Source organism: Triticum aestivum, chromosome 5D (genome assembly GCF_018294505.1).
Source record: "Triticum aestivum cultivar Chinese Spring chromosome 5D, IWGSC CS RefSeq v2.1, whole genome shotgun sequence".
Taxonomy (NCBI): Eukaryota; Viridiplantae; Streptophyta; class Magnoliopsida; order Poales; family Poaceae; genus Triticum; species Triticum aestivum.
Genome location: NC_057808.1, coordinates 193,369,289 through 193,441,377, shown reverse-complemented (window position 1 = coordinate 193,441,377; position 72,089 = coordinate 193,369,289). Strand labels below are relative to the sequence as shown.

The window sequence follows — 72,089 nt, the reverse complement described above, 5'->3', positions numbered from 1 at the left end:
GGGTACTTGGCAAGGTCACGGGGTGGCCTTTTATATAGCATTGGGGTCGGGTTATTTACCGCGATGCAGGGTAACTAGTTTGCCGGTTCTGTTCTATGGGGTCGGGGTCAATGCCACAGATACACATATCTCATAAATGTGACACATTACTGTGGGTGTCGTCGGGGTGGTTTGTGGTAGCTGCGCCCGGAATTTAAAATGTAACTGTACGCTAACGTACTTATGCATGGCTACTATTCAAAAATAGGGGCGCACAAGCAGACAACATTTAACAATGGTGATACAGGATCACACAATTACAAAGCATAGAAATACTAAGGCTCGGTACTACTCGAGTGACTTAGTCTACTTCGTTAATGTCTAAGCGGGCTGGCCTTGTGGACGTCGAGGCTTCTCCACGGGTTTCACCGTCGGGATTAGCCGGATGAGGTTGAGGGGCTGCAGGGTCGGGGTAGCGATGATGACCATCGCGGGGGTTGTTGGCCACAATCCCGTTGGAGCGTGTTCCCAAAAGGCGACGAAGCACTTCTGGGGACACCAAAGCATTTTGGTCGATGGCTGGGGCAGACCTAAAGGACTCGATCGGGTGTCCGAACAGCACGACTGGGTTGTCGGCGTCGGGCTCCTCTTCTCCTCTCGCCGGGGCTCGGCGAACCAGTTCTCCACGAGCTGCGATCAGATCAAGGGTGATTTGATCGAACAGTTCCTCTAGTGCACTTACATAGCGCACCAGATGCAATAGTGCAGGATCCGTCTCGTGATCTCCGTTGGCAACCTGGGGCGGCCTACCATACCCGTCACGGCTGGGGTAGTAGTAGAACGAGCGACAGTTAACTCTGGGCGACAAGTGCCGGAGTTGAACTATAGCTTCTCGAGCTGCCAGTTGGATGGCTTGTGGCTCAAAGGAAGTTGTCCCTCCAGTGAACCTGTAGGGGCGTTCTGGTGATAGACCCCTACCATAGATGTGTAAAGTGGCCCAGAATTGACGGCTCTCACCGCTCATGGGTCCTTGGTACACAACATATTCTGGGGGCTCTTCTAATGCATAGGCACGGCGGGTGAGGTTTGCGAGCACGGTCACAAAACCTCCAATGTTGGTTGCTGTGGTCTCATTGTGAACAATGGGGCCAGGCATTATGGCTTGGTTTGGGGGTAGAGGCTGTGCTGTGCTGGGTTGAGGCTAGCGTGCCCTTTTTATAGAAAAGGGGACGGAGTCTTCCTTCGCACGCTTGTGAAAGAGACATTTTAGGTGTCGGTCACTGGCGCGTGATCGACGGGCTAGGCTGATAGGTTGGGCACCGACTGCCAAAAGCGTCGGGGTCACTGTGTGGCTATCTTACACGAGAAGCTTGGCCGGGGGTTGGGTTAGGGTCTGGTGGGTTGGTTAACCTAGGTTTATTGACCTGGCTAAGATAGGATTAGCCAATGGTCAGCCTGGCTCTGATACCAAGTTTGTTAGCACCGGTTTTTCGGGATATTAATTTTTCAGAAAATGGCCCTTGTGCTCACCAGCCCCAGGATTACTGTTAGCTGATGAGGCACCAACTTGATACAGAAATTCCAAGCAAAGAACAAAATATGTAGTACAAGACCATTGTGGCCAATGAGTACAACAATTGGTTTCTAGTGGTTGAAGGCGGAAGCGGTTTGTGGTTCATCTGCGTCTATGAGACTCCATTTCCCACAGTAACAGCTGACCAGGATAACTCCTATCTTCGCGTGGCTGCTATCATCATTGCGTAGGTTCCGAGGCTGTCATCGCAATGCTTCTCTCCATGCGAGAAATCTGGCCAAGACAATAGCCAGGGACAAGCCAGTGAGTACTTTTGAATGTACTCGCAAACATTATGAACACGGGTATAATATAACAAGGGATAACCATGCTCCAAAATATTCTATGATCATAACGTCTGTCACGAAATAAACGAAATCCATGATGCACGCATGTGGGTAAAATATGAATATGCAATACGGGAGTAGAAATGGAATGCACCGATCGAGTGTCTGAAGCGACGCCTCGAAAGGATAATAAGATAAATCATGCCGCAGTCGGGCGTCTGAGCGACACCACATAAAGGGCTTATAAGGAATAAATAAATGACAAGCATGCCGCAGTCGGGCGTCTGAGCGACACCACATAAAGGGCTTATAAAGAATAAAGAAATAACAAGCATGCCGCAGTCGGGCGTCTGAGCGACACCACATAAAGGGCTTATAAGGAATAAATAAATGACAAGCATGCCGCAGTCGGGCGTCTGAGCGACACCACATAAAGGGCTTATAAATAATAATCGTAGTGAGTATCCAGGAGGTAGAACCGTCCCAGGGATACTCAATAATTCAAATAATGTAAATGGTTAGTCCATAATAACAGTGATCATAATCATCATGAGTCCAGTCATAATCAATGTTCTGTTTTAGCAGTTTTTCCTCCGAAGACCGACACTTGACCCATCTCAGACTGTAGTCCTTACCCACGGTTTAAACGAATAGGTTTAACCTCTGCAGAGGGTGTACTCTTTACCCACGAGTAACGGATTTATTTAGTCCATCGGGACTAATTCCGCCTACGGTCTTTTAATTGAAAACACACCTGACCCGCACACACCAGCTTAACTTACCGGTGTCTGGAATCACCCACGACACCTGTCAAGCAAAACTCTAAGTGGGGAGGCTACAACCTCGACTTAGCATGGGATCAAATTTATATCGCGCGCTCTAAGGAGTGCCCCCCTCTCGGTCCCAACCGGAAACACCCATGCCCCCGGACCAGGTGGCATGCCTACCGGATGCAGCCAGTATCTTCCACCATGGCCTCTCTGTACGGTGTGTGCTTTGTAAGGGGTTGACAACTTACTGAACCGTACCCTACCTGCGGCAGGGACAAGTGGTAGTACGAAACAAGTATGGGGGTTACTGGAACGAGACTCGATCTACGGCCGACTCAGGAGGTTCAAGTATTCCCTGTATGATTAGCATAACACATATATTTCAACTAACAGACAGAATCACCACTCATCATACCTCATCATGCCATACCGGACACACTCGTCTCGACGAGGAACTAGGGACAAGCTCGTGTCTACTCAAGACAGCGACTTTCCCGGCTTCCTTCCGGTATGCATGAAAAGCTCACGAGGATGATCACTATCACCAGCATATCTATTTCTAACAGCAAAGAATCTCATTACGCACTCACGCGTATGATCGTATCGTCACATAAAATAACGAATGCTCCATGTCAAGGTGGTGTTGTAACCGTACCAAACAACACACAAAAATATTATGCCAGGGTTCAGAATGCTTGCCTTCAAGAGTATGCAAGGGGGTGCACTTTTTGAAAGTTGCTTTCTTTCTTCAAAAATCCTATTTTGAGGAAATTTAATTTAACACATAATTTTAAAACAGTACAAAAAGGTTGTTTGGAAAATTTTCAAATAAATACTAAAATAAACTAGACAGAAATTGAGAAAGGTAGGAAGAAGAATCAACTCATTTGGAGTTTTATTTAAAAAGATATAGCCAGTCAAAGTTCTGTTTTTAATAAAATCAGAAAAAGAAAACATTTCGGGGGAAAATATGTTTCGAAGCAGAGGAGGCGTACTTCAGGGGTTTACGCGTCCACTTAAACACGTGGTGGCGGGGTTGGGTCACTGACAGTGGGTCCAGCGGGCCCACTGGTCAGGTTTGACTAGTCCCCCGCCTTCTTCCTCCTCTGTCCAAGCCGAGGCGGGGGCTCCGGCGATCCTCGCCGGCGAACGGTGCTCCTCGATGGCATCCGAGGGCGGGGATGGATCCGCCAGTCCAGGGCGGTCCTCCCGGTGGTTGCTAGGCAGGTGGGGACGGAGGGAGCCGCCGGCGGTGAGCTTCGCGGCGGACGGCGTTTCGGGAGTGATTGGGGGTTTGGGCTCCGGTGGTTTCCGATCGAGGCTGAGGTGCTGGGCAGCTCCGCAAGATCATGGGGAGTCGAACGGTGGCGCTGGAAGGGTGGGGGAAGCTCTGTTTGCGACGTGCGGGACCGGGGGGCGGCGGCGGCCGAACTGGCCGGAGACGGGGAAGAAAGCTCCCCACCGTCGCTTGCTGGCCGTGGGGGCACTGCTGGGGTGCAAGGAGGTTGCCTCAGTGCAGGGACAGGCTTGGGGGCTCCTATTTATAGGGGTCGAGGTTGGTTCCCGCGGCGGCCGTGGATAAGAACGCCGGCGACCGCCGTTCTGTAGCTGCAGGACGACGTGGAGGCGACAAGCGCGTGCCGACGAGCTTGTGGATGAGCTCGGGCTGTTCCAGGGGGCAGCTGGCGCGCGCGGGTGGCTTGGGCGGTGCCGTCCAGGGCAGGAGCCCACTGTGGCCGGCCGCTAGCCGCCGTGGCCGACCTGACGGCGGCACTGTGGGGCTCCAGGGGCGGCTCTGCGGCGAGGGAAGGGGCGGGCGTGCTGGCTGCGGGAAGGGATGGGCCAGAACGAGCGCGAGGCGACGGCAGAGGGATGCGGCGACTCGGTGCGCGCGCGTGCAAAACGTGCGCTCTGGGCGCGTCCAGAGCGCGCACGCTACGTGCTTGACAGAATGCCAATGCATGCCACAGGGCTTGGGTGAGGCTGGCAAGTAGCAGGTTTAGGTTAGCGTCTTCTAGGAGCTTAGTGGACATGCTATTTTGTCCAGAGGTGCAAGGTCACAGTGCAAAGGCAAAAATCATGTCAAAACTGACCATGCACACAAGGTGCTCGACAGATTGCTAAGTGCATCTAGGCAACTCTTGGAGTGGCCAAAAACTCCAGATCAGGGTCTCCCTAGATGTAGGTGATGATGGCAAGATCATTTGGACAAAACCAGAAACTTGTTAGTGCAAGTTTTTGGGAAAGCCAATTTTGGGCAGAAACTAAAGGCTATTATTGCATGGACTAAAAATACTCCAATGGGTCCAATCTCCTGGACTTAAGGGTTTGGCAGAGAGGTCAATAAGAAGGATAAATCCCAAGGCGGCCAGAGCAAGATAAAATAGGGTTGCAGTACAAATCACTAAGCTGGACCAGAATGAAAATGAGGTTGATTCACTCAAATTTTTCAAAGAACACCACTGGTTTTTTTGCATAAAGTTGAATTATGTGCATCTACTGACATCTCCAAACACTTGGAAGAATTTTTAAAGGAATATTTAAATAGGTTGTAGTGCAAAAATACCTACTGGACCAGATTTGAAAAGTTGATGTAGAGCTCAAAATCTCCAATGACCAAAAGATATTCTTGCAAAAAAAGTGATGTGGGAACATCACATGACATCCCCAAATTATTGTGAAAATTTTAAATGCTTTAATCAAATGGTTGCAGTGCACAAGAGGCTCTAAGCTTATGAAAAATCATTTCAAAAGGATAAAACTCATGAAAAACAATTATGCAAATAAATCCACTAATAAAGAATTGTTTTATTGGGAGAGTATACAAATCCAATAATACTTTTGGAAAGTTCCTACTTGAGGTAAAAACTCCAGAATATTAAAGAAAAGAGAGGTTCTGAAATCAAGAGATAAATCCAGAAGATAAGAATTTATTTTCCTGGCAAAAATTTTAATTAATAAAACAAGGTCAAAATTTTGGGGTGTTACAATAAGCAACTATAATCTCTAATTGCGTTGCAAACATGTTTCATTCATAATAGGCTGAATCAGGAACGATGAACTAATCATATTTACAAAAACAAGAGAGGTCGAGTTCATACCATCTTTTCTCATCTCAATCAGTCCATCATATATCGTCATTATTGCCTTTCACTTGCACAACCGAACGATGTGGATAATAATAATAGTGCACGTGCATTGGAGTAAGCTGGAATCTGCAAGCATTCAATACAAGGGAGAAGACAAGGTAATATGGGCTCTTGGTTAAATTAACAATAATGCATATAAGAGCCACTTCAACATTTTCATTGTGGTCTTCTCCTCTCGACCCCCAAAGGAAAGAAAAAGAAATGAAACTATTTACATGGGAAAGCTCCCAACAAGTAAAAGAAGAACAAGAAATCTTTTTGGGTTTTCTTTTAATTATTACTACTACAAGCATGGAAAGTAAACTAACTAAAAGCTACAACTAATTTTTTTTGTTTTTTCTTAAGGTTTTTCAAACACACAAGAAGAAAGCGAGAAAAAGGAAATAAACTAGCATGGATATTACAATGAAAAAGTATGATCACCGACAACTAGAATGAGTGTGTGAACATGAATGTAATGTCGGTGAGAAATACGTACTCCCCCAAGCTTAGGCTTTTGGCCTAAGTTGGTCTATGCCCATGGATCAAAGTGGTCCTCTCCAGTGTACTGAGGAGGATCCTCATGGTGCCACTGGTTAGCGATCTCCTCCGGATCCCACTGATAAACAGACTGACGATGAGGGTCAAGTGGTGGCTCCGGCTCGGGCTCTGGAGCTGATGTTAGGCTCCAGTAGGCATGAATGGCCTCCAGCAGAACAAGGTACATGCCTGAAAATATATTGAACAAATAAGGAGCAGGCAAGGTAATAATCTCAAAGTAATTTTATCAAATATCAGTCTATAGTTAAGCATCTTTTTCTTATTCTTAACAATAAAATCATGTGCTACCATACTCTTATATTCTAGAAAAATAGGAGGCAGTAACTTTTCCTCTTTCTCATAGTGTCTAATAGGTATCTCAAAATATTTAGCAAGACGCGAAGCAAAGATACCTCCAAAGATGGGACCCTTCGTACGGTTCAAATTTAACTGCTTAGCAACAATATCGCCTAAACTAAAAGTGGTATCACGAAACAGAGCATGGCGCAGAATAACAATATCAGTGGCACTAAGATTTCCATAGTTCCCGCGACCAATTAAGCATCTACTAGCAAATATTGCAAAGTAACGTAGAACAGGAAAGTGTATGCTAGTAATTCTTGCATCGGAAACCTTTCTCGTCTCCCCTACAGCGATCATATCAATAAACCCTTCCACATCATTACGATGTGGTTCCTCTATGCTGCCCTCAAAGGGAAACTTGCAAACCCCACAAAAGTCATAAAGTGACATCTCCTTATACTCATCATATAAAGAAAAATCCATCGAAGGTGGTGATCTCCTAGCATGGAAATGAAAATTTTGCACAAAAATATTAGTGAGTAGGAGATACTGATCGAGCTGGTCATGGAGGAAGCCGGTGAGGCCTGCATTCTCAGCCAAATAATAAAAATCATCATGAATCTCGGCTACTCTCAAGAACTCATCATAAGGCCATTCACACGGCCGAACCTCAGCGGTGCGAGGGAGATTATATTTGGGCTTCTTATCCTCTTCACTTTGCTTATCCTTCGAGCTTCGGCTCGAAGAGCCCCTCAATAATCTCTTCGTCATTTTCTGAAAATTTCTGAAATTTTTAGTAACTCAAAATAAAAGTAAACCAAACTCAACAAAATTGATAGCAACTACTCCCGCAAGTGCCTAGAGACTATATCATGCATTAGAACCACTTGGGACCATATAAATTTGACATGCAAGCTCAAGAATAGGGTCACCTAAGCAACAAAAATTTGCAATGAATAAAGCACTAGAACAAAAACTAATTGGACCATTGGAGGAGTCACATACCGAAGAACAATCCCCCAAAGCAGTTTTGTGAGTGGAGCTTTGAGCAAGGAGATCGAAAATCACAGCAAAATGAGCAAGAACACGGGTTTGAGCTGGTGGGTGATTTTTTCTGGAGGAAGACGAAGTGTGTGGGTGCAGGAATAAGTGAAGGGGGCCACATGGGGCCCACGAGGCAGGGAGCGCGCCCTGGATCGTCGTGGCCAGGTGCTGGATCACCTGATGTGTTCTCAGTGCCAGATATTCTCAAATATTCTAGAAAAAATCATATTTCATTTTCAGGGCATTTGGAGAACTTTTATTTTCGTGGTATCTTTTTATTGCAAGGATAATTTAGAAAATAGACAGAAAATACTATTTTTGCTTTATTTAATCTAAATAACAGAAGGTAAAAGGTGGGTATAGAGAGTTGTGCTTTCTAAATTCATCCATCTCATGTTCATCAAAAGGAATCTACTAACAAGGTTAAGCAAGTCTTGTTAACAAACTCATTCTGAATCGCGTGAAACCGGAGAATTTTCGAATAGCACTAGGTTACCTCAACGGGGATATGCACATCCCCAACAATAAGAATATCATATTTCTTCTTGACAGTAGGAAGAGGAAATTCAAAACCTCCAATAGTAATCGTTGGAATTTTTCCAATAGAATTGATACTGTGGACTTGAGGTTGTTTCCTCGGAAAGTGTACTGTATTCTCATTACCATTAACATGAAAAGTGACATTGCCTTTGTTGCAATCAATATCAGCCCTACAGTATTCAAAAAGGGTCTACTAAGGATAACCGACATACTATCGTCCTCGGGGATATCAAGAATAACAAAGTCCGTTAAAATAGTAACGTTTGCAACCACAACAGGCACATCCTCACAAATACCGACAGGTACAGCAGTTGATTTATCAGCCATTTGCAAAGATATTTTAGTAGGTGTCAACTTATTCAAATCAAGTCTACGATATAAAGAGAAAGGCATGACACTAACACCGGCCCCAAGATCACATAAAGCAGTTTTAACATAGTTTCTTTTAATGGAGCATGGTATAGTTGGTACTCCGGGATCTCCAAGTTTCTTAGGTATTCCACCTTTAAAAGTGTAAAGCAAGCATGGTGGAAATTTCAGCTTTCGGTATCTTTCTTTTATTTGTAACAATATCTTCCATGTACTTAGCATAAGGACTCATTTTAAGCATATCAGTCAAACGCATACGCAAAAAGATAGGTCTAATCATTTCAGCAAAGCGCTCAAAATCCTCATCATCCTTTTTCTTGGATGGTTTAGGAGGAAAGGGCATGGGTTTCTAAACCCATGGTTCTCTTTCTTTACCGTGCTTCCTAGCAACGAAGTCTCTCTTATCATAACATTGATTCTTTGATTGTGGGTTATCAAGATCAACAGCAGGTTCAATCTCTACATCATTATTATTGCTAGGTTGAGCATCAACATGAACATCATCATTAACATTATCACTAGGTTCATGTTCATCGCCAGATTGTGTTTCAGCATCAGAAATAGAAATATCATTGGGATTCTCATGTGTGTCAACAACAGGTTCACTAGAATCATGCATAGTCCTATCATTTTTCTTTTTCTTCTTTTTAGAAGGATTGGGTGCATCAACATTAATTCTCTAAGAATCTTGCTCAATTCTCTTAGGGTGGCCTTCAGGATACAAAGGTTCCTGAGTCATTTTACCCCCTCTAGTCATAACTCTAACGGCATTGTCATTTTTCTTATTATTTAATTCATTGAGCAACTCATTCTGAGCTTTAAGCACTTGCTCTACTTGAGTGGTAACCATAGAAGCATGTTTACTAATGAGTTTAAGTTCACCTTTAACTCTAGACATATAATCACTCAAGTGTTCAATCATATAAGCATTTTGTTTCAATTGTCTACCAACATAAACATTGAAGTTTTCTTGTTTAACAATAAAATTATCAAACTCGTCTAAGCATTGGCTGGCAGACTTATAACAAGGAATATCACCTTCATCAAATCTATAGAGAGAATTTACCTTTACTACCTGTGTCGGGTTATCAAGACCATATATTTCCTCAATAGGTGGTAAATTTTAACATCTTCAGCTTTAATACCTTTTTCTTTCATAGATTTCTTTGCCTCTTGCATATCTTCAGGACTAAGAAATAGAATACCCCTTTTCTTCGGAGTTGGCTTAGGAGTTGGTTCAGGAAGTGTCCAATTATTTTCATTATTCAACATATTATTCAATAGCAATTCAGCTTGATCAACTATTCTCTCCCTAAAAACACAACCAGCACGACTATCCAGGTGGTCTCTGGAAGCATCGGTTAGTCCATTATAAAAGATATCAAGTATTTCATTTTTCTTAAGAGGATGATCAGGCAAAGCATTAAGTAATTGGAGAAGCCTCCCCCAAGCTTGTGGGAGACTCTCTTCTTCAATTTGCACAAAATTATATATTTCCCTTAAGGCAGCTTGTTTCTTATGAGCGGGGAAATATTTAGTAGAAGTAATGAATCATATCCTGGGGACTACGCATACAACCAGGATCAAGAGAATTAAACCATACTTTAGCATCACCCTTTAATGAGAATGGAAATAATTTAAGGATATAATAGTAGCGAGTTTTCTCACCATTAGTGAACAGGGTGGCTATATCATTTAATTTAGTAAGATGTGCCACAACAGTTTCAGATTCATAGCCATAAAAAGGATCAGATTCAACCAAAGTAATTATCTCAGGGTCGACAGAGAAATCATAATCCTTATCGAAAATACAGATAGGTGAAGTAGCAAAAGCAGGGTCATATTTCATTCTAGCATTCAAAGATTTTTCTTTCAACTTAGCTAATAATTTCTTAAGATCATATCTATCATTGCAAGCAAGAAAATCTCTAGTAGTTTCTTCATCCATAACATAACCCTCAGGCACAACAGGCAATTCATATCTAGGGGGAGAATCTTCATCATCAATATTATCAGTTTCAATAATTTCATTCTCTCTAGCCCTAGCAAGTTGTTCATCAAGAAATTCACCTAGTGGCACAGTAGTATCAAGCATAGAAGTAGTTTCATCATAAGTATCATGCATAGCAGAAGTGGCATCATCAATAACATGCGACATATTAGAATTAATAGTAGAAGCAGGTTTAGGTGACGCAAGCTTACTCAAAATAGAAGGAGAATTTAGTGTAGAGCTAGATGGCAGTTCCTTACCTCCCCTCATAGTTGAGGGAAAAATCTTAGTTCTTTCATCTTTCAAGTTCCTCACAGTGATCAGCAGATATAAATCCCAAGTGACTCAAAGAATAGAGCTATGCTCCCCGGCAACGGCGCCAGAAAATAGTCTTGATAACCCACAAGTATAGGGGATCGCAACAGTTTTCGAGGGTAGAGTATTCAACCCAAATTTATTGATTCGACACAAGGGGAGCCAAAGAATATTCTCAAGTATTAGCAGTTGAGTTGTCAATTCAACCACACCTGGAAACTTAATATCTGCAGAAAAATATTTAGTAGCAAAATAGTATGGAAGTAACGGTTACGGTGGCAAAAGTAACAGTAGCAGTTTTGTAGTAATTGGAACAGTGGCAACGGAAAAGTAACTAAGCAAAGATCAATATGTGAAAAGCTCGTAGGCATGAGATCAGTGATGGATAATTATGTCGGATGCGATTTCTCATGCAACAGTTATAACATAGGGTGACACAGAACTAGCTCCAATTCATCAATGTAATGTAGGCATGTATTCCGAATATAGTCATACGTGCTTATGGAAAAGAACTTGCATGACATCTTTTGTCCTACCCTCCCGTGGCAGCGGGGTCCTATTGGAAACTAAGATATATTAAGGCCTCCTTTTAATAGAGTACCGGACCAAAGCATTAACACTTAGTGAATACATGAACTCCTCAAACTACGGTCATCACCGGTAAGTATCCCGATTATTGTCACTTCGGGGTTAACGGATCATAACACATAATAGGTGACTATAGACTTGCAAGATAGGATCAAGAACTCACATATATTCATGAAAACATAATAGGTTCAGATCTGAAATCATGGCACTCGGGCCCTAGTGACAAGCATTAAGCATAGCAAAGTCATAGCAACACCAATCTCAGAACATAGTGGATAATAGGGGTCAAACCCTAACAAAACTAACTCGATTACATGGTAAATCTCATCCAACCCATCACCGTCCAGCAAGCCTACGATGGAATTACTCACGCACGGCGGTGAGCATTATGAAATTAGTGATGGAGGAAGGTTGATGATGACAACGGCGGCGGATTCCCCTCTCCGGAGCCCCGAACGGACTCCAGATCAGCCCTCCCGAGAGAGATTAGGCTTGGCGGCGGCTCCGTATCGTAAAACGCGATGAATCCTTCTCTTTGATTTTTTCTCCCCGAACGTGAATATATGGAGTTGGAGTTGAGGTCGGTGGAGCACCAGGGGGCCCACGAGGTAGGGGGCGCGCCCAAGGGGGTAGGCGCGGCCCCACCCTCGTGGACAGGGTGTGGGCCCCCTGGCCTTGATTCTTTCACCAGTATTTTTTATTAATTCCAAAAATATTCTCCATGAAGTTTCAGGTCATTCTGAGAACTTTTATTTCTGCACAAAAATAACACCATGGCAATTCTGCTGAAAACTGCGTCAGTCCGGGTTAGTTCCATTCAAATCATACAAGTTAGAGTCCAAAACAAGGGCAAAAGTGTTTGGAAAAGTAGATTCGATGGAGACGTATCAACCCCTCCACCCATCATCCATTCGTGAGGAGAGAGCCATCAGAACGTGCCTACACTTCCAGCATTCATTTTCTGAGAGAGAACTACCTACTCATGTGTTGAGACCAAGATATTCCAATCCAACCACAAGAATCTTGATCTGTAGCCTTCCCCAAATTGCTTGCCACTCAAATCATATTTCCACCATATCCAAATCTGTGAGAGAGAGTTGAGTGTTGGGGAGATGATAGACGTGGGGTGTCCCGATCTTTCAGTGAGATGATAACTATCGATTTGGTGGAGACGACTTTGACGATCCGACTACAAACATGCAACGACGTGGCGCCTTAGCAATCGCTAAACCAATCTCCCGAGGTTACTGACGATGCTGGAAGCACGATCAGCCTGACCACGAAGGTCTATTCCTGCAAGCAATCGAAGAACGAGCAAGAATATGATAAAGCAATCTGAATATTGCAAATATATATGAAGTATTGATAATGGCGGGGATCCGTAAGCAGTCTTGGTCTGGTCGTTGGACACAAACGAAGTACACGAAGTTGCAATGGCTAACTTCTAACTAAACAAATCCCAAGGAAAAAGCTACTAGATGGATCTACTTATATAGGAGTAAGGGGCGGCGGCCAAGAAGGTGGGAGGACGTCCCAAAGCAGCCTAAAACTAAACCTAGGTCGTACAAGGCTCATGGGCCCAAGTGGAGGTGATGCAACACCTTTGGACTTGTTGTTTGACTCGGATTCTGCTGCAGCGTCATATTGTTTCATCGATATCTCAACGCTCCGGACGAATTTGAAGGTGAATCCAATTGGGTTGGAAAGAGCACGAAATCTACTTTCCAACAAAAAAAGAATCACTAATTCGGGACTCCGTATGAAAAAGTTGTTGGCGTTTTGAGTTAGGTATGTCTGTGCAGTCCGAATCTGAATCCAGAACGTGAGAGACTTGGAATCTATCTTCCCTTGGCCCAAAAGTGACGTGAGAGGAATTTTTGAACAGAACCTAAACTTCTCCTTTTCCCTTATCTTCATATGTGGATTGTAAAAATGTCCCATACACCTGCAATTAGACAAAACACAAAAGTTTATGAAGTATTTTTGTTCTGGATAACATAAATAAATTATTGAATAGTTTGCACTAGAAATCACCTGACAAATATGCATGTATGCAATATTTTTGGTCATATCCAAGGTAGTCATGTCCTCATCATCCTCCCCTTCTTGAAAGCAAAGCCGTCCTCGGCGTTGCTTAATCTGAAATGTGGCTAACAAAAGAGACAAGGTGTACATGTTGTATATGTATATGTCATTCATTTTTACTTCCCTTGGTTTTTGCAGATATGACACATGTATACTGTTGGGGAACATAGTATTTCAAAAAAAATTCCTATGATCACGCAAAATATATCTAGGAGAAGCATAGCAATGAGCGGGGAGAGTGTGTCCACGTACCCTCATAGACCGAAAGCGGAAGTGTTAAGTAACGCGGTTGATGTAGTCGAACGTCTTCGCGATCCAACCGATCAAGCACCGAACGCACGGCACCTCCGCGATCTGCACACGTACAGCTCGATGATATCCCTCGAACTCTTGATCCATTTGAGGCCGAGGGAGAGTTTCGTCAGCACGACGGCGTCGTGACGGTGATGATGAAGTTACCGGCGCAGGGCTTCGCCTAAGCACTACGACAATATGACCGAGGTGTGTTTCTGTGGAGGGGGGCACCACACATGGCTAAAACAATTGTCAACTTGTGTGTACTAGGGTGCCCCCTGCCCCCGTATATAAAGGAGCAAGGGGGAGGCTGGCCGGCCCTATAGGGTGCGCTCAAGGGGGGCAACCCTACTAGGAGAGGAAGGAAGGAGAGGGGAAGGAGAAGGAAGGAGAGGGGAAGGAGAAGGAAGGAGGGGGCGCCGCCCCTCCCCCTAGTCCAATTCGGACTAGGCCCATGGGGGGGTGCGGCCAGCCCTTGGCTGCTCCATCTCTCTCTCTTAAGGCCCATAACTTCCCCGGTGGTTCCGATAAACCTTCCGGCACTCCGATATTTATCCGGTAACCCTCAGAACTATTCCGGTGTCCGAATATAGTCATCCAATATATCAATCTTTATGTCTCGGCCATTTTGAGACTCTGCGTCATGTCCGTGATCTCATCCGGGACTCCGAACTACCTTCGGTACATCAAAACATATAAACTCATAATACCGATCGTCATCGAACGTTAAGCGGGCGGACCCTACGGGTTCGAGAACTATGTAGACATGACCGAGACTCATCTCTAGTCAATAACCAATAGCGGAACCTGGATGCTCATATTGGTTCCTACATATTCTACGAAGATCTTTATCGGTCAAACCGCATAACAACATACGTTGTTCCCTTTGTCATCGGTATGTTACTTGCCCGAGATTCGATCGTCGGTATCATCATACCTAGTTCAATCTCATTACCGCCAAGTCTCTTTACTCGTTACGTAATGCAGCATCCCGCAACTAACTCAATAGTCACATTGCTTGCAAGGCTTATAGTGATGTGCATTACCGAGAGGGCCCAGAGATACCTCTCCGACAATTGGAGTGACAAATCCTAATCTCGATCTATGCCAACTCAACAAACACCATCGGAGACACCTGTAGAGCATCTTTATAATCACCCAGTTACGTTGTGACGTTTGATAGCACACTAAGTGTTCCTCCGGTATTCGGGAGTTGCATAATCTCATAGTCATAGGAACATGTATAAGTCATGAAGAAAGCAATAGCAACAAACTAAACGATCATAGTGCTAAGCTAACGGATGCTTCAAGTCAATCACATCATTCTCTAATAATGTGATCCCGTTCATCAAATGACAACTCTTGTCCATGGCTAGGAAACTTAACCATCTTTGATTAACGAGCTAGTCAAGTAGAGGCCTACTAGTGACACTCTATTTGTCTATGTATTCACACATGTACTAAGTTTCCTGTTAATACAATTCTAGCATGAATAATAAACATTTATCATGATATAAGGAAATATAAATAACAACTTTATTATTGTCTCTAGGGCATATTTCCTTCAGTCTCCCACTTGCACTAGAGTCAATAATCTAGTTCACATCGTCATGTGATTTCACACCAATAGTTCACATCTTTATGTGATTAGTTCACATCTCCGTGTGACTAATACCCAAAGGGTTTACTAGAGTCAATAATCTAGTTCACATCGCTATGTGATTAACACCCAAAGAGTGAACATGTTTTGCTTGTGAAAGAAGTTTAGTCAACGAGTCTGCCACATTCAGAGCCGTATGTATTTTGCAAATTTTCTATGTCTACAATGCTCTGCATGGAGCTACTCTAGCTAATTGCTCCCACTTTCAATATGTATCCAGATTGAGGCTCAGAGTCATCCGGATCGATGTAAAAGCTTGCATCAGCGTAACTCTTTACGACGAACTCTTTATCACCTCCATAACCGAGAAATATCTCCTTAGTCTTCTAAGGATAATTTTGACCGCTGTCAAGTGATCCACTCCTGGATCAATATCGTACCCCCTTGCTAAACTCATGGCAAGGTACACAATAGATTTGGTACACAGCATAGCATACTTTATAGAACCTATGGCTGAGGCATAGGGAATGACTTTCATTCTCTTTCTATTTTCTGTCGTGGTCATGTTTTGAGTCTTACTCAACTTTACACCTTGCAACACAGGCAAGAACTCCTTCTTTGACTGTTCCATTTTGAACTACTTCAAAATCTTTTCAAGGTATGTATTCATTGAAAAAACTTATCAAGCGTCTTGATCTATCTCTATAGATCTTGATGCTCAATATGTAAGTAGCTTCACCGAGGTCTTTCTTTGAAAAACTCCTTTCAAACATTCCTTTATGCTTTCCAGAAAAAATTTACATTATTTCTGATCAACAATATGTCATTCACATATACTTATCAGAAATGTTGTAGTGCTCCCACTCACGTTCTTGTAAATACAGGCTTCACGACAAGTCTGTATAAAACCATATGCTTTGATCACCTTATCAAAGCGTATATTCCAACTCCGAGATGCTTGCACCAGTCCATAGATGGATCGCTGGAGCTTGTACACTTTGTTAGCACCTTTAGGATTGACAAAACCTTCTTGTTGTATCATATACAACTCTTCTTTAAGAAATCCATTAAGGAATGCAGTTTTGACATCCATTTGCTAGGTTTCATAAAATGTGGTAATTGCTAACATGATTCAGACAGACTTAAGCATCGCTATGAGTGAGAAAATCTCATCGTAGTCAACACCTTGAACTTGTCGAAAACTTTGCGACAATTCGATCTTTGTAGATAGTACCACTACTATCAGCGTCCGTCTTCCTCTTAAAAATCCATTTATTCTCAATGGCTCGCCGATCATCGGGAAGGTCAATCAAAGTCCATACTTTGTTCTCATACATGGATCCTATCTCAGATTTCATGGCCTTAAGCCATTTCGCGGAATTTGGGCTCATCATCGCTTCCTCATAGTTCATAGGTTCGTCATGGTCTAGTAACATGACTTCCAGAAAGGATTACCGTACCACTCTGGTGCGGACCATACTCTGGTTGACCTACGAGGTTCGGTACTAACTTGATCTGAAGCTTCATGATCATCATCATTAGCTTCCTCACTAATTGGTGCAGGAATCACTGGAACTGATTTATGTGATGAACTACTTTCCAATTCGGGAGAAGGTACAATTACCTTATCAAGTTCTACATTCCTCCCACTCACTTCTTTTGAGAGAAACTTCTTCTCTAGAAAGGATCCATTCTTAGCAACGAATATCTTGCCTTCGGATCTGTGATAGAAGGTGCACCCAACAGTTTCCTTTGGGTATCCTAAGAAGACGCATTTCTCTGATTTGGGTTTGAGCTTATCAGGTTGAAACTTTTTCACATAAGCATCACAACCCCAAACTTTAAGAAATGACAGCTTAGGTTTCTTGCTAAACCACAGTTTATATGGTGTCGTCTTAACGGATTTAGATGGTGCCCTATTAAATGTGAATGCAGCTGTCTCTAATGCATAACCCTAAAAACGATAGTGGTAAATCGGTAAGAGACATCATAAATTGCACCATATCTAATAAAGTACGGTTACGACGTTCGGACACACCATTACGCTATGGTGTTCCAGGTGGCGTGAGTTGTGAAACTATTCCATAGTTTTAAATGAAGGCCAAATTCGTAACTCAAATATTTGCCTCCGCGATCAAATCATAGAAACTTTATTTTCTTGTTACGATAATTTTCCACTTCACTCTGATATTCTTTAAACTTTTCAAATGTTTCAGACTTGTGTTTCATCAAGTAGATATACCCATATCTGCTCAAATCATCTGTGAAGGTCAGAAAATGATGATACCCGCCGCGAGCCTCAACACCCATCGGATCACATACATCAGTATGTATTATTTCCAATAAGTTAGTTGCTCGCTCCATTGTTCCGGAGAACAGAGTCTTAGTCATCTTGCCCATGAGGCATGGTTCGCAAGCATCAAGTGATTCCAAAAGCCCATCAGCATGGAGTTTCTTCATGCGCTTTACACCAATATGACCTAAACAGCAGTGCCACAAATAAGTTGCACTATCATTATCAACTTTGCATCTTTTGGCATCAATATTATGTGTATCACTGTGATCGAGATTCAGTAAACCATTTACATTGGATGTAAGACCATAGAAGGTTTTATTCATGTAAACAGAACAACAATTATTCTCTGACTTAAATGAATAACCGTATCGCAATAAACATGATCCAATCATATTTATGCTCAACGCAAACACCAAATAACATTTATTTAGTTCCAATACTAGGTAGAGGGAGTATGCGATGGTGATCTTATCAACCTTGGAATCACTTCCAACACATTGTCACCTCGCCCTTAACTAGTCTCTGTTCATTTTGCAACTCCTGTTTTGAGTTACTAATCATAGAAACTGAACCGGTACCAAATACCCAGGGGTTACTATGAACACTAGTAAAGTACACATCAATAACATGTATATCATATATACATGAGTGACTTTCATAGATCATAAAATATAAAGCCAAAATATTATCATAAGTAGAAGCCATGAAAATATTGCAACTCAGTTTGCACATATAAGTGAAGCTCTTATTCATATCAAAAGATTGACAATATTCATCATTAAACCGTCCCAACATTCTTGAAACCTTACGTGCATCAAATTTACATGCTACAAATAAATAAGAAAACATGCAATAAGTCATTTGACACAGAATGATCACCAAGATTAGAGGTCATATCAAAATGATTAAACATTGGCACAATTATTTTAAAATGTATTTGATCCAAATCTGATTTATTTCCTGATTCACATGGTTCTTTGACATCAACAGTTAATTCAATGGGCGCACTCAAAATTGTTGGTATTTCAGTTGTTTGATCACATGATGCATTCATGACAGTAACATGATTCTCTAAAATAGGTGGCGTGCTCAAATCAACAGGTAACTCAACACATGATGTATTTAAGTTAATTAGGCATGCATCATTCTCATGTGAAGTTATATCATCAATACCTTTATTGTTACCTTGTCGCAAAGATGTACCTGATGTAGGTATGGACAATGACAATGTACCATACACTTGAGATGATGTCGCACTCACAATCTGAGGTGTGGCTGCTCTAGTAGGTGCAACGGTGGAGGAATCAACCGATGGTAGTGAGCATGAATTGGAATAGTAGTTGTTGTAGTCACCCAATGCATCCTCCTGTAACTGTCTCTCAAAGGTACAAGCACGAACATACATACCAGTAATGCAACGAGGAAAATACTGAAATCTTGCCTGCATATCATGGTTCAAACCACCAAAAAATCTATTCATTATATCATCCTCAGATTCTTCTATGTCACAATGATGCATAAAAGATTTGAACTCTTGGTAGTAAGCATGAACAATGTCGTTGCCTTGTTTAAATTGTTCAAATTTGCGAAGCAATTCACGACGATAGTAAGGAGGGAAAATTTGTTTTCTCATTACATCTTTCAAATCTTTCCAAGTTGTGGGTTGGTTATCAATGTTTTTCTTACAATGCACACTCCACCAAACAGAAGCAAAACCAGTAAATGCTCTTGTGGCAGCTCGTACTCGCTCAAGTTCAGAAAAGTCTTGGTGACTAAAAACTTGTTCTACTTCAAGCTCCCAAGCTAGATAAATAGCAGGATTAAATCTACCCCCAAATGACGGTAAAGAGATAACCTGACCATGTGCTTGTGTGTGTTGTTTCAACTCTCGTGATGTTGAAGATGTGTCCGTCATCCAACAAATACTATCTCCGGAACCTGTCATGATTAGTATAAACAAGAAACAAAATTCGAGAATAATGTTCCTATGAACTACTACGATGTGGTTGTAAAGTGCTCACAGTAAAGCAAATATCAATATCTTACAAGTTCTTACCATGCGGCAGGTGGTGACAGGCAACCAGCGGTGTCAAATAACTCCGAAGATTGCGTAAAGTGATTGCCAGGGGAACGTACGTATACACGGTGTAGAAATATGTGGAGCTTGGAAGGCTTAAATATTTGGTAGCAAAAGATTAGCAATAATCAATTCAGAGATGCAATGTTGAATAAACGCACAACGACAGTACTGTGCTGGTCCTAGGCTAGACCGGACTAGAGACGCGAGCCTAGAACACGATGAGGTCACAGCATAGCACAACTAGCATCAAAAAAGGATATGAAGTAGCTCTGGACAACAAGATATAAGCGAAGATCACAATAGGAGTAAAGATAATGATGTGAAACAACAGCCAAGCAGGATATATCAACAACTTTCTCTCCAACTTTTCTCTGGAAAAGTTTGTGCCAATTTTCTAATAATTTTTCTCAAGAATGGCACTGACTCAAGCTTTCAAACGCAAAAAGAATCACTCAATTCCGAGTTGATATGAGGAGTCAAAAAATTCTAAAACTGGCTTGAAAAACTGGAATAAGTTGTGTTCGCGAATTTCAGAGGGCAAAAAGACCTATTTAGAAGCCGATTTTGAGGTGCCAAATATTGAACAAGCCTCTGCAACTATTTAGGTGAGGCTCATCGCTAGCTTTCATTTGAGTACTTGTGGAGCCAAAACGGACTTCGTATGAGGAAGTTATGCATGTTTTCCTGAATAGTGCACAAGACAGATTCCAATCCAAATTCAACTACGAGATTGAGTCTAGATAGATCCGAATTTTGGGTTTTCTTTCCTCACACTTTTTTCTTTTCTTCCTCTCTTTTTTTCTCTGACTTTTTTGTTTACTTTTTTTCTCTCTTTTTTCTGTCTTTTTTCTCTCTCTCCCTCTTTCCAAAACAAACTAGATAAGATGCAGATTGGATCAAGCGAAGATGTGAACGATCTCAACTATGATTATGACAATGAACGATGGGTAGCACGTGCAGGAAACTGATGGATGGGTGGTGGACAGCGGAAGTGATAACGATGCAGCGGCGGCGTGACTAATGTGAACAGAAGTCGAAACTCTAAGCAAACTAGACACTAAGACCAGCAACTCGACTCGATGATGCAACCGATAATTCAACTATGCAAGCAATAAAAAGAAAATTGCAAAGGCTCAAACTGGCTTGGACAAAGGATGAATAGATCTAACTTTTTTGTGCCTTTTCCTTGGACAATAGATAAGAAAATAAATCTAATCTAGTAAAACCTGGAAGTTCTCATCGAGCAACCTAAAACTGTACCACTTGATAGAGGCGGGGTGTCCCAATCTTTCAATGAGATGATAACTATCGATTTGGTGGAGACGACTTTGATGATCCGACTACAAACGTTCAACGACGTGGCGCCTTAGCAATCGCTAAACAAATCTCCCGAGGTTACTGATGATGCTAGAAGCAAGATCAGCCTGACCACGAAGGTCTATACCTGCAAACAATCGAACAACGAGCAAGAATATGATAAAGCAATATGAATATTGCAAATATATATGAAGTATTGATAATGGTGGCGATCCGTAAGCAGTCTTGGCCTGGTCGTTGAACACAAACGCAGTACACGAAGTTTCAATGGCTAACTTCTAACTAAACAAATCCCAAAGAAAAAGCTACTAGATGGATCTACTTATATAGGAGTAAGGGGTGGCGGCCAAGGAGGTGGGAGGATGTAACACCCCCAGTGTCATGCTACAGTGACCTCACCCTAATGGTGCCATGTCATCATGTTTAACTAAGACAAATTGCCACTTGATAAAAATCAAAGCCATTTTCATATATAAATTATTTTTCAAATAAAATATTCTACAAACTGAAAAACTAAAATGTTTGAGATGTTGCAAGTATTCACTAAGTAATTGCCGTGTAGAAACCAGCATCTTTTGAATTTTTAAAATGCCCTTAACCTATTTAAAAAAGGGCTAGCAGCATTAAATATACGCACATAAATTCAAAACTGAATTTGAACAGCTCCTTTTGGCCCCAAACTTTTTGTGCCAGCCTAGAACGTAGCCAAGTATTTTTGTGTTAAATATCACATCTAACAAAGATTAAATGGTGACCAAATTAATTGCAAAGCAATAGCTTTTTAAATTACAGATAAATTAAAGAGAAAAGCACACACTGTGCACCTAAAGCCTAGTGCTACAGTGTGAAGCCCAACACTTAACTGTATCAGGCCCAGCCCACCTGGCTGGTCTTTTCCCCTACCTCTGGACAGAGGCAGAGGTCATGGCACCGAGCACGCGCGCACGCCGTCCAGGCTATAGATGACCACCTGTCGACCATCCACCGGTGCCCCGATATGGATAAGCACACCCCTGACCCCCTTGACAAACCCTAGCCCTCATTTTCCCCTCGTCCGCTCGCTCTCGTCAAAATAGTCATCGCACGAACGGTGCTTGCCATGGTTGCGGTCGTCGTCGTGCCCACTGGCGTCCCCGGCGCCCGGGAGGATGCCCAGGAGCTTCCTCGTCGTCCACTACTTCGCCTACGTGCCTTGAATTGAGTCGGACCGCCTCGTACGCTCGCCATCGCCGGTCTTCTTCACCACGGCCGTCGCATCTTGTCATCGGGCTCGACATATCCGGCCACCCCTGCACTCCCTAACCTCGTCCATGAGCTCCACGGTGAGCTTCTCCGCCGATTCCCCTCTTCCCCAACCTCGATTCGGTCGTCGTTTGTCGTCCCCGAGCACATCCGAGCTCGCGTGTACGCGTACATACGTGTGTGCGTGAGCTGCTGCTGCTTAACAGCCATCTTTGCTGCTGCGTACTGCTGCCACCGCGCGCCCGCCCTGACCTGGCCTCCGTGTGCCGCTGCTCGCCGGCCATCGCCTTCTGCCGCCCCTACTGTCGCCCGCCGCCTAGCGCCGCCCCTGCTGCCGCCCGCCGCCTAGCGCTGCCCCTGTTGCTGCCTTCTGCTTCTGTCGTTGCTTAGCTGCTTAGCTTCCGCCGCTGCTGCTATTGCTTAGTTGCTGCCGCTGCTATGTGCTACTTTGCTGCTGCTAATGGCCATGGCGGCCATGTTGTGTGCGTGGGTGTGCACAGCCACACTGGCCGGCCGAGCAAGTTAGATTAGGACTAATTGGTAGTAGTAGTTAGGTTAGTTGCTACACTATGACGTATGGACCCCATTTGATTAAGTTAATTTTTATTAGATTAGATATAGCCTTAAGACGGGTGGGCCACCCTCTAATAAGCCTAATTAGAAATTAACTAAACACTATTAAAATATTACAGGGTACGACAACCCGGTCTTACAGGACCTTTGACTGGCCAACCGTGGACCAGTCAACTGCTTAGTCAGCAGTTGACTGGGCCCATTGGTCAGCCTCACTGGTGCACCTCTGGTGCACTGCACCGGGTGCACCCAGTTTTTAACTGCTGATTTTCGAAATAAAAAAACAAATAAGAAAATTTAGAAAAACATTTAAAACTTTGAAAAATTATAGAAAATAAATCGTAGCTCGGATGAAAATGTTTTCTACATGAAAGTTGCTCAGAACGACGAGACGAATCCGAATACGCGGTCCGTTCGTTCGCCACATGTCCCTAGCATAGTGAACATGCAACTTTCCCCCTCCGGATCATCTGCCCAAAAACGCGAAACACCGGGAATACTTTACCAGATGTCCCCCCCCCCTTCGCCGGTAGCACCTAATACTGCGTTAGGTCATTCCTAGCACCGCGTATTGCCATGCTATGCTTTGTGATGATTTGATTGCTCTGTTATTTATTGTGTTCCCCCTTCGTTACTTCTTTCTGGTAGACCCTGAGACCGATGCCGGTACCCCTGTGATCGACTACATCGACGACGAACCCTTCTTGCCAGAGCAACCAGGCAAGCCCCCCCCCTGATCACCAGATATCGTCTATTCCTTCTCTCTACTGCTTGCATTAGAGTAGTGTAGCATGTTACTGCTTTCGGTTAATCCTATTCTGCTGCATAGCCTGTCATTGTTGCTACAGTTGTTACCCTTACCTGCAATCCCAAATGCTTAGTATAGGATGCTAGTATTCCATCAGTGGCCCTACACTCTTGTCCGTCTGCCATGCTATACTACTGGGCCGTGATCACTTAGGGAGGTGATCACGGGCATATGATATATACTTTATACTGTTACATTACTTATGATACTGTTCGGAGATGGGGGCTGAAGGGGCAGGTGGCTCCATCTCGGTAGAGGTGGGTCTGGGTTCCCGACGGCCCCCGACTGCTACTTTGTGGCGGAGCGGCAGGGCGGGTTGAGACCACCTAGGAGAGAGGTGGGCCTGGCCCTGGTTGGCATTCGAGGATACTTAACACACTTAACGAGATCTTGGTATTTGATCTGAGTCTGGCCACTGGCCTATACGCACTAACCAACTACGCGGGAACAGTTATGGGCACTCGGCGTCGTGGTATCAGCCGAAGCCTTCATGACGTCAGCGACTGAGCGGCGCGCGCCGGATTGGACTGGAACGCCTGCTAGGCTAGGTCTGCTTCCGGCCCCCACGCAACGTGAAGGTGTGCAATGGGCGATGGGCCCAGACCCCTGCGCCATAGGATTTAGACCGGCGTGTTGACCTCTCTGTTGTGCCTAGGTAGGGCTGCGACGTGTTGATCTTCCGAGGCCGGGCATGATCCAGGAAAGTGTGTCCGGCCAAATGGGATCGAGCGTGTTGGATTATGTGGTGCACCCCTGCAGGAAAGTTTATCTATTCGAATAGCCGTGATCTTCGGTAACAGGACGACTTGGAGTTGTACCTTGACCTTATGACAACTAGAACTGGATACTTAATAAAACACACCCTTCCAAGTGCCAGATATAACACGGTGATCGCTCTCTAACAGGGCGACGAGGAGGGGATCGCCGGGTAGGATTATGCTATGCGATGCTACTTGGTGAACTTACCATCTACTCTCTTCTACATGCTGCAAGATGGAGGTGGCCAGAAGCGTAGTCTTCGACAGGACTAGCTATCCCCCTCTTATTCTGGCATTCTATAGTTTAGTCCACCGATATTGCCCCTTTACACAGATAGCCATGCATATGTAGTGTAGATCCTTGCTTGCGAGTACTTTGGATGAGTACTCACGGTTGCTTTCTCCCTCTTTTCCCCCTCTCCTTTCTACCTGGTTGTCGCAACCAGATGCTGGAGCCCAGTAGCCAGACGCCACCGTCGACGACGACTCCTACTACACCGGAGATGTCTACTACTACGTGCAGGCTGTTGACGATGCTCAGGAGTAGTTTAGGAGGATCCCAGGCAGGAGGCATGCGCCTCTTTCGATCTGTATCCCAGTTTGTGCTAGCCATCTTATGGCAACTTGTTTAACTTATGTCGGTACTCAGATATTGTTGCTTCCGCTGACTCGTCTATGATCGAGCACCTGTATTCGAGCCCTCGAGGCCCCTGGCTTGTATTATGATGCTTGTATGACTTATTTATGTTTTTAGAGTTGTGTTGTGATATCTTCCCGTGAGTCCCTGATCTTGATCGTACACGTTTGCGTGCATAATTAGTGTAAGATTGAATCGGGGGCGCCACAAGTTGGTATCAAAGCCGACTGCCTGTAGGAATCCCCCTCCCAACTCCTTGGCCGAAGTTGAGTCTAGTCATTGCAAAACCTTTACTAACATGGCTGTGTGGCCTATGGGCCCACGTCGCCATTGGGTGGTATTAGGATCTTTTATTCCTCGTCTATACTCTGGGACTCTGATCTCTCTTCTATTCGGTTTAAATGATTTTACTAACTCTGACTCTAGGTTCTCATAATTACTTCCTCCCGGAGAGCCCTTCACTCCAGATGATCGGTTGGTGCACCAGAAGATTCTGAAGATACTCTCCGATGTTCTCTCGAGACTTTGTGCCCACCGCTTTTGCTATTCCTGACCACCGATAAATCCTTATGGATAACTTCTTACCCTTGCCATTCTTACATTCATCCCTAGCTGCTCTTGTTATTACAAGATGCATCGAATTGTTCTTCGACTTTTAAGAATCTCTTGAGCCATTGCATTACAGATCTTTGCCACATGAATACCCCTACAGATAATTCCTCGCACTTATCGAGTATCCGCTCATTCCCAGTTGTTCATGTGTTTCGCAAAAGACTTCGAAATACCATCGATCTTCCGAAAATCATGAGCGACCTATTGCTCTTGAAATTCTTGCTTGCTTGCATTATGGTTAATCCCATAAGTCTCGTAATCTTATTGGCATCCCTTGCCTTTATCATCTTGAGTCCCTTGATTCAATATGTCGCGAATGTTTGCAATCCTTAATCAGATCCTAGAATTCATCCTTTCGGCTCAGACGTCATTTTAACATGAGCTGGATCTCGACCAATCAAATTGCCATCGATTATTCCCCTAAGCCTACTCGACTTATCTATGCTTAACAGAGCCCTTTGCTCCTGATCCCTTGATTTGAAAATCTTAGTTCCTTTGCCTTTGAGCTTTGAATTAGTCGGTTGTTTTTATAATCTGATCCCCTTGCATTCCTTATTATGGTTGAGTACAGTTATTCACATTATATCCTTTGCGGTCCGCTATATCCTTTGGTGGATTATTATCCGGTCGTTCTTGCATATTCTCAAAACCTGGAGTTCTTTCCTTGATACATGATGCCATTAGTAAATCCTATTCTCTGATTGGCCAACCATGCTATGCTTTTGAACTGGTGGTATTTACTCTCGAAGCTTGGTATATGTTTCTAAGATGCCCATATGGGTCGAACCTATGCCTTCTTTAGTCTGTGTGAACCCGAAGTTTATGCGGGTTATATCTATTGGTGTTTTGTCGGATAAATTTTCAACTCTATAACTTCTTCGAAGACGGGAAGTGAATGAAAGATTATGCATTGGAGAAGTGGGAGTCGACCTTGAACTTTGTGTTCATGCCCATGGACACGATGTAAATCTTATCATGGAAGCTTCTCGTAAAATAGTTACCCCCTTGTTACAAGTTCTTGTATCCGTGGTTTGATCATTTACAAATGTGGTTCTGACCATATTGTTCCCCTTGATTCAATTTCTCAGACAAGTTAAACCACTTGTCCTCTGCAATTGCACTTGTCCAACCTTTACTTTGATCTATCGCCGAGTATTACACTCTGGTATCCCAAGAATATCATGGAACTGCATAACTTCTTATGGGTTCTTCATCAACTGTTATTTCTCACCGATTCCAATTTTCCCGGGTTCTCGGTTGTCGTCAACCGAGAACACCGATATGTGAACCAATCCCGCATTCCGGTTTGATAATCCTAAGTAATTTTCATTTCTTATGAGTTTAATAATCCTTCAAGACATTCCTAGCCTGATCGGATATATCATTATCGTGCTGATTTTAACTGTGCTACCTGGTCCTTAATCCCGGAGCACGACTTCCGATGATGAGCTAAGCTTCCGTCGGTTTCCTCGTCTTATCGTTCCACCTCAAACAACAATGCTTGATCCCGAGTTGATGTTGTATCCGTGGATCCAATAATCTATCGCTGCAACAGTCCCTTTGTTTGATGCAGTCGTTGTTCGATTGCTTCTTCGTGCAGCCTCTCGACAAAATTTGTCGTGATCATCATCAACCTTTTGGGTTCTTCCGGGATATCTATCGAATTCTTGATGAGAAATACCATCCTTGCCCCTTGACGATTTGTGTTATCATCGGCATCTTTATTGTCCTCCCTCCAACACAAACTTATTCATGTTTCGTGTAGTACCTTGAGTTCCTTACTATCCACCTTATGTTATGTTCTACCTTGGAGTATTACCATCTTTTACGTCAAGGATGTTGTGAGGATTGCTCCACCTCTTAAGAATTCTTGAAATAGTGACACTTCTCACCATCACCATTCTTTCTTGGTTCCCGTTTTGATTCTAACCGGGATACCAACAAGTGAACAGTGTTGTTTGGATTCTGTACTTCTAGCAACCCTATTGCTTCAAAGTTAATGGTTGACATTTCATTCTTAGACCATTGGTTGTCGAATCACCATTCTAACATTGATCATGCTACCTAAGCTCATATTTCGGGTGCAACTTTCAACCAATGTTTACTCGTGGATGTTCTCCTCGAGCATACATCATTATATCATTTGATCTAACCAATGTTATCTCCTTATTCACATAATTGTGGAAAATCCATCTTTTTGGAAATCTTGACGAAATGATGCTGAATCCATCAGCCACCTCCTCATCCTCTCCTTGGATTAATGATGAACTCTTGTTTCGGAACTCGCTTCCATAGTTCATTTCCTGGAAATCTTACAATGTTATCTCGTCAATTGTGTTGCACCTTTTCTTCTCAGGCATCCCGAGTCTGAGGTATCCTGACACCAATCAGATCTGAATCTCGGTCAGATATGATGGTTAGAAAATATTTCCAAGAGTTATAACTTTGATCTTTATATGCCCGGTAAGGTGATGTCATGCCTAGCACACCTGGCTGAAGGCCCTATTGATATAGTTTCCTCTTAACAAGGTTATCCGTTCTTCCATGAGGAAATGGTAAGACTTATCCTACAAATTGTTCCTGATGAATCCTTCGTGTATCCAAGGTTTGACCTTTGCTTGAAGACCATGTCAATGCTATCCCGAAGCATGTCTGTGGTAATCCGATTTTCAACAAGAACATTTGAAGCCCAATGCTAAAATGTTTCTCACTCGATTATCCAAACACCGTTGTTTGGGTAATGTCATGAAATTCCTCTCCCCTTACCTAAAAGGGTTTTCTACGTTATATCCTGTCATGGATATCATGCTCTGCTTGTCCTTGGGAAGGATATACCCCTGGAATATGTGTTTCAACACATTTTCCTTTCCATTGTTCTGTTTAATCTGATAATCATATTTTCCTTTCCATTGTTTGGTTTAACCTTTCTTGTGATCTATATGATCTAAGCAGTAATATTCTCCTGCTTATGTAAATGCCTTGTTGTACAATTCTGTCAGCAAGACCCTGTACTATTTTTGATGACATTTCGGTAGCCATCGATAGACGAGAACTTTGCCTATTGGTCCGCCTCGTTCAATGAGCAGGAAAATGGTTCTCTTCGTCCCTCGCCCTTGGTACTGATGTTGTTGCCGACATAACTGATAGGCTATCCTCTGGCATACCTTGCTTACATGATCGTGCAAAACATCATCACCCTTCCTACTTTTAACCCACATGGTGGGCCCATAACCCACAGTTCCACAGGATCGAAACCTGACTCTCCTGTGCACCCCTGGTTGCCAAAGCTATTCCTCGCGCGTGGCCCCATATGTAATTCACGAGCCACCTTCCAACATATCATCAATTCTGGTATCAGACACAAAACTTATTCCCATTGCTCTAGACCCCTTTTACACTTTGTTTCAGGCATCGAATGATTGCCTACCCGCTTGAAACTTCTCATGGTACCTTCTTACTTTGCTCTCGATATTTTCTTAAGTTTCAGTTCGAGAGTTACTTTCCGCCACCTTCCCCGATGTAAGCTACCAGATAGTCAACCTTGCAGAGGTCCGTTCTCCCGGAATATGCCCACCTTTTATTCTTTCGTAAGTATGATGGAGTTCCCGAAGAAAGGATAACAACTTCATCATGTTGGCTTGAAGCAGAGAAATGAAGACATCAACGTAAAGGATCGACCTCTTCGAGAAGAGCAACCAAGACTGACAAGATTCGTTAGAATTTCGTAACCAGATCTTTCCCCCTTATTTCACGTCTTAAATCTCGGGACGAGATTTCTTGTAGTGGGGGAGATTTGTAACACCCCCAGTGTCATGCTACAGTGACTTCACCCTAATGGTGACATGTCATCATGTTTAACTAAGACAAATTGCCACTTGATAAAAATCAAAGCCATTTTCATATATAAATTATTTTCCAAATAAGATATTCTACAAACTGAAAAACTAAAATGTTCGAGATGTTGCAAGTATTCACTAAGTAATTGCCGTGTAGAAACCAGCATCTTTTGAATTTTTAAAATGCCCTTAACCTATTTAAAATAGGGCTAGCAGCATTAAATATACGCACATAAATTCAAAACTGAATTTGAACAGCTCCTTTTGGCCCCAAACTTTTTGTGCCAGCCTAGAACGTAGCCAAGTATTTTTGTGTTAAATATCACATCTAACAAAGATCAAATGGTGACCAAATTGATTGCAAAGCAATAGCTTTTTAAATTACAGATAGATTAAAGAGAAAAGCACATACTGTGCACCTAAAGCCTAGTGCTACAGTGTGAAGCCCAACACTTAACTGTATCAGGCCCAGCCCACCTGGCCAGCCTTTTCCCCTACCTCTGGACAGAGGCACAGGTCATGGCACCGAGCACGTGCGCACGCCGTCCAGGCCATAGATGGCCACCTGTCGACCATCCACCGGTGCCCCGATATGGATAAGCACACCCCTGACCCCCTTGACAAACCCTAGCCCTCATTTTCCCCTCGTCCGCTCGCTCTCGTCAAAATAGTCATCGCACGAACGGTGCTTGCCATGGTTGCGGTCGTCGTCGTGCCCACTGGCCTCCCCGGCGCCTGGGAGGATGCCCAGGAGCTTCCTCGTCGCCCACTACTTCGCCTACGTGCCTTGAATTGAGTCGGATCGCGCCGTACGCTCGCCATCGCCGGTCTTCTTCGCCACGGCCGTCGCATCTCGTCATCGGGCTCAACATATCCGGCCACCCCTGCACTCCCTAACCTCGTCCATGAGCTCCACGGTGAGCTTCTCCGCCGAGTCCCCTCTTCCTCAACCTTGATTCGGTCGCCGTTTGCCGTCCCCGAGCACATCCGAGCTCGCGTGTATGCGTACATACGTGTGTGCGTGAGCTGCTGCTGCTTAACAGCCATCTGTTGCTGCTGCGTACAGCTGCCACCGCGCGCCCGCCCTGACCTGGCCTCCGCGTGCCACGGCTCGCCGGCCATCGCCTACTGCCGCCCCTACTGTCGCCCGCCGCCTAGCGCCGCCCCTGCTGCCGCCCGCCGCCTAGCACTGCCCCTATTGCCGCCTTCTGCTTCTGTCGTTGCTTAGCTGCTTAGCTTCTGCCGCTGCTGCTATTGCTTAGTTGCTGCCGCTGCTATGCGCTACTTTGCTGCTGCTAATGGCCATGGCGGCCATGCTGTGTGCGTGGGTGTGCACAGCCACACTGGCCGGCCGAGCAAGTTAGATTAGGACTAATTGGTAGTAGTAGTAGTTAGGTTAGTTGCTACACTATGACGTATGGACCCCATTTGATTAAGTTAATTTTTATTAGATTAGATATATAGCCTTAAGACGGGTGGGCCACCCTCTAATAAGCCTAATTAGACATTAACTAAACACTGTTAAAATATACAGGGTATGACAACCGGGTCCCACAGGACCTTTGACTGGTCAACCGTGGACGAGTCAACTGCTTAGTCAGCAGTTGACTGGACCCACTGGTCAGCCTCACTGGTGCACTGCACCGGGTGCACCCAGTTTTTAACTGCTGATTTTCGAAATAAAAAAAACAAATAAGAAAATTTAGAAAATCATTTAAAACTTTGAAAAATCATAGAAAATAAATCGTAGCTCGGATGGAAATGTTTTCTACATGAAAGTTGCTCAGAACGACGAGACGAATCCGAATACGCGGTCCGTTCGTTCGCCACATGTCCCTAGCATAGTGAACATGCAACTTTCCCCCTTCGGATCATCTGCCCAAAAATGCGAAACACCGGGAATACTTTCCTAGATGTCCCCCCTTTGCCGGTAGCACCTAATACTGCGTTAGGTCATTCCTAGCACCGTGTATTGCCATGTTATGCTTTGTGATGATTTGATTGCTCTGTTATTTATTGTGTTCCCCCTTCGTTACTTCTTTTTGGTAGACCCTGAGACCGATGTCGGTACCCCTGTGATCGACTACATCGACGACGAACCCTTGTTGCCAGAGCAACCAGGCAAGCCCCCCCCCTGATCACCAGATATCGCCTATTCCTTCTCTCTACTGCTTGCATTAGAGTAGTGTAGCATGTTACTGCTTTCGGTTAATCCTATTCTGCTGCATAGCCTGTCATTGTTGCTACAGTTGTTACCCTTACCTGCAATCCTAAATTCTTAGTATAGGATGCTAGTATTCCATCAGTGGCCCTACACTCTTGTCCGTCTCCCATGCTATACTACTGGGCCGTGATCACTTAGGGAGGTGATCACGGGCATATGATATATACTTTATACTGTTACATTACTTATGATACTGTTCGGAGATGGGGGCTGAAGGGGCAGGTGGCTCCATCCCGGTAGAGGTGGGCCTGGGTTCCCGACGGCCCCCGACTGTTACTTTGTGGCGGAGCGGCAGGGCAGGTTGAGACCACCTAGGAGAGAGGTGGGCCTGGCCCTGGTCGGCATTCGAGGATACTTAACATGCTTAACGAGATCTTGGTATTTGATCTGAGTCTGGCCACTGGCCTATACGCACTAACCAACTACGCGGGAACATTTATGGGCATTCGGCGTCGTGGTATCAGCCGAAGCCTTCGTGACGTCAGTGACTGAGCGGCGCGCGCCGGATTGGACTAGAACGCCTGCTAGGCTAGGTCTGCTTCCGGCCGCCCACGCAACGTGCAGGTGTGCAATGGGCGATGGGCCCAGACCCCTGCGCCATAGGATTTAGACCGGCGTGCTGACCTCTCTGTTGTGCCTAGGTAGGGCTGCGACGTGTTGATCTTCCGAGGCCGGGCATGATCCAGGAAAGTGTGTCCGGCCAAATGGGATCGAGCGTGTTGGGTTATGTGGTGCACCCCTGCAGGGAAGTTTATCTATTCGAATAGCCGTGATCTTCGGTAACAGGACGACTTGGAGTTGTACCTTGACCTTATGACAACTAGAACCAGATACTTAATAAAACACACCCTTCCAAGTGCCAGATATAACCCGGTGATCGCTCTCTAACAGGGCAACGAGGAGGGGATCGCCGGGTAGGATCATGCTATGCGATGCTACTTGGTGAACTTACCATCTACTCTCTTCTACATGCTGCAAGATGGAGGTGGCCAGAAGCGTAGTCTTCGACAGGACTAGCTATCCCCCTCTTATTCTGGCATTCTGCAGTTCAGTCCATCGATAATGCCCCTTTACACAGATAGCCATGCATATGTAGTGTAGATCCTTGCTTGCGAGTACTTTGGATGAGTACTCACGGTTGCTTTCTCCCTCTTTCCCCCCTCTCCTTTCTACCTGGTTGTCGCAACCAGATGCTGGAGCCCAGTAGCCAGATGCCACCGCCGACGACGACTCCTACTACACCGGAGATGTCTACTACTACGTGCAGGCTGCTGACGACGCTCAGGAGTAGTTTAGGAGGATCCCAGGCAAGAGGCCTGCGCCTCTTTCGATCTGTATCCCAGTTTGTGCTAGCCATCTTATGGCAACTTGTTTAACTTATGTCGGTACTCAGATATTGTTGCTTCCGCTGACTCGTCTATGATCGAGCACCTGTATTCGAGCCCTCGAGGCCCCTGGCTTGTATTATGATGTTTGTATGACTTATTTATGTTTTTAGAGTTGTGTTGTGATATCTTCGCGTGAGTCCCTGATCTTGATCGTACACATTTGCATGCATGATTAGTGTACGATTGAATCGGGGGCGCCACAAAGGACATCCCAAGGTAGCCTAAAACTAACCCTAGGTGGTACAAGGCTCATGGGCCCAAGTGGAGGTGATGCGACACCTTTGGACTTGTTGTTTGACTCGGATTCTGCTGTAGCGTCAGATTGTTTCGTTTATATCTCAACGCTCCGGACGAATTTGAAGGTGAATCCAATTGGGTTGGAAAGAGCACGAAATCTACTTTCCAACAAAAAAAGAATCACCCAATTCGGAGTCTGTATGAAGAGGTTGTTCGCGTTTTGAGTTAGGTATGTCTGTGCAGTCCGAATCTGAATCCAGAACGTGAGAAACTTGGACTCTATCTTCCCTTGGCCCAAAAGTGACGTGAGTGGACTTTTTAACAGAACCTAAACTTCTCCTTTTCCCTCATCTTCATATGTGGATTGTACAAATGTCTCATACACCTGCAATTAGACAAAACACAAAAGTGTGTGAAGTATTTTTGTTCTGGATAACATAAACAAATTATTGAATGGTTTGCACTAGAAATCACCTGACAAATATGCATGTATGCAATATTTTTTGTCATATCCAAGGTAGTCATGTCCTCATCAGGAGACTATCTTTTGAAGCACAAGAGCAAAGAGTTCATCATCAACACACCATCTATTACCTTTTGGAGAGTGGTGTCTCCTAGATTGGTTAGGTGTTACTTGGGAGCCTCTATCAAGATTGTGGAGTTGAACCAAGGAGTTTGTAAGGGCAAGGAGATCGCCTACTTCGTGAAGATCTACCCAACTGAGGCAAGTCCTTCATGGGCGATGGCCATGGTGGGATAGACAAGGTTGCTTGTTTGTGGACCCTTTGTGGGTGGAGCCCTCCGTGGACTCGCGCAACCGTTACCCTTCGTGGGTTGAAGTCTCCATCAACGTGGATGTACGATAGCACCACCTATAAGAACCACGCCAAAAATCTCTGTGACTCCAATTGCGTTTACACGCTCCAATCCCATCCCTTTACTTTCTTGCAAGTTGCATGCTTTACTTTCCGCTGCTCATATACTCTTGCCAAGCTTTCTTGAAATGTATTGTGAATGTTTAAACTTGTGCTAAAACTCCACCTTAACGTGAAGAACTTAAAAACTGCTACTTTTCTTTGTTGAGGGTCTAATCACCCCCCCCCCTCTAGACACCTCTTCTCGATCCTTTCACCTTCCCTGACGAGAAATGACAAAATTGGACACCGAGAGCAGCCAATGACCGAAAGACACGAGTCCAACGGTCGGATTTTGAGCACAATAGTAACATTGCTTGCGGAGCAAGTAATGCTAACTCCTTGGTCTGAGACAAATCTCATCACAGTCTCTTGCTGGCAAGTATTTGCTCGCAGCACAAAGAGATTTCTCTCGCAACTTTCATAGGTTTTGGCTAAGCATCACAACGAATCTAAGCTTCGAGAACCTATACCCCTCTTAATAGTACAGAGGTCCTATGACTCAAATAAGTAAAACAAGAACAACAAAATGAATACTACGTCTTCACTTTGTCTTTGACTTCCACGCGCTGCAGTCAATTTCTTCGGACGACCATACCGAAACAAATGCTTCACTTCAGCAGAAAACTTTGGAGGGGTTAATCCCTTCACATCAATTATCCTGTCTATATGACTTCAATATATGTAGCTTGTTCTTCTATGCAATGCAGTTGTTCTTCGGTGAAGTTCCACGAACTTATCACCAGAGACAGCATTCTCTTCGGTTGTGTATGGACTATTTCTCTCTGTATGCACTAGCAAACAAATCAGTCCATACATGTTTCTATCAACAATCTCCAAAACACAGGTAGGCAGATATTGCACCAACAGGTAAGCGACGCGTGCATCGGATGGAAAGTGCGGGAGAGGCGGGTGACGGGTTTTTGGTGGACCAGGGCGGTTAGAAGCGGGCTTGGGAGCGGTCCGAACTCCCGCAAACCTCCCCCATGTTTATCTCTGATTTGCGGGAGAAATCAGGCCCAAACCGATACAGGTCAGTGTTTGATGGCTTCTACGGTCCGGACGGTTGCAGGAGGTTTACGAGTCTGCCTTGGAGATGCTCTAAGTGGTTGGTAGGTTTTAATGGCTAAACAATATGACAATTTCTGGTGCGCACGAAGACCGAAGCGACTTTACATTGTGGCGATGCATGGAGCCCTGACATCTTTACAAAATGATGCGTATCATGCGAGGGTTTGATTCCTGCGCCCTTTAGAATTCAGGTGCCACGTGCCGTTTCACTCAGGAGAGTCGGTCTCTGAAGGTAGAAGATCAATTTTTCACAAGCAATTAAAACGACATCGACATATGAAGGGGCATTTTTTGCCACATGTTCTGCCTCGCGCATTCATTGGGTCTAACGTTGGCTGCCAAGAGAGCGCATGCCAGGCCCAGGCCCGGGGGCTACTATCGTGTCATGGCTAGCGGGTAACCACTAACCCATCTGCGCGTGATCAACTGTGGCCCCTTACTAGGAGAACAATGAAGTATCATTCTGACAAGGCTTATCTACATTTCCTCTATGAAGTTATAGTGATGCAAGGCTAGAAGATATCGAGACAGATTATCGAGAAGGACCCTAGAAGGAGAATATAGGACTTGAGTGGAAGACGCGGAAGAGGAATGTGAGACCCTAGAAGAAGAATATAGGACCCAAGAGGATGAATATGAATATGAAACCCTAGAAGAATCTAAATATGGACTTCAGCATCCGTTCCCGGGAACGCCCAAGGCGTGGGATCCCACAAAGGAATCATCCTCCCAGGAACGACTCACATCAACCTGCTCCACTGCGGGCCAGATCCGACCCACCAAGGGGACAACATCTCAGCGCTACAGTGGCCTGGTTCAATAGCGGCGCAACCCGCATGCCTTTTCCACCGCACGCTGAGGTCATCTCCCATTAAGCGGTCATGACATGTCGAGAGTTTAACCCCTTTTTATCGCGCTCCTGTCACCTGTTATGGTGCGTGGCGCGGTAATAAGAGGCAGTTACACAAGGCGGCAGTGATGGGACGTGCATTTGTTCCCGGGCTCAGGAGAAGATGACACATGCCCCCGCATTTAATACTGTAGGTATGTAGTAGGTATTTCATTGTGCATATACAATATTCTTTGTACAATTCCTAGCCACAGACAACCCCTTACACTATAAAACGAGTCCCAGGCTACGGTATCAAGGGTTGGATCCTGAGGGATTAGACACTAGCAGATAGCCCTCTCATTCCCTTCCCACAAATCATGTAATCTTCATCCCACCTTAAGCAAATCCAGCAGGAGTAGAATATTATACTACCATGTGGCCCGAACCTGGGTAAACATCTGGTGTGCTCGATGAACTTCTCCGACGTTTACATCCGTGTCACGGCGCCACCCTCCGAATCGAAAAAAGGGCTTCCTCGGTCCCGGTGTCCCGTGTCTTGCACAGGGCGACACAGAAGAGAGTGGTTCGATAGTTATGCTTAAAATAACAATTGGTTGTTAGTGCAGTCCTTATATAGAAGAGTAGAGCACTAACAATTGCTTTTCTATACCCGTGAAGAAATTTACTACTTTCATTATGCCTCTCTTCTCGCCCCCTCTTCTCGCCCCCATAACCCTTCAATTTCAGATTTACTACTTCCTTTGTGCCTCACTTCCCGCGCCTACAACCCTTGGATCGGACTCTCGGATGCTACACTTACGGACTAGGGGCATACGGAATCATCTACGGGAGGAAGTGGAATCAGACGGTTGGTGCTCAGTTTTTTTCTTCCCAAGAATTGCGGCTCGCATTGTTCTCTAGTTCTGCCACGTCAGTCCGTAGCTCTTCTTTCCGTGAAATATGTCCGTAAGTGTAGCAATTTTGCTCGGGTTAAGGTGGCCCAACACATCCTGGTACTATAACTCCTATTTATTTACGTAAGCTTACCATTGTTGGATTGAACTGAGTAAGTAATTTTTTTTTAGAATCTGTGTGAATCATCCTACTTTCTATGCCCAAAATTGTCACACTTGCACTAATAATCTAGCTGAAACGAGTCGCACACAAGATTGTGAAAACAATACGTCGGGCGATTCAAAAACCTAAGCTACTAGGAGCCTAGAATCTAAAACTAAAATGATCCGCACGCGCGGGTCCGGCAACCCCAACCACCCCACCATTATAGCTAACCCTCATTGTCATTGGATTGAAGTGAGTACGTAAAGTTTCAGTAGAATCCGGACGTAGAAATAGCATTGCTTTTTGTATTAAAAAAAGTATGGAACACATCCTACTTCCTATGCCCAAACTTGTTACACTTACACTAATAATCTAGCTGAAACGAGTCGCACACGAGATCGTGAAAACGAGTCGCCAAGTCATGTTACGTCCGCATAGCATATGCTAATTAAATTTGCAAGGATTAGGCTGGGCGGATCAGTAAAACAGATTGCCCTGGCCTTTGATCCTGAAGGGCGTCCCGAAGTTCTGGTACACCTTTATCTCGCCGCTCAAGGTCGCCGTGACTACCACCAAGCCCCACGCGTTGCCGCTGTCCGGGGCGTTGGCTCCGGTCTTGCTGGCGTGCCGCGATGACGGCGTGTCTAGCGGGCCCGAGTGTGGCGACGGCGCGGCGGGGCTGCTCAGCTCGCCGCTCTTGGTCACCCTGCTCAGCTCGCCGCTCTTGCTCACGTCTTGCTTGGCGGCGTGGCTCGCCATGCTGCACACATCGTCGTTGCACGACACGACGCCCTGGTGCGACTTCGGGCTGCCGGGCAGGGACGGCGAGTGGGTCCACGGGATGGCGGCGGAGACGTCCTTGCAGTAGAAGTTCTCGTAGGAGCGGATGGTGCACCACGTCTTGGGCTTCATGCCGATGCCGATGGCCGCCGCGGCGGGCGCGCTCCGGGTGGTCCTCCAGATGTAGACGTGCGAGTCCTCGCTCGCGCACACCACGTACCGCCCGTCGGAGGTGTAGGCCGCCGCGATCTGGCTGCTCGTGTTCTTGAATCCTGCGTTGTTCACTTGTCATCTTCCTTGTCCTTTTTCTTTTTGCTTCCTCGAGACAGGATTTGTTTACAGAGTGAGTACTAGTAAGTAAAGTACCTCTGAACTTCTGGACCATGGTGACGCCGTCGAAGACGCGGATCTGCGAGTCGGCGGAGGTGACCAGCACTTCCGACGGGTTCCCCGGGGCATACTGGATGACGTCCAGGAGCATCAAGATGAGTAACCTACGTTAGATAAGAGTCATGGTAAAATCAATCAGAATTGTGGTGCATACAACCTGGAACCCGGTGATCTTCTTAGCCTGCGACTTGCGCTTCTTGCTCTGGACGTCGATCTGCGCCTCCGGGCTGATCTTGCAGTCTGTAACCGCGCCACGAGATTAAGCAAACATGTGCTCGGTCAATACCGGCTGAATTTGGAGATGCACAATGTACTACCTGCTGTCTTGTAGAACCGGCAGCTCCCTTGGTGCGAGCCGATGATGGCGCTCTTGGGTTGTTCGTGTCGACAACCAACGACGGCGTGTCAGAAACATGAATAAATAGGCGATGGCGATGTCATGTAGGGAGAAATGTCAACGGCGCCGGGGCACACGTACCTGGCCGTCGGGGGAATAGGAAGCGGCGGTGACCATCTCGTTGACGTCGGTCCAGTCGACGACCTGCCGGTTGGGGATGCTCCACAGGCGCACCTTGGCGTCCAGCGAGCCGCTGATGAAGTACCGGTCATCCACCGGGTTGAACTGGATGCTCGTCACTGCACACGGTCGCTCCCTCCCTGTTATTATGAACAAGAAACCTACTCCTACGACGTAACGTATGAGAATGAGAGGCGCCACGCTCACTGACCGTAGTCGCTGTGCGAGAACTTCTTGAGGCAGGCCTTGCTCGCCGTGTCCCACAGCCGCACCGTCTTGTCCATGGACGACGACAGCAACTGCGGCGACGACAAGCCGTACGTGTCAACAAGTGTTTATGCTATGCGTGAGTATGTATGTATGATAGGATGGGCAAGACCTGATCGGACTTGGACCAGGTGAGGTCCAGCACGTCGTCCTCGTGCCCCTCCAGGACGCACAGCGCCTGCTCGGCCAGCGCGAACACCTTGTCGGGGACCACGAGGTGCTCCGGGAGCGCGGTCTTGCCGCCCTTGGTCGTCGACTTCTTGGACAGCCCCGGCGCCTGCGACGCTCCGTCCGCCCCGCCGGGCAGAGGGGGCAGGGACCCGTCCTGCGGCACGGAGCTCGGCGGCGCGCTGGTCTCCACCACCTCCCACACGCGCACCAGGCAGTCCTCGCCGGCGCTCGCCAGCCGCCGCCCGTCCGCGCTGAACTTGATGCTCCATATGGACCCCTCGTGCGCCTGGATCTCCTGTTAGTTGCACATGCACACCACACCCACACCCACACCGTGATTATTAACTATTAAGAGCTGCTTGCTTGCTTGCATGCATTTCTCAGTGTACCAGCCGGCCGGGTACCTGGGACATGTACAATCCAGTGAGCTCCTTGCTCGACTTGCCATAGTTTTGAACCTTGAGCTTCTCCGTGGACGTCGAGGAGGAGGAGGGTGGAACGGCTGCACTGGCGGGGCCCGTACTGGGGGCTGCGCCTGTGGCCGTGCTGGCGGGGACCGGCTTACCATTGTCTTGGATGAAGCCGATGGTGGTGGCGACCGACTTGATGTTCTTGAGCCATCCGCCCTTCTTCTTGGCCGCCGACTTGTCGCCCTTGGGCGGTGCCGCGGCTGCAGCCGGCGGCATGGGCTGGTGGTGCTGGCTCGGGCCGCGGCGCATTAGGTGCTTCATGATGGGGGTGTTGCCGATGAACTTCTCGATCTCCTCCAGACCATGCTGCACGCCGGTCTGGTTCTGGTCCTTGGGCGCAGCCATGACGGCGCCCTCCTTGCTGTTGTCCTGTTTCTTGGTCTGGCCGCTGTCGTCCCCGTCGCCTTTGGTGCCTTTATCCGCGGGCGCTGACGCCGGCATGGTCACGGCGGGCATATCACGTGTCGCTTTAAACTTATCGATGAGTGAGCTGCTACAGGGGTCGTGCGGGCTGAGCAAGGAGCGAGCACGACGCAGAGACGGCCTTCCGGAGCCGTCTCGCACGGCGAGGAAGCCGTCCGACCGGCGTCTCGTGATGGGTTTGGCCGGCGGCTGTTTGAGCATCTCGCGCGCGGCGGCCAGTCCCGACGGCGGCGCGCGAGTTGTCTCCGCGGCGGCAACGCTCGGAGTCGGGGCGTTGGCGGCGGGCGCGACGGGCAACGACGGTGCCATCTGCTGCATCCTCCTGGACACGCTCCGCGGCACGTCGATGAAGCGCTTCTTGGTGCTGTGGCGGCGCAGCGCGAGGTCCCGGCTGCTGACCATCCCCAGGCCCTGGTGCAGGCGGCGACGGCGCTCCTGGATGGACATGGGCTCGTCGGACATCCACATGTCGTACTTGGACGCGTCCTCCATCTCCGGCTCCGGCTCCTGGTCCTCGTCCTCCAGCAGCATGCCCGACTGGGGCCGGCGAAAGCTCTGGTCGCCCATGGCGGAGGAGAAGGAGGAACGGGCCTCTTCCTCGTCATCGTCGTCGTCGGAGGGGTGGTCGGTGTCGATGTGGATGCCGGACGGCACGCGGTCCAGGCAGTGGAAGAATGCCTCCTTGTCGCCGTCGGCGCCCCTCATCTCGACGTCGAGTTCTTTGCCGTGCCCGATGCGCGTGGCATAGCACCGTGGTTCGCGCGCGCGGAGACAAGGGAGAGAGAGATGGAAGGGACGGAGAGGGTGGTGGTGGCGCTGCTTGTGCCAAGTTTAGGTTGGTGATTTAGGTGGACGTGTATCAACGAGTGCTTTTCAGGTGAGTTCCCTTGGTTTGAAAGAGTCGCGACGTGCATGGGCAATGAGCAGCGTTAAGGATCCAAAGTGCTACTTCGATCCCAAACCAAACCTAGATGTAGCAAGCCGTCTTTCTTTCTTTCTTTTTGCGGGGGAGATGTAGTAAGCCATCAACAATTAATGTATCATGGCATTGCTTTAGTTGAGATTGTCCTTTCTTTCTTTCACGGCATGCTAAAGTTCAAAAAAGTTACTAAACAACATCTGAAGCTTACACCATTTGCAAGGCACAGTTTTTATGGAATGATTGAACCACGATTGCACACGTTGACAAGTAGAGCATATCAAGGAAATGATGATTCATATTTACGCCTGAATACAGGACCGGTAGCAAGTCGCACAAGGTGGATTATTATTGTTTTATTTGCAACACGGAAATACTCTACCTCCCTACCTAGGCCTGTTGTCTAACCTGGAGAGAATTGAGCTTCTTATTTATTTCTGTGAATTTCTCTTTTAAACGCTTCATCTGAATTCAAGAGCAAAATGTTAGGTTGGAGACTGATAATTAAGGTAGTTATATGGTACTGTAACTGACTAATTAAAATAAAATGGTTTCAGAGACTATCTACCTGCTTCAATTCGATTTCCAGCTCTCGCTTCTTCTGCCCAAGTGAGTGGCGCAGCTCGGTGACGCTGAAGATGCTGTCAAGATCGTCTTCAAACGCTGATTCAAGGTCTTCTCGTAGAAGAGCCGCTAATTTGTCAACAATTGGCATCAGGAGGAAGCAATTGAACTGCGAGCGATTGCATAATGAATGAGCCAAAGCATTAACAACATAAGCAGAAATATCTACATGGCTACAAAGTGCAAGGTTTACTGCATCCAGACCTTTAGTTCTGTAGTGACAAGAAAATGCTCTTTGATCCCATGAAAAATCTGGTGAACCAGTGCATACACAAGACGCTCAGATGAGGGCGCCAGCCTTCGGTTCCACAGCGTATTGTCCAAGAGATCCACCAGTCTCGTTTCTGACACACCACCGGATGGATTTGAGTCTGAAGTATGACTAGATTTCAGCTCTCCCTTTGGTCTATCCTGCTTACTGTCATTCAAACCAGTGGATTGCTCATGCAGCCCAGCTGAGTGGGCAGTATGTGTGTTAGCACATAATTGCTCCGGTGCAACAAACGAATCCAGAAAATGTCGCAATCCGGCACGGTTCTGTATCCAATGTAGCATATATCATTAGGCAGACTGATAAAAAATATTTAGTTTTAATTACCAAGTAAATAAATATACCTTGTTGTGAAGGGACCAAGTAACATAACGAGTGGTGCTCTCCAAATCTTCCATACATCTGCATTACATATTTGAACACGAAAAAACTAGGTCAACAGATAAAAACAACACATGAGAATGCATCTGTGGAACCACAAAGCATGTGAGACAAAAGTCTGACATCACTGGTTGCAATATATGCTATGGAATACACTGAATATAACGCCCAGACATCAAAAGGAGGCAATTGATGTGGTGTGGGTATGGTTTGCTACATAAAAAGGAGGACATCCAACAAGATCAGTGAATAAATTTCTGAAAAGGAAGCATGGAGAAAATAACCAGTTGGCAAAGGATTCAGGCATTCTAGTGGCTGCCAAGTGCCAGCATTACTACTACCGCATGCTTGATAACAATAGGAAGCATTGTTGAAGGAAATGTACATTAATGTCATAAATTGGTGTAACTACTAAGTTAGACAACAACTTTAACGTCTCCTAGATAGAGTCACAGATGTTTAGTTTAACAACATGACGTTAATATGATGCCTGTAGACAAGAAGAAATGTTAGAACATATATTTAATTTGAACAAGCCTCAAGGAGTTAGTTGCAACTGAGTTTGCAATATAATGTGACTAGAGCGCACACAACCAATAAACTGAAAGATAATAATGTAAAGGTGTTAGAATTGAGAACACCATCACCTTTCACGGCAAGATTGCTCGGTAGATTCAGCAAACCTGTTGAAAGCAGCTTGGACACGCTTCACAAGTACATCATGGCTGCTAAAGTGCTCACCATCCTTCTGTTGGAGTTCTATCAGAGCATTAGTAATGGAAAAAACAAAAATACATGAATTAAATAAACCGTGGATAGAGATTAGTACCTCCAGCAGAAAAACAGATATCGGACTCAGTCTTTTCAGTATGTACAACAGCCTAAAACTCAACTGCACGAGACAAAAGAGAAGATTTATTTTAATTGAAGGAACATATTAATCAGAGGAAAGCCCAACCTTATCCAACCACAGGGAATTTCAACTACTTTCTATAATTATGTTCACTTTCATTTGATTTCAAATGATTTATACGGAAATATTTTTCACATGTTAGCCTCAGTCCAGAACAGAACGAAGCACCGAGCATGGAAAACATGATCGATGATTTCGTTGAAACCATAATCACACAAATAATATGCAAGAGCTGCAGTGTGACTGTACAAGTATGGAATGGGCAGCCATGAATAAAGGTGAAGAGGGGCATCTATGCATAGTTTATTGATATGCCCACAGTTTAGGCGAGCTCACCAACCTGATGAAGGAAAGGCTCAAATGTGTCGCATGCTTTTGCCACAGCAATTACACAAGCAGTCCTAGCAAAACAATATCAAAAGTGAACAAATATATTATATAAGTACAACAGAAGGATTTCTAACGTGTGGAAAGAGAATACCTGGAGTAATTCGTCCCATCATGAATATCTTCAACACCACAGGCGTTGACTATTTCCTCCCTAGTAATCGGGGGGCACTTGATACTTCCAACAACCAGACGAAATTCAGCCATTGCCCGATGGTATTGTGCACCACCGTAAAGACGCATTCCAGCATTCTGAGAACCAAAATATAGTATGCATTTGCATTACAAAAATACATATCAAAGACTCCAGTAGTTATAAGAGCACAGTCATGGTATATAGGTATACATTACATGAAGGGCTGAGCTTGAGCTTTCAAGGCAAAATGGTTTCCTTTTCTCCACGAGAATTTTTTGGGGGATTAAAGGGTTGGAAAGAAGTTATGAAGTCAAGCGAGTCCACAGCAACCCCCCGGTAAACAAATAATCTATTTAACCTCCTAAAATGGACTCAATAACTATAGCTAAAAGGGGAATATAGGCCACTGAGACTGAATGAGTCAGCTTGCTCCCCACTGAATGAATTCCAACCCACACATGAGAAGAACATCATCCCAGCCTCGAGTAGTGGCGAATACCAGGAGGATGGTGGGAGGGGCTTGGAGGTTCAGAAGCGATGAAACTTGAGAGGGGGGAGGAAGGGTGCGGCATGGTTTATGGCTGCTGACTCAGTCAAGTTGGGGTTGGGAGATAGAGCGGGAGGAGAGGAAGAATGATGCGTAGCATCCCATGGACACCACCATGAACCCATCATCCAACCCTCAAGCTCCAAGTGGTCCAATGACAAGGGCTCGTGCACGCGCTATCGACACCGAGGTGACTGACTTCCTACATGAGCTTCCTATACTTGCATGTGAGACATGGTTACTACCTCACTCCGGAACCTTATACATACTTAGGTGTGATGGAAACAAGCCTGGAGAAGTGAGGAACGAAGGCCAAGCCATGGAGGAGAAAAACAAGGACTCGAGAAGGAAGCAAGAAGTCCCCAAAGAGCTCATCCTGCTGAAAACTGTAAAGTCGGACAGTCCGACTTGATATCCGACTTGCAGGACCTCTCTGGACCACGTCGGATGAACCGGGCAAAATGTTGCACTTTTAGTCCGACATGTCGCATAGTCAGACTTGATGTCTGACTTTCCCGGGCTCTCTGGATTAGGTCAAATACTATGTCAGACATGGTGTCAGAAAATCCGACAAGTCAGACTATCCGACTTTGCCTGCAAGCACGAGATTCAGGCCCAGCCCATGTAACTCTCCCTTCTCCATCCCCTTCCGTTAGACTATATATATATGCCGTACTCCCCTTCATTTCTAGGGTTAGCAAAGTTTAGACTAAATTCTCGAGAGAGCTTCGCTCATCTACCTCTTCTTTGGAGATCAAGACCTCCAATTTGGAGAAGAATCCTCTTGGATTATCAAGACCTCCATATCCTTCTGATTGGGGAAGAACTATTTCTCAAGACCTCCATATCCTTTGGATTGGGGAAGAACTATCTCTCAGGACCTCCATGTCCTTTGGATTGGATAAGAACTATCTCTCAAGACCTCCAATTCCTCTTGGATTTGGGGACGAACTCCTACCCTAGTTATCTTTTACCTTGTTGACGTTTGGGCCTTGAGATGTATCCTTGTTTCTACTTGTGATTTGAGTACTTGTGTATGAATCCTTGTCGATGTGAGTGATTTCCTCTTGAGTGTTGTGCTTGATCATCGCGTTCTTCGTGTTTCACCTCAAATCCACCTCCAATCCGTGAAGATCGGGGCAATCCAATGGCTTCCTCCGTATCATTTGGTATCATGAGCAAGGCCTCCACGAATTGGATCCCTCCCCCCTCATATTTCTAGCCTAATTTTGTTTTGTTCTTGCCAATCTCGAAAAATCCCCACATAAATAGCCTCGCTCGATTTCGAGATATTAGTTGTTTCTAGTGAGATTTTGTTGGATCTGATACATGGATCTGGTGAGTCGATCTACCTTTGATTTGCGTCCACTTGGCCAATTTGTCCCTAATTTTTCTTTTCCCTACCTCCAATTTTGAGTTCTCTCTTGAGTAGACCCACAGCTGCCTGGGCAAAGTCAGACTACTGTGTATCCAACTTTGTCCAACAGCCCACATCTCCGGCATCTTCGCCAGCTTTGACCTAGGACTTCATCGACAAGATCGACAAGTACCACTACACCGCCTTCATCGACCAACAAGCTTGCCTTCGATGAGGATCCATCCATCCTTTTGACACCGACACCGGAAGCAAGGCTGGCCCTTCTAATTGTGTGAAGGTAGAGGTGTCGACCAAGTATACCATTCCCTCACACAAACTTTACCTTCATTGCCATTACCCTTGTGAGCCATCCATTCCTTTGCGAAAACCTTGATCCTACCGAGACTAGTTCATCAAGTATTGTCGGGCATCAATCACTTGTCCTCCTTAGTCACTGTCGATCTCATTGATCTTTCGGTACCTTGTGAGGTCTGTTTTGGATCCTCACATTATCTTGATAGCTATACTCTCGTGATTTTGATCTTGGCTCAAAGAGAAAAGGCAAAAGGAAGAAAAAGAAACATCAAATAAATTGTTCGCAAAAAGGTGCAAAGAGCAAAGAAATACGAGTGCCAAGGATACTTATAGGGAAACGGCAAGCTTAGATAGTAGTAGAGTGGTAGTCAAGTGATCGAATCCTTGCCCTCTACGTGCAATTGAGCAAGTCTCCCCTCGAGTTTGTGCAACATGAGCTTAGTCTTCGCTAGGCCAATACTGTATGCAAGCCCCATCATCTTTGCGTGTGCACTCTTTTTGTTCTTTTTGCCTCTCTATCCTTACAATTGAGATCGCTTGCATAGCATTTTGAGTTCATTGTGGTTCACTTCCAACTTCTACAAAATCTTGAACTTCCAACTTGCTTGACTTCGTGCCACCAATCCCTGCCAAGCTCCCCTATAAACCTTTGTGTGTAGGTGTGAGATTGGTCAAGGCTAGATACCAAGTTATTCACTTTGCATTGACATGTGTGACATCATGTGATCCTTCACCAACATCAAAAGGAGGTGACTTTGGTATTGTTCATCTCCATTCCTACTCACACTTTGCCGAGTAAGATGGATAGGGAAGGTACTTCTTGTCCAGTTTTCGACGACTAAGAGGGCCCACACGACTTCCTCACCAAGTCTCACCACTTCAGACTCCAGAGAGTTACAAACGATGCAAATATCATCTTAAATGAGCGCATCGAGAACCTCTCCGCTGACATGCGCCAATCCGATGTCCGCATGAGGGACTACCTCGTCGCCGAGATGGACGTGCAAATGGACCGCATTCAAGAAATGTTCAACAATCGCAAATTGTCTTCATCTTCAAGACGGCACTCAAGTGCAAGTACCTCCAGGATGCCATCCGGGCGCAAGTACCACCGCTCTCAACGACATCACCACCATCAAGAACACGAGCATCAAGGGCCGCCACAAACTCATAGTGGCAATGGCCTTCAAAACCGCATTCTTGACCGTGAGCATCGAGAACAACAAACACAAGAACATGAATCGCCGTCAAGAGCCGGATAGCCAAGAAGAAGCTCGCCGTCAAGAGCAAGCAAATCAAACACATGAATCCCTCTGTGTACAACTACACCTTTATGAAGAACATGCCAGGAAAGCACGAATGGCAAGACAAGAAGACGAGCCTCGCATGGAACACGTCATGAAATGCGCCGGATAGCAAATGCACCTCGCATTACTCGCCAAGAACAAGACGAAGAGCGAGTCGCCAACCGACACCCTCCAGGAGAAGAACAAAAGCGACTCCGCAACAATCAAGAGGGTGAAGAACGCTTCAGTAAGCTCAAGTGACACTTATTTTGGGACGGAGGGAGTATATAGCAAACAGACTGGAAAAGAACTTACAGCCATCATCTTGTTTGGGAGCTGGAAATTCTCGCTTCCAGTAAATGTTCCTCCATTGATCCTCTCATTAATTAAAGTTTCTCCTAAAGGCCCAAGAGTTCCGAGAAATTGTTAGCACAACACAGTTAACAAGAAGCTATCTTTCAAAATGAACCGGAGGAGATAAAACACTCACCAAACTTATCAGGAGGTGCCACCACCATGCCTTTCAGTAGCAAAGATAACTGAAACACGAGATAGTAAACAAATCTTCAGATTTATATCAAGCTTTTTTTCCTGGGTACTAGATTCAGTGAAAAGATCAGCAATATATGTCTCATTCACATACAATGAAGAAAAGGTTTTGCACCATTACATTAATTAAAATATGCTGCAACCTAGAAGTATAGCCATATATTTAAAATAACATTTTAAAGATTATTTGTTGTCCTTGTAATACATGAAAAATGCTTCATTTAAATAATGTAAGACACTGTCGGAATCTAGCTAGAGTAGTAGCACCTTTGTCAAAAATGAATCATGGAACAGGCGAGCTTTCTCCTTTAGTTTTGCTTCGTCCAAATCACTGTCCAGATACAGAATGCCATTAGCAGGATAGCAGGCTTCTTCAATGAAAAGCTTGGCTACAAAGCACATGAGGACAGAACGAACAGACCGCCTTAGCTTTCTTTCTTCACAAACTTAGTACTTCAGATAACCTGTTCTGCTATATGGAAGTGAGACTAGAACATAGTTTTTGTTCCTCTTTTCTTTACTAACAGTATAAACATACTCCAAGACAGATGAATTTATCACTTTCAGGAAAAATTGGAGGCATTACACTGAATTGCTGGTGCAGCAGATGTGCATACAAAGCTGGCTTGCGATTATCAGAGAAGAAAAAAATTCTTTTCAAAAGTGCAGAGGAAAATAGTTCATTCACCAACTCATCCAAATAGTTGTATAAGATAAGCTTCGAACTCCAACAGGGTAGCATTGTACTCTAGGAAATGGATCACAAGTGGTGTTAGGGAAAATAAATCTAGATTATAGGACCACTCAAGTGCACTAAACTATATATATACTTGCTGACAATCAAGTAAGTTATCACCTGATTTCTTGTGTGACTTTGCGCAACTTCCTCGATGCAGCGCGATGTTCCTTCTCAAGAAGTGGAATAATCGACGGAACACTCTCGATGTACCTTGTTCATATTAATTTGAATGAATCCACAGATACAAAGAATGATGAAAAACTATATGCTCTGGCCTCTGGCTCTGCAAATAATATACAAGAATACCTGTTCTGCAGCAATTCTTCCAAAAATAATCTTAAGTTACTCACTCCTATCCTGTTCTTCTCCTCCCTTGTAAGTGACCTTCCTAGCTTGTCTTCAAGAGATGTAACATCATCCAATTCTCTCAGTGAGATCGCCTGCAGAACATAGAAAAACATTAGATGCCTTTCAAGGATCCAGTAACACAAAAGGTTCTTGATAACTACAGTACGGATAGGAGAAAAGGCAAACCATAATTGGCTAACTGACAGAGAATAACCCTGGCAAGGAGGTGCTCCTTAACATGGACATTTAGTGTTCTATAAAGCAGCTCTCTTTTTGCTGCTAGGTTGCAACATTTCATTTGTTCTTACTTGGCACTAATCAATGACCCGATAGTGGTGTAACTCACCACAGCCAGATCCTGAGCACAATTTATCTACGTTCTGCAGTAGAATCCTATTCATTTTTTGAACCTGTTCATTAGTGATACTCCCAAGACATCTTGATCACAGAGAAGTATACAGAAAAATGGAGGCGTACTTTAAGAAGGCACTTTATGGTTTTTGGGAAGTTTAAACAACCATGTATTATAATATTTAAATGGAAGCTATCTAAATTATTGGAACCAATAAACAGACAGGTAACTCACAACTTTTACCTATAACTTAACTCCTTGTTAACATTTCAGAAACTAAAGTTCCCTCTGACATGATTCTACATATTTCTACTGTGTGACATCCTTTTTTTCTGAGAGAGAGAGAGAGAGAGAGAGAGAGAGAGATCCTATGGAAGGGAATAATGCATATGGACGAGTGAGACATTTCCAGCATGATCCTCGTCCAGTTGACTGTGTAGAAGAAGATTTTATTCACACGAAAAAGGGTGGGATCTGATGACCAGTTGGCCTTCACATACATATGAAGAAAATTCACAGGCAACTTAAACTAGAACACAAACATACCAGCAAGGACAAGCTCACAGAAAACTCAAAGTTCACAGAAGGGAGAACAGCAAGCTCTAAAGAGATGGAATAGTGGCATTACCTTCTTAAACTCTTCATTTGATCTGAAGACAGCTTCATGGCAAGAACCAACTCTCCCAGAAGGCACTGATGTGAAAAAGGGAGAATCTCCCAATAAGGAACCATCTAGAACACAAGTTGGTGGGTGAAGAAACACTTCAACATCAGAGGCACGTGCGAATTGTGGAATTTTCGTGTCAAGTTTTGTGGAGACTAGAACAGTCCTTGCAAGATCAGGATCAACCTGCAGTATCAAAACGGGAACACAATTTAGCTGAAAGGCAGCACCTCCTCACTTAATGAAGGATTATGTTAACTGAATTGTCTGGTTGAAAATTAGAATTTGGGACAGTCAGTGCATTTTTTTTATTTAAACATAGCTGCCCAGTAAAAGAGTTGAAACTTGGTAAAAGCTCCAGGAGTTGTGTAGTAAAATCCACCTTCATGAGACTGCAAGAGTAACGGTAAGTGCATGTGGTTACTTGAGAGCACTGAAATATTTTTATGTTCTGCTAAAGACTAGTAATAAGGTTAGATGGCCCCATAGAAAGTTCTGGTTTATTAAAGTGCCTCTGAAGACTATAGTCTTGTATGGTTAGCTTTTAGAGATAGCGTCCTCACTAAGGATAACTTTTTAAAGAGGTTGGACAGTAGCCCTAAGTTTATGTTTTGTATTCACATGAAATACTAGATCATATGTCAAATTATTTTTTGAATGTGCAATAGCTAAGTATACTTGCAGTGTAGTTGGCTGTCACAGCTCTAGCCTATGGTAATTTAATAGATGCATTAGAGAGCATTGCATGCCATCATGTTTAAATTTTCCTTTAATTGGAAAAATGGCACTAATTCAGAATCACATGATTTAAAGAGTTAAACCCTAAAAACTGCTCATCGTTACAAAATGCCCTTCCAAAAACCCTAAGATTTAGGCATGAGTCCATATGTGTCATGTGGACCCCACCCTAAATTTATAAGGTTTGGAAAGGGAATGTTTGGGGGAATTTTGAATTAAATCATAATCTAATTTAATTAGGTTTATTTTTTAGAAATAGAAATACAAACCTAAAAATCCTGAAATTGTTTATATGCGATTGGAAGGATCCAAAGATGTCACATAAATAGTTTCATAAAATTTGGTACTCTTTTGGATTCCCAATATTTTGCAGAACAGTAGCAAATAAAAGAAAAGAAAGAACAAACTAAACAAAGAGCATTTTAGCTATGGCCAGCACTGTGCAAGTGAGCCCAGCCCAGCCCACAGGGGCACAGGCGTATTCTACCTCCAGCCAGACCTCCAGCCAGCGTGACAGGCACCTGCGTAGGACCACGCTGAGCTAACCTGGCCAGCTGCGCGATCCTCGCGCCCCTAGCTTCCCATCGACTTCCTCTGATGTTTCCTGGAGCTGGTGGTCACCCTCCCTTCCCCTAGCTCCCTCCTTGCAGCCTGTCCAGAGCACAGCCGTCGCCGCTGTGCTTCGCCCGCAAGCCAACGGCCTCCCCCCAACGAGCCATGGTGTCCTCAAGCTTTGCCTCATCGCACTCTAGCTCCCCGAGAAAGTAATCGCCCGAAGACAAACAGAATGGAGCGATCCATCGCCAGCTTCCTCCTCTGCACCGCCGTCCACCAAAGCCCGGTTCACCGCCTACCAACCGCCCCCGGCCCTGCCAACAATGCCAACGTCCCAGCAATGAGACCCTCTTTCCCATATGTTCCCGAGCACTCATGCAAGCTCTAGGTGGCACCCCGCCGTGGACTCGCTGTTGCCGCCGCATGTTGCGTCGTCACTCTTGTCCACCCCCAGCCGAACCGAGCACGCCACATGCTCCTGGAGCTCCGGGGTGTCCCTTGGGACCCTTAGTTATCTTGGACGCGTCCCTTCCCATGCTCGTCGACCCCAACGACTCCGGCTGCCCCAGACCTCCTGTTGGTTGCACTAGGAGCGTAAGGGCTAACCACCCAGAACCTTGGCCAGCCTCCCCATGGCCTTCCGGCAGGACACCGCCGCGATTTATGGTCGCCGGCGGCTAATTCCTGCGAAGTTGACGTGGCAGGTTTAGCTTAGGACTAATCAAGTTTAGCTCGGTCACTGACGTGTGGGCCCCCACTGGTTAATTAACACTAACTTAGCTTATGTTAATTTAACCCTAACTTCCATGGGACCGAACTGACGTAGGCGTTGACTGGCCCCTGGTCAGCGACTACGGCTAGTCAAGTAGTGAGTGGCAAAAGTATTTCTGGGAATATTGAATTTCATAAATGCTTTTATGATTTCCAGAATATGCTTTAAACTTTGGAAATTCATAGAAAATTCATCCTAGCTCAGAAATATGTACAATGTGTCAAAAATTTCAGAAAAATGCACTCTATTTGTTTATGCCACATTCATGCATGTATGAGCGACCTAAAATTTCTGTTTAGGGCAAACAAGAATAATCTCTTACCTTTATTTATTTGGAGTTTAGGAAATACTATAAATAGATCATTTCCACTTCAATTAAATTGCTTGATGATGCATTACATCAACTCAGATCCATTTTATGCCATGACATGCATCCATGGAGTGAGCATTGCAATGTATTGATTTTCGTCCTTTGCTTTCTGGTGTTTACTTCTTCTCGATAGATCCATTGTTGGACGTAGGTTCCGACGACACCGAAGAGCAGAATCCATCTACTGAGCTTCTAGGCAAGCAAACCCCCTTGAACACGTTGATAAATCCTACTCTTGAAACTTACATTCTTGTTCCACCACATTGGGGTTTATCATTTCAATTGCCTTCATTTTCAATAGCTAGAACCTATCCTTTGCATGACCTATCCTTGTAACCTTACATGGCTTAATCTTGATCCTAGCATGATTAGGAGTTGCTTGATACTCATAAGACGGCCCTACTCCATGTCGTGATTAGCCATGCTTAGAGTTTTGCAAGTCTTGATCCATCATGGGCGATGAATCGGATGTGGTGGTGATCGTGTTCATGATATGATTGGGGAATAACTGTGAATATGACTAAAGGTGAAGATGAGAGGCCATATTGGAGAACATGGTGGGTTGTCTCATTTACGCCGCTCTTAGGACTCGAGTTCTCACTTCTTTGATCCAAGACAGTGTACTACCACACGAGGGCAAATGGACCCCCTCTCGACCTATTAACTTGCCTCAGACTGGTCCAGGAGTCGAGCCTAGTTTAGGCTTTCCATTTGACATCGTATGTGGAGAAGGTGTGGCATATCTTGTTAGTGATGAGGACATCAATACCATTGTTACACCCACAGCCCCTGCTGTTACATATACTGGACCAATTACTAGAGCTCGCGCACGCCAATTAAATTACCAGGTACTTTCGTTTCTTGGTAATGATTCTAATGTTCATGAGAATATGATACTGCCTAAATTGGATACATTTGTTTTGCTTACAAATGAAGGGCCTAGCTTGGAGAAGGATGAACATTGGAGCAAGAACAAGCATGGAGTTGATGGCATGCGCAAAGGGAACAAGAACAGAGTTACAAGTGATGATTTCAGGACTTTTAAGCCACCATAAGGAGTGCATGAAGCCTTGGACGAAATATACAAGATGCCACTTCATAAATTTCGTCCAGAGGCTATTTTAGGTGCTGCGTCACCTTATTATTGGGCCAGGCCCATGTAATTTCGAAATACATAAGTATAGGCTGTTTTTAGAGTCCATATGTGTGGGGCAACAAGAGATAGGGTTGGTTTCGGACCCCTTCCCCCAAGGGCCACGAAATTTCCCCCTCTTCCTCCATATATACAGCCCTTAGGGCACCGTTTAGACTTTGGGTTTTGTTTAGATTAAAAGTTCGCCATAGCTGCAACTTCGCGTACTTCGTTTGTGTTCAACGACCAGACAAAGGCGTCACAGAACCCCACTTTCATTAATAAAGCTTTCCTCTTATATTCGCAATAGCCAGATTGCAATCTTAGTTTCTTGCTTGTTCTTCATTTGCATGCAGGAAACAGACCCTCGTGGTCAGGTTGATCATGCTCCGGCGTGGTCAATAACCTCTCGGAGTTGGTTTAGCGATTGCTAAGGCGCGACGTCCTCGCATATTCGTAGTCGGATCGTCAAAGTCGACTTCCTTCAAAACGATAGCCACCATCTCATCGAAAGACGGGACACCTTTGCCTCTATCAAGTGGTATCAGATTTCCAGGTTGCTCGGTGAGATTTTACAGTTTTTCGTAGTTTAGATCGAGTCTGTTCTTCATACCTATAGTCCACAAAAAAGCCAAAAAAGAATTAGGGTTAGTTCATCCTATCCGAACCAGTCTGAGCCTTTGCATAGTCTTTTCAGTATTTTGCTTTGTTGAATTTGCGGTTGCATCGTCGTGTCAAGTTGCTGGTCTTAGCGTCTAGTCTTTTAGAGTTTCAAGTTCTGGTCATAAGTTGTCACGCCGCCGCCGCACCATCATCATCGCCCCTGCCACCACCGCTCCGAATCCGTATCCATATACCACCACCGATCCATATCCATATACTACCACCGCTGCCATATACCACCACCGCTGCCATATACCACCACCATATATCCACCACCAATCTGAGTTCCTTTCATAGTAGGTTTGTTTTCGAGATCCATCTAAATTCCGATTCGTGTTTCCTTGCCTGAGTAGGTCTCAAAAAAAAAAGTCTGGAGACCCCTGGGCAGTTTTTAGGCCAAAATGTCGGCGACCAATTTTTTTTTCCCTATCCTATTTTTAGGCTTTTCTGAGTCTTTTGAGACACACGCCATCATAGTGATTTTTTGTCGCACTTTTTTGTCGTCGCTGCCCTGATTTTCGGAAGAAAAAAAATAGTCAAAAAAATTTCGTGCCCATCCTGTCATTTTGACCTGGGAAGAGTTTTGAGACACTCGCCATTATAGTGATTTTTCGCAAAAAAAAAGAGCGCCAAAAGAAATTCAGAGTGTGCTTTTCCCTTGTTTACGTGCAGCGCCGTGATTTTGTTAGTGTTCTAGGCTCGCGTCTCTAGCACGGTCTAGCCTAAGACCAGCACAGTACCGTCGTTGAGCGTTTCTTCAACTTTGCATATCTGAATTGATTATTGCTGACCCTTTTTGCTACCATATTATAAGCCTTCCCAGCTCCACATACATCTACATCGTGCGTTTGACTTCTCCTGGTAATCGCTCTATCCAAGCTTTGAGAGTTTTGACTACATCGGTTGCCGATCACCGCCTGCTGCTGGGTAAGAACTCGTAAGAATTTGAGATTTGCTTGCCGGATTTGTGACACCCACCACCACCACCACTAGTTAGTAGTCTGTAGGATCATATTCTTGTGTGTTTCTATTGCTGCTAACCATGCCAGGATCACAAGCCGACGAGATTGACTGGGAGAACTTAACGAACAAGGAGTTTCATGATAAATTTCAGCAAATGATGACTGAACAGGTGCAAGATGTGCTGACCAATTTTGAAGAGGCCATGGATAAGATTACTGGCTTTGAGAAGACGTTCGAAACAAAGCTCGATAACAGATTTAATGAACTGCTTGCGCGCCTTCCACCACCGGCTGCACCTGCCGCACCTCTGCAACAACAACAACAACGACGACGACTACCTCCACGTCGCGAGACAGCCCTCCGCCGAGCGAGCCGTGTCCTTCTTCAGCCTGGCCAACCTGTTAGTGTTGCTGTTGATACTTCTGTGGCTCCTGCTGCTGATGGGGAGGAGGATGATTATGCGGGAGATTACGAAGATGACGTTGATCAAAATCAGAACTACGTGCAACCACCAGCACCCGGTCGTCCACATGCAAATAATCGCAATGGTAGGGCTGCATTACCAGCTCAGGTACGAGATCATGACCATCTTCCTAAACTGAATTTGAATATTCCACCATTTGAGGGTAGATATGTTCCTGATATATATCTTACTTGGGAGTTAGAAACCGAACAACGTTTTACATGTTTAGAATATCCCGAGGAGACGTGTTGCTGCTGCACTTTGTGCTTTCATTAGTTTTGCTTGTGTGTGGTGGTCTGAACATCGTAGATTATATCCGAATAATATTCCAACTACTTGGGCTGCTTTGAAAACTGCTATGCGTACTCGTTGGGTTCCACCATATTATCAACGTGAATTACTTCAAAAATTGCAGCGTTTAAGACAAGGAAAAAATTCTGTAGAGGAATATTATCAGGAATTACAAACTGGCATGATTAGATGTGGTATTGTTGAGGATAATGAAGCTATGCTTGCACGTTTTATGGATGGATTAAATAGAGAGATTCAGACCATTCTAGAGTATAAGGAGTATAATAATATCACTCGTTTATTCCATCTTGCTTGTAAAGCTGAGTGCAGGATCGACAGGCATTGGCGCGAACTAACTTTTCTGCAGGTCGACCTTCATCATGGACACCACGTGCATCCTCTACTTCCACTACACCATCACCTCCATCAGGTGCCACCTCCAACCATGATACAAGAAAGCAGGCACAATCACCACTATCTGCCAAGAGCACACCTGCCGGGCCTGCACAAAGCTTTTCTTCTTCCATGGCATCAACAGGGCACACAAGTGATATTATTTGTCGTCGTTGTAAGGAAAGAGGTCATTATGCGAGAGAATGCAAATCTCAGCGTGTGATGATTGCTACTGAGGATGGTGGGTATGAGTCCGCTAGTGACTATGATGAGGAGACTTTGGCTCTTATTACACGTGAAGAACACGGTGAAGATGATTCTGATCATAAGACGCAATACATGGCTCCTGAAGATGCTGACAGGTATGAATGTTTGGTTGCTCAACGTGTTTTGAGTGTGCAGGTTACACAAGCTGAGCAAAATCAGAGACATAATTTGTTCCATACAGAGGGAGTTGTGAAGGAACGTTCTATTCGCGTCATCATAGATGGAGGGAGCTGCAACAACTTGGCTAGCATGGAGATGGTGGAGAAGCTATCTCTCACCACAAGACCACATCCACATCCTTACTACATCCAATGGTTCAACAACAGCGGCAAGGTTAAGGTAACACGTACTGTTCGTGTGCATTTTAGTATCTCTACATATGCTGATTATGTTGATTGTGATGTGGTACCTATGCAAGCATATTCCTTATTACTTGGTAGACCATGGCAATTTGATAAAAATTCTGTACACCATGGTAGAAACAATCAGTATACTCTTGTTCATAAGGATAAAAATATTACTTTGATTTCTATGACTCCTAATTCCATTTTGAAAGATGATATTAATAGAGCTAATAAAGCAAAACAGGAGAAAAATAAGAGTGAAAATCAGATTGTGGCAAAAGAATTTGAGCAACAGATGAAGCCTAATAATAAACCATCTAGTGTTGCTTCTGAAATTAAATTGAAAAGTGCATGTTTACTTGCCACCAAATCTGATATTGATGAGCTAGATTTCAGTAAATCTGTTTGCTATGCTTTTGTGTGCAAAGAGGCATTATTTTCATTCGAGGACGTGTCTTCCTCTTTGCCCCCTGTTGTCACTAACATTTTGCAGGAGTTCGCTGACGTCTTCCCACAAGACGTGCCACCGGGATTACCACCTATTCGAGGGATTGAGTATCAAATTGACTTAATTCCCGGTGCATCGCTACCCAACCGTGCACCATACCGTACCAATCCAGAGGAGATTATGCGTCAAGTACAGGAGCTGCTCGACAAAGGTTATATACGCGAATCTCTTAGTCCTTGTGTTGTTCCTATTATACTAGTGCCTAAAAAGGATGGTACGTCGCGTATGTGTGTTGACTGTAGAGGCATTAATAATATTACTATTCGTTATCGTCATCCTATTCCTAGGCTAGATGATATGCTTGATGAATTGAGTGGCTCTACAATATTCTCCAAAGTTGGTTTGCGTAGTGGATACCATCAAATTCGTATGAAATTGGGAGATGAATGGAAAACAACATTTAAAACTAAGTTTGGTTTATATGAGTGGTTAGTCATGCCTTTGGGGTTAACTAATGCACCTAGTACTTTCATGAGACTAATGAACAAAGTTTTACGTGCTTTCATTGGACGATTTGTGGTAGTCTATTTTGATGATATACTGATTTATAGCAAATCTTTGAAAGAACATTTGGAACACTTACGTGCTGTTTTTATTACTCTACGTGATGCACGTTTGTTTGGTAACCTTGGAAAGTGCACCTTTTGCACCGACCGAGTATCTTTTCTTGGCTATGTTGTTACTCCACAGGGAATTGAAGTTAATAAAGCCAAGATTGAAGCTATTGAGAGTTGGCCGCAGCCCAAAACGGTCACACAAGTGAGAAGTTTTCTTGGACTCGCTGGTTTCTATAGGCGTTTTGTGAGAGATTTTAGCACCATTGCTGCACCTCTCAACGAGCTTACAAAGAAGGATGTGCCTTTTGTTTGGGGTACCGCACAGGAAGAAGCCTTCACGGTATTGAAAGATAAGTTGACACATGCTCCTTTACTCCAACTTCCTAATTTTAATAAGACTTTTGAGCTTGAATGTGATGCTAGTGGAATTGGATTAGGAGGTGTGTTATTACAAGATGGCAAACCTGTTGCATACTTTTCTGAAAAATTGAGTGGGCCTAGTCTGAACTATTCTACTTATGATAAGGAATTATATACTCTTGTTCGGACCTTAGAAACATGGCGACATTATTTATGGCCCAAAGAGTTTGTTATACATTCTGATCATGAATCTTTGAAACACATTAAAAGTCAAGCAAAACTGAACCATAGATATGCTAAATGGGTTGAATTCATTGAGACTTTCCCTTATGTCATTAAACACAAGAAGGGTAAAGAAAATGTTATTGCTGATGCATTGTCTCGTCGTTATACTATGCTTTCACAACTTGACTTTAAAATATTTGGTTTGGAGACCATCAAAGATCAATATATGCATGATGCTGAATTTAAAGATGTATTGCAGAATTGTAAAGAAGGTAGAACATGGAATAAGTTCGTCGTTAACGATGGTTTTGTGTTTCGTGCTAACAAGCTATGCATTCCAGCTAGCTCCGTTCGTCTTTTGTTGTTGCAGGAGGCGCATGAAGGAGGACTAATGGGACACTTTGGCGTGAAGAAGACGGATGACGTACTTGCTTACACATTTCTTTTGGCCAAAGATGAGACGGGATGTTGAGCGTTTTGTTGCTCGCTGCACTACATGTCAAAAAGCTAAGTCATGACTCAATCCTCATGGTTTATATATGCCTTTGCCTGTACCTAGTGTTCTTTGGGAGGATATATCTATGGACTTTGTTTTAGGTTCACCTCGAACAAAGAAGGGGAGGGATAGCATATTTGTTGTCGTGGATAGATTCTCAAAAATGGCACACTTTATACCATATCATAAAAGCGATGATGCTGTTAATGTTGCTGATTTGTTCTTTCGTGAAATTATTCGCTTGCATGGTGTGTCAAATACTATCGTTTCAGATCGTGATACTAAATTTCTTAGCCACTTTTGGAGATGTTTATGGGCTAAGTTCGGGACTAAACTGCTTTTTAGTACTACATGTCACCCCCAAACTGATGGACAAACTGAAGTAGTTAATAGAACATTGTCTACCATGCTTAGGGCTGTTTTGAAGAATAACAAGAAAATGTGGGAAGAATGCTTGCCTCATATTGAATTTGCTTATAATCGTTCGCTGCATTCTACTACTAAGATGTGCCCTTTTGAAATTGTGTATGGTTTCCTACCTCGTGCACCTATTGATTTGTTGCCTCTTCCATCTTCGGAGAAGGTTAATTTTGATGCTAAACAACGTGCTGAATTGATCTTAAAAATGCATGAGTTAACTAAGGAAAACATTGAGCGTATGAATGCTAAATATAAACTTGCTGGAGATAAGGGTAGAAAACATGTTGTGTTTGCACCTGGAGATCTTGTTTGGTTACATTTGCGTAAGGATAGATTTCCTAATTTGCGCAAATCAAAGCTAATGCCACGTGCTGATGATCCTTTTAAGGTGTTAGAGAAAATAAATGATAATGCATATAAACTTGAGCTACCTGCAGATTTTGGGGTTAGTCCCACTTTTAACATTGCAGATTTGAAGCCTTATTTGGGTGAGGAAGATGAGCTTCCGTCGAGGACGACTTCATTTCAAGAAGGGGAGGATGATGAGGACATCAATACCATTGTTACACCCACAGCCCCTACTGTTACATATACTGGACCAATTACTAGAGCTCGCGCACGCCAATTAAATTACCAGGTACTTTCGTTTCTTGGTAATGATTCTAATATTCATGAGAATATGATGCTGCCTAAATTGGATACATTTGTTTTGCTTACAAATGAAGGGCCTAGCTTGGAGAAGGATAAACGTTGAAGCAAGAACAAGCATGGAGTTGATGGCATGCGCAAGGGGAACAAGAACGAAGTTACAAGTGATGATTTCAGAACTTTGAAGCCACCATAAGGAGTGCATGAAGCCTTGGACGAAATATACAAGATGCCACTTCATAAATTTCGTCCAGAGGCTATTCTAGGTGTTGCGTCACCTTATTATTGGGCCAGGCCCATGTAATTTCGAAATACATAAGTATAGGCTGTTTTTAGAGTCTGTATGTGTGGGGAAACAAGAGATAGGGTTGGTTTCGGACCCCTTCCCCCAAGGGCCACGAAATTTCCCCCTCTTCCTCCATATATACAGCCTTTAGGGCACCATTTAGACTTTGGGTTTTGTTTAGATTAAAAGTTCGTCATAGCTGCAACTTCGCGTACTTCGTTTGTGTTCAACGACCAGACAAAGGCGTCACAGAACCCCACTTTCATTAATAAAGCTTTTCTCTTATATTCGCAATAGCCAGATTGCAATCTTAGTTTCTTTCTTGTTCTTCGTTTGCATGCAGGAAACAGACCCTCGTGGTCAGGTTGATCGCGCTCCGGCGTGGTCAATAACCTCTCGGAGTTGGTTTAGCGATTGCTAAGGTGCGACGTCCTCGCACGTTCGTAGTCGGCTCGTCAAAGTCGACTTCCTTCAAAACGATAGCCACCATCTCATCGAAAGACGGGACACCTTTGCCTCTATCAGTTAGGATGTGGGCCGGCTTATCAAGTGAAGTACCATCTCGGCATGATGGGCTTGGGGATTGTGCCTCACAATGTTTGAGTCTGCATCAGAGATACTCGGCCGGACTCACGATTACGGGTCAGACCCTTATGAGTGACTCCCTGGACTAGAGTTGAGTGTAAGGTGAAAGTCGTGGTCGATAAGCCTCTTTCGGCATACAATGTGAAGTGTGCTAATATCAATGACATTAAGAGACGATTCGGACGTGTGGGCAAAGTTGTACACCCCTGCAGGGTTAAATCTATTCGATTATCCGTGTGTGTGGTTATGTGACTACCTGGTGAACTAAGCCTGATCATAGAACAACTTCAACAATTACGCTAAAATTGCCAAGATAAGTGTGAGTGCCTTGAATTGCTTCCTCGTGGGTGAGTCGAGGGAGGATTCATGGTAGTGTATTGATGTGGTGATTAAGCTTACAGTAGTTCCCAAGTCAAAGCTGGCATTCTGCAAACTAGTCCACTTACCTTTACCTCAATACAGATGCATAATTTAGCTAGTTCTGATGTAAGTCTTGTGGAGTACAACTATACTCACCCTTGCTTTAACTAACTTGTTGCAGAGGAGGCCAACGATCCATTGGTGGCTTCTACGTGGAGATCAATATCGACGAGTAGCTTTGAGGTCCCAAATGGCAGTCTGGTACCTTGGGAGGATCGTTGTATCTTATTTTACAACCTCTTAGGCTTTCATTAAACTTAGTCTATATCAGAGTATCAGACAATAATTTGCTTCCATTGATGCTTGTAGTGTGTTGGGTCATGTGACCTCTACTTGTAATAGCACTGCTATGTTTGCTCTTTAGAACCTTTGAATAGTATATCTGCATATGTTTTGAGTCATAGTTTATGTTGCGTTGCTTGTTGTTTCCACACACACGGCAAGCATGATGCGTGTATGTTTGTGTGTAGGGTCTTGGAATCTTTGATATACACTTGCTAGCAATTAGTCAACACAGGGTGAAGTGACTCATTTAAAGTGAGAGTTTGGGAGCTATATCACTCTACTCCAACCGCACATTCATTTACCGGTTGTGGCTGGCTACAGGTTGATGCTCCGGCTCAGTTAGATTGAGTATTGGTGTTCAGAACAAGTTCCAATGCAGGCTGGAACAGTTCAGATAGAGGCTGATATTGTCTGAACACTAATATATGGTATTCAGGACCAGATCCGATAAAGGCTGGAACAGTTCTGGTACAGGTTGTTATTGCCTGAGTACAATTCTCGGTTTCCTGTGTGATGCACTGAGGCTTGACTTCTATACCTTAGATCTCGGGTCCTGACATTGGCTGTGCTTTTGATATTACTCTCATGCCTAAGTTCTTTTTCACTTTATGTAATTGGGTGTAGAACTTCCCACTTCATCGTAAACAACTAGTTGCTTCAAGGGTAGCTTCTTAGGTATGATCAGTTTGGAAGACTAGGGCTGCTGCTTGTTTTCAGAAGATTTCGCCCACAGGATCCAAGTACTGTAATTTTTCAAATGGCTCGCTCATTGTCTTCTTGGGTTGGTCTTCACAAGAAAGGACTGCGAAGCAGGGTGGCCTCTGAGGTGCTCGGCCAGAGACAGGATGGGGTCCAATGGTTCTCAGGCTTGAGGATGGTTAAGAAGGTTCTGTGTTTCCGTCAGGGTGTTAGGGAGTACCAGACTTTTAGTTTGGTAGGGTGTCCTAGCACATTGCCCGTGAGTTGCTACGAAGAGAAGACGAGGATTTAGGCCACCAACTACAAATAGGGAGATCGTCGAAAGATAATGGTGTCACAGGACCGCTGACTCGCAATTGAAAAGAGAGCAAGATGCATGTCGCGAGGTGTTGAAGATTCTAAAGCGGCCATGGAAGGACCATTGAAAGATTTCAAAATCAGACACTATTTCGAGTTTTGAAATGCAGGAGAATGGGCATTAGGTAGAAGACATCACGAGAATAGTGATCTGGTAAGAAGCCAGGTCTATCGTGCGTCAAACTACATAATAATGTTATCTCCTTCTAATGCTATGGTACAAAATTTAGAGGGTTGGGCAGAGAAACTAAGATCAAGAGCATAGTTTTGGGCTGGAGTCTCATTTGTGTATTTGTTTATTTATGTCTTACAGAATTGCTGGTCTTACATATGTGTAAAAGTGCATTTGTTTATTTGTGGCATGTGCCACATGTGAGTGAGAGTGCATTTATTTATTTATGTCTTCCCGGAGGTTGCTAGTCTCGTGTGTGAGCAATACATATACTCCCTCCGTCCCAAAATTCTTGTCTTAGATTTGTCTAGATACGGATGTATCTAATAATTTTGGGACGGAGGGAGTATTTATTTGTAAATGTTGCAAGGCTTAGTCCCACAAATGAGTAATAGTGGAATAAGAGGACGAGGAGTGAACTCAACTGACCACCAACTCCAAACTTTATAAGTAGGAAAGATTTCCGTATGAGAGGTAGAGCTGGTATTCCAGTTATCAAGTTTGTAAAGCTTAAGTCTGTACCTGCTGTTTGATGTTTCCTGGTTGTAGTACATATAGTTATCTATGATGCTAAGCTCGTAGGGTAGTAGAGTATGCTGGATAACAGGGCGTAGTTCCTTGTTATCCCTCATAACTATCCAGCCATTGTTGTCTTATCAGCTCAAGGAAATGAGGCTGGGAGCAATAAGCTCCTTCTTCAAAGAAAATGAGATACAGCTAGTGTGGATTCATCCAAGGATGTTGTACAGGACCTTTCCATGGAAAAGTTTCAAAATAACAAACCTGCATCACCACTCTCCTTGTAGTTGCATTGCTCCAATCACTACAATCTTCAAGGCACAGAATTATGGTTTCTTTATGCTGGATTTTCGCATGAACAAGGGCCTCAACAGCACAAGCCTGACTCTGCAGGTTGCAAGATTACCAACGAAGGTCACTTCGTAAATATTAGAGTGTCGAAGAGTCCAGACGATAGCAGTAAGTACAGTTTCTGTGGAAACAAAGGAACATAAAAGGCTACAACAAAATAGTGTTAACTGATAGAGTACCTGCAAAACTCGGTTTTTACGGCCAGGAGCTGCAAGAATGAGACCTGGAGTGTCAATAATGGTGAGATTGGGGCAATGTTTATATTCTATCCTTATTATAATTTCCTTCGCTGAAAATTGGGAAGGATCATTCTCCAGCCTCTTGTTTTCAGCTTCAATATATGCCTGAAAGTAGTTATTCTTATTAAATAATATTGGCATGCAGTGGTAGAGGGTCAGTGAATCAAGTAATCCGACAACAGTTCAGTCTTATCAATGTTTCAAGTTGACAATACCAACAAAGTGAAACTTGTTTTCTACAAAATTTAGTAATGCAATGCAAAAGGTACTGCATCCTTTGCTTGAGAACCATAGCAATTGGGTCACGCCATCTATCAGGTTGTTGCATAGACAGTACTTATTTTATACACCTCCCATTTATAGCAAGTCAACTAGTTCACATAGATTCAGTGTTCTAAATAAGACTGTTATGCCCTTTTCAAAGGCCTTTTACAAGGTAAAGGTACCTAACCTGCTATGATTATTAGCAGCTTGTGGTCTGCCTTCTTTAACGCGCGGGGGGTGGGCATTCAGAAACTTGCGGGATTTTCTCCTTCCAAAGGACGGCATCTTCCCGGCACATTTGCAGGAGGCGGTCCAAGCTCGACTGTTGCTCCTGGAACGCAACAGCATTTCGGTTCTTCCGTAGGTCCCAGAAGCAGACCAGAAGGAAAGCAGCACCCATCTTAGCTGAATGACCACGCGCGCGCGCGCGGGGGGGGGGGGGGGGGGGGGGGGGGGGGGGGGGATGGAGGAAAATAACCTCCGACGCGCCGCCGGAAGTTCAGTGCAAACTCACAGTCCAACATGATGTGGTTTGCATCTTCCTGGACATGGCCGCAGATTGGGCAACACGGCCCATCAGCAATGAGGATTTCCTTCTTGAGCAGCTCAACATGGGTTTGGATGCGTGCACGGACTACCAACCACCCAGAGGCGGAGCTTCTTGGGAGCCAACCTGGGCCATGCCCCCCCCTCCCCCCCAGCTCATAGGAAAACATGTACATATGCCTTAATATTTGGCCTAATTTTCCACTAACATCAGCATAAAGAAATTATGTTTGCCCCCCTTCAGCCCCCCCCCCCCCTGATTTCTTCTCAAGCTCCGCTACTGCAACCACCCAAAGAACTTCACCCGTAGGGGGGTAGGGGGGGGGGGGGGTTGAAGGCGACGTAGGGACGCTCAACCCCTCCAAAGCAGCAAAACCGGTACATCGCCACCACGCCTAGAGCCGTTTAAACATAACATCCTTTTACACATCTTTAGATGGCATACATTAAAGGCATCTGTGGTGAAAGACCAAAGGGGAAATATCAATGATAATTTGGATCATTATAACATACTACAAGATATACGAATACACCAATTAAGATGTTCATTTACCATTTAATAATTCTCATCATTCTGAATATATCATGGATTAGAAGATCAACAATGGCAGCATCAACTGTGAAGCATATGGCAAGTACAAACATATGACACTGGTAAAATCCTTTTTCTTTATGTATACAGGAAAAACGAATTTTGTGCTTATTTTGTTAGGGAAAACATATGTACAAATGTCTCTGAATATTTAGGGAAAACATATGTAAAAATATGTACACAAGATTACTTCCTTATAAAAGCCAAAATGTGGGATGACCATTCAGCAACCTTTTACCAATACTTAGATATTTGATTTATTTATTCATTTTTGCGAGGAGGAATTATTTAGGTCATTGATAGAATCTTCCAAGCAATAGTTTACGACACCAGCAATAGCGCAAACATATAACGGTGCGTTACAAAGACGCCGCCAGGATAGGTAGAAAAATGACACCGGCATATCAACAACCACATGTGGGCATCTGAACTTACCTGGATGTCGGCGAGCGGCATTGCGCGGTCAGCAGCCCCGGCGTCGTCCTCTGCGTCCCCCTCGCCCGAGCCGGCGAGGAGTCGGCAGTTAGGGGAGTGGCAGCGCGGGTTGAAGCGGAGATGGAGCGCGATGGGTCGACGGGTCTTGGTGCCGCCACCGACGTGGTTGAATTGGAACCCCATGAGTGCCTCGACCAGCGCGCTCTTCCCGTCCGTCTGGTGGCCGACCACCACCACCGCTGGTGCCGGCACCGCTGCGCCACCCAGCTCGGCCGCCAGACGCTGCAGCTCGTTGTACGCCTCATAGAGAAGCCCCCGCGCGCTCTCCTCCTCATCCTCACCCGGCGAGAGCAGCTCCGGCCGCGGCGTTGCCATTTATCAGAATGGTTTTCTGGGGGTTTTGCGTCGGGGAGGAGAGTGGGGAATGGCGAGGGGTTTGTGCGTTATCCTTTCTATAAGTAAGTAATTTTTATTTTTCAAAATATATATCAGAGGCTCAGAGTCAGAGCTTAGAGCGCAGATTCGGTACACGCACTTCCCGTAAGTTTACGTGCGCCCGTAAAAAAAATTACGGTACCACGAGCTCTCCGACAAAATAGATGTTAGATCCATCCTGTAAATGTTTTGCAGAACGCGTTTAATTTTGCATAGCTTTGTAAATTATAGATTTATGAACCGAATGAAATCATAATATAAATTAAACATATAAATATAAATAGTCCAAAAAGCAACAAAATACAACAACCGTTTTCATTACAACAAATGTTCAATTTTGAATAATTATTACGACACCAAATTGTTCAAATCACGCACAAATACATATGAATAAAAATGAGAATCTATCCCCGTAGAGTTGCCAACGATGCTCAGTAAGATCATGCTAGAGTTGATTGTGCGAATTACGGTTCTGGATCTTTCGGTAGATGTCAAGAAATGCACTGATTTCATATGCGTCCTTGCCATGTTTCACACGGCTACCAACATTGTCATAATAAAGCTCTAAGTCGAAATCCCTCTCATCTTTGATGATCATGTTGTGTAAAATTACACAAGCACTCATGATGTTTCTAAGGGATTGTTTATCCCATAAGCGAGTGGGACCTCAAACAATGGCAAATCGAGCTTGCAACACACCGAAATGCCCTCTTAATATCCTTTCATCAAGCTTTTTGTACTTAGGCAAAAACTTTGTGTTTCTTGGTTTTGGGGTCACCAATGGTCTTCACACTATTGACCATGAAGGATAAATGTCGTCGGCAAGATAACACCCTATGGTACACTCATGGCCATTAACGGTATAGTTGCAAGTTGAAACTTTGCCACTATCTAGCTGAGCAAATAGATGAGATCGTTGCAAAACATTGATATCATTGAGAGACCCAGAAGAACTAAAGAAACAATGCCAAATTCATAAATCATGTGAAGCCACGGCTTCAAGCACAATGGTGAATCTATGTTTGTGGTTGATGTATTGCCTTGCCCAAGCCACCTAATAGTTCTTCCATTTTCAATGTATGCAACCAATACTGCCTAGCTTGCCCGGCCATCCCCTTTCTTCGTTGTTGCCATGATCTTCTTTGTGTCTTTCTCGTTTGGAGCTCGAAGGTATTCTAGGCCAAAAACGTAGACCATTGTCTTCGCAAGGCATGGACGCATTTGACGGTGGTATCTTTTTTAACGCGGAGATATTCATTCGCGTAGTCGGCGGAAACACCATATGCAATCACTCTCATGGCCTTGAGTTGATATGCACTAAAGCCAAGCAAAAAGGCAGCATTTCTACACCGAGTGAAAAAATGGCAATCTGCTCGCAGGCTTCAATGATGCGCACGAAAAGAGATCAACACTTTCGATATCACCTATGGAATAGGTGAGCCGGATACATCGATACCTCGGCGAAGTAGTCCTTCATGAGCATCTTGTCGTCGAGAGCTCCACTACTGGAATCAGCAGATTTGCCGTCAGCTAGCGGACTGCAAAGAAAGGCTTTGCCATCAGCCACCAGAAAACGGACGGCAAAGAGCAGTGGACGACAACGGAAGGCTTTGCCATCAGTCGTATCTTCGCCGTCCGCTAGCGGACGGCAAAGAAGCTTTGCCGTCTGCTAGCTGACGGCAAAGAGGGTGGGTGGCGGGCTTACGAGGACGACCTAACGGCTGTTTTCTTTGTCGTCTGCTGGCGGACGGCAAAAAGTCTTTGCCGTCCACCAGCGGACGACAAAGAAACTGGCCGTTTTAATAGCCGTTTCCCCCCGGCCCCACCCCACTAGGTACGCTCTTTGCCGTCTGCTAGCAGACGGCAAAGAGCTGTGACCTACTAGCAGAAAAGGGGCCGCGCCCGCGCCCCCACCTCTCTCTCTCTCTCGATCTCCATCCACGCCGCCGCCCTCGACCGCCGCTCCGCCCCGCCACCTCGCCCCGCCGCCACGCCGCCCCGTCCCATCGCCCCACCGCCCCGCCGCCTTGCCACCTCGCCACCCCGGCCCGGCACCTCGCCCCATCGCCACGCCGCCCCGGCCCGGCGCCCCGCCCCATCGCCCCACCGCCCCGCCCCGCCCCGGCCCGGCTTGCCGCACCACCCTCGCCGCGGCACTTGGCCCGCCCCGCCCCGGCAGCGCCCCGCCCCCGCCGCCCCGGCGCCCGCCGCCGGAGCCAAGGTGATTTTTTTCTACTGTTATTTGTGTTTAGGTTTAGGTTATAGTGGTAGGATTAGGTTACTTCCAGATTTAGGTTTAGATAATTAGAAGAAGAAAAAATTGAAAAAAAGAAGAATAAGTAGAAGAAGAGGAAAAAGGAAAAAAGGAAGAGGGTTGCCGAGGGGATAGATGGTGGAGCCAGTGGGTCCCGTCGGTCCCGACGCCCATGCCGAGAACCCCCCCGGTCCGAGTGCTGACCCGTCGACCTTGCGTCGCCATACCTGAGGGCGCCCGGGGACGAGCGGGTTAGGGGGTTCCTCGGTGTCGATGGAACCCTAAATAACAAGTATTATCGATGCGAGATACATGTGGCCGTCGGTGTCGAGCACTACATCCACGTCCCACAAGTGACGCCGACGTCCGGCGTCCCAAAGCAACAGTTCTCGGCGTTGATGGCGGTCGAACACCATTGCGAATTTGTTCGACCGTCATCGGCCACCAGAACTATTGTTGCGGGACGCCGGGCGCCGGCTTCACTTGCGGGATGTGGATCTAGTGTTCAACGCCGACCGCCTCATGTAACTTGCGCCGATGGTAGTTGCTATTTAGTTTACCCGGGGACGAGCGGGTTAGGCCTAAATAGCAAGTATCGTCAGTGCGAGGTACATGTGGTCGTCGGTGTCGAATACTACATCCACGTCCCACAAGTGACACAGGGGTCCTGCGTCCAGCAGCAACAGTTCTCGGCGTCGATGGCGGTCGAACACCATTGCGAATTTGTCTGGCAGCCTCAAAGATGACGATTGAAAGCTAAGTGTTGAAACTTGAAACACCCAAACTAACTCAAGTCGGTTTGGTTGTTTGAAATTTCAAAACTTGGCTTTAATACTCATCGTAGAGGCTGCCAGACAAATTCGCCAAGGTGTTCGACCGTCATCGGCCACCAGAACTATTGTTGCGGGACGCCGGGCGCCGGCTTCACTTGTGGGATGTGGATCTAGTGTTCAACGCCGACCGCCCCATGTAACTTGCACCGATGGTAGTTGCTATTTAATTTAACCGGGGACGAGCGGGTTAGGTGGTTCCTCGGTGTCGATGGTACCCTAAATAGCAAGTATCGTCAGTGCAAGGTACATGTGGTCGTCGGTGTCGAATACTTGCTATTTAGGGTTCCATCGACGCCAAGGACCCCCTAACACGCTCGTCATGTTGTAAATATTTAGTTAGGTCGGCGGAAGAAACAAAATTGCTATGTTACTCATCTTTCGATTTAAATGTGCAGCTATTTCGTCGCTGCGAGGGTCTAGTGTTCGACGAGCTCCGCCCCTGCGTTCGTTGGTGAGCACAAATGACATCTCCTCCTCCCCCCTTCATTTCTCTGTTCCGGTCTTCGTGCCGATGAAACTTGCTAGCTATAGGTGTTAATCATCAGTATGCGTAACCACTATGCGTCTCCCGTTCAAAAGGGTTACATCTATAAATATGCATGCATTTGCATATTTATAATTGTGATTCTTTTGAATTGTCCAACGTTATCTATGGACAGCCCGAGTATGTGTAGATTGGGTTCGTTTTCCCATATGCTCTGCTCCGGATCCGATGCAGAATTTCGTCAGTGCCTCCCTGTTGTTCTCAGGGTACACATCCTCTCTGCTTATTGCCGAGACGTGTATCAGGAGAACAGCGGGGAGGTGCTGCCGAAATTTTGCGTCGGATCTGTAGCAGAGCATGGGAAAACGAAGCCAATCTACACATACTCGGGTGGGATTAGGACATATCTTTACCTATTAGCGTGTAGGTTGCATGGACGTAATAAAACTGACAAACTCCATTAACTGATGGATATGGTTTGCTTAATTATGTATATATTTCTTGTGTGTCCAGTAGGAAGTCAATATGAGCGATCGTGCGTGGATGTACACCGGTTACACTAGTCAGAAAGTTTGGACCGAGGAATGGTTAACAAAAACCAAGGGGTTTGTTAGAGCCGCATTTGCATATGGCCAGGAATTAAGCTGGTGCCCCTGTGCCCGGTGCGACAACTATAAAAAGAGGGACGAGCTTGAAATGAGTAAAGACATGCAGAAGTTTGGTTTTACGCCTGGTTACATGGTCTGGGCATTACATGGTGAGTCTGCCCAACGTGCCAGAGCCGAGGTGGTTCGCCGTCGCACCGACGAGCATGGTACCCGGACCGCAGACATGGTGCAAGACTTTGACGATGCTCGGGACTCGGATGAGGAGATGGAGGAATCTGCAAAGGCCTTCAGTGAAATGTTGGAGTCCTCAAAACGTCCTCTCCACGAGCACACTGAGCTTTGTCAGCTGGATGCCATCTCACAAATAATGGCTTTGAAGGCTCAATTCAACTTGGGCAGAGAATGCCACGACGCGATGATGACAGTATTCGGACGATTTCTACCCAAAGGCCATGTGCTACCTCCAAACCTGTACCAGTCAGACAAAATCCTCCGTGTTCTTAAGATGCCCTATGAGAAGATACATGCCTGTGAGAAAGGATGTGTCTTATTTAGGCTTCAGTATGAGGACTTGAACTATTGTCCCATTTGCAATTCTTCCAGGTATGTTGTGGTAGACAACGGTATGGGTGAGAAGACGCAGACCAAAATACCCGTTAAATGTTCTCCGGTATATGCCAATCGTACCAAGACTTCAACGTCTTTTCATGGTCGAAGAGACGACCAGACAGATGACATGGCACAAAAAGGGCAAAAGAACCGAACTCAGATGTGAATGTGATGATGGTGTACACATCGGATGGTGAAGCGTGGAAGCGCTTCGATGCATTACATAAGGAAAAAACGGCAGATCCAAGGCATCCTTGAGTCACCATCAGCACGTATGGGTTCAGTGTGTTTGGTCAGGCGGCAGCCCCATACAATTGTTGAAAGTGTGTTAAGTCGGCTAGAGGGGGGGTGAATAGGCGATTTTTATGAATTCTTCACTGAGGAATTTCAGGGTGAGAAAATTCCTAAGCGAAGAACTACTTGCAGCAGAATAAGTACTCAGATGCATACATTACAGAACATAAACATGGACATCATGATGAAATGAATACAGACACAGAGTACAGGAAGCGTAAGCACAGGATAAAATAGGATGAAGACAAACAGACTGAAGAAATTGAACTGAGGAAACTGAGAAAGTCTTCAGTCAAAGTCTTCAGACAGATATGAACAAGCACACAACACAGTTATGAGGAAATGAAAGAGTTGAGGAAATAGAACCAGTAGGCTTGGTGAAGACAATGATTTGGTAGACCAGTTCCAACTGCTGTGACAGTTGTATGTCTGGTTGGAGCGGCTAGGTATTTAAACCTGAGGACACACAGTCCTCAACGTATTCTCCTTGAGCTAAGGTCACACAGACCTCGCCCAATCACTCGTGGTAAGTCTTCAGGTGACTTCCAAACCTTCACAAACT

The 72,089-nt window shown here is 45.1% G+C and overlaps 2 protein-coding genes across 2 annotated transcripts; both read right to left on the bottom strand.

Annotated features, from left to right (window-relative positions):
• Positions 1–37,563: 37,563 nt before the first annotated feature.
• Positions 37,564–41,320, bottom strand: LOC123120030 (WD repeat-containing protein 44). Its single transcript, XM_044540043.1, has 8 exons — positions 39,819–41,320; positions 39,356–39,709; positions 39,188–39,275; positions 38,938–39,095; positions 38,777–38,828; positions 38,617–38,699; positions 38,436–38,529; positions 37,564–38,341 (listed from the first exon to the last, which is right to left on the bottom strand). Exons 1-8 carry the CDS (start codon positions 41,010–41,012, stop codon positions 37,767–37,769), a joined length of 2,598 nt encoding a protein of 865 aa, XP_044395978.1. The 5' UTR covers positions 41,013–41,320; the 3' UTR covers positions 37,564–37,766.
• A 135-nt stretch (positions 41,321–41,455) lies between these two features.
• Positions 41,456–66,450, bottom strand: LOC123120032 (dynamin-like protein ARC5). Its single transcript, XM_044540044.1, has 17 exons — positions 66,011–66,450; positions 64,114–64,278; positions 63,848–63,970; positions 50,060–50,281; positions 49,038–49,171; positions 48,849–48,941; positions 48,260–48,323; positions 47,934–47,982; positions 47,759–47,841; positions 43,897–44,054; positions 43,756–43,816; positions 43,332–43,394; positions 43,150–43,250; positions 42,466–42,523; positions 42,055–42,387; positions 41,795–41,959; positions 41,456–41,691 (listed from the first exon to the last, which is right to left on the bottom strand). Exons 1-17 carry the CDS (start codon positions 66,383–66,385, stop codon positions 41,617–41,619), a joined length of 2,322 nt encoding a protein of 773 aa, XP_044395979.1. The 5' UTR covers positions 66,386–66,450; the 3' UTR covers positions 41,456–41,616.
• Positions 66,451–72,089: the final 5,639 nt, after the last annotated feature.

Excerpts from the sequence above, each read along its gene's own strand:
- LOC123120030 (XM_044540043.1), bottom strand. The coding sequence starts at position 41,012 with ATGAGGGGCGCCGACGGCGACAAGGAGGCATTCTTCCACTGCCTGGAC. Across the intron at positions 39,710-39,818 it reads CTGGATTGTACATGTCCCAG|GAGATCCAGGCGCACGAGGG; the intron begins GTACCCGGCCGG and ends TGCAACTAACAG. Across the intron at positions 38,342-38,435 it reads CATGGTCCAGAAGTTCAGAG|GATTCAAGAACACGAGCAGC; the intron begins GTACTTTACTTA and ends TGAACAACGCAG.
- LOC123120032 (XM_044540044.1), bottom strand. The coding sequence starts at position 66,385 with ATGGCAACGCCGCGGCCGGAGCTGCTCTCGCCGGGTGAGGATGAGGAG. Across the intron at positions 64,279-66,010 it reads TGCCGCTCGCCGACATCCAG|GCATATATTGAAGCTGAAAA; the intron begins GTAAGTTCAGAT and ends AACTACTTTCAG. Across the intron at positions 43,817-43,896 it reads GATGGGACGAATTACTCCAG|GACTGCTTGTGTAATTGCTG; the intron begins GTATTCTCTTTC and ends TTGTTTTGCTAG.